We start from the raw sequence: 72,089 nt of genomic DNA, 5'->3' as shown, positions 1-72,089 counted from the left end.
CATTTGAAGGCAATAATGTGTATATGAAGGATCTAAGATGTAAAAAGAGTAGTGGAAAAATGTGTATAAATGAGATATATAAACATTAGAAATAATAAGTATTTTTTGCCTTCTTTTTTAAAATGCCCTGACATGACAATATGAAACAAAGAACTTGCAGAATACCAATGAGTTTGTTTTCTTTTGGTCATCTAATCTTAGGCATGCAACCTATCATTAAGAGTATTATTTTTTCAATCATCCTGAGTGAGGTAATCCAGACTCAGAAAGACAAACGTCTTATTTACTCACTTATAATTGGGTATTTGCTGTAAATAAAGGAAAACCATGTTAAAATCCCAGACCTAGAAAGGATAGGAACAAGTTGTGCCTAAGCGGGGCATGGCCACATTTTACTGGGAAGAGGAAATAGAAGAGATGTCATGGGTGGACTGGAAACAGGTAGGGGAAAAAATATGAGGGATCATGTTGTTGGGAATATAGGCAGAGTGCTGAAAGAAACAACTGGAAGAGGGGCATTCCATGGTCAGGTAGAACCCTGGTGCAAGGCAAACCCACAGGAATCTATCTACAAGGATGACCCTTACAAAGACTACTACCCAAGAAGATAAACAGGCCATCTCCTGTAACCAGGCAAGACTTCCAATGGAGCGAGTGGGACACCAACTCAGCTTCATAACGTTTAATCTATATATTTTTCCTGGCTATGGGATATGCTGGGGTAAGGGTAGCACATAGATTTTGGAGTAGCCAAATAATGACTGGCCCAGCCTGAGACCCATACCATGAGAGTGAGACTACCTCTGATACTAACTGGAGCATCAGGATCCAAAGACCTAGGATAAAATCTAACACTACTGGAGAAAAAGAAAGTCAGGATGATGATACCTAATGAGATTCTGCTATATTTATAGATGAGTGCCTAGTTCAGTTGTCATCAGAGACTTCAGATGCAGTGATCCACAGCCAAACATTAGACCATGCTCAGCGAATCCTGCTGAAGAAAGGGAAAAAAGGATTGTGGGAGCCAGTGGAGAAAAATACATCACAAGAAAACCCATAGAATCAACAAACCTGGGCTCATAAGAAGTCACAGAGTCTGAACCTCCAACAAGGAAGACTGCCTGGGACTGACATAGTCCCTCTACATTTTTGTGACAGTTGTGTAGCTTGCCCCTTTTATGAGGGACTCCTAATATTAGGAGCACAGGCTGATTCTAAGCCTATGGTTGGCTTTTGGGATCCTATTCCTCACACTGGATTGCCTTGACCAGTCTTAATGCAAAGGATGTTCTTAGCCTTATTGCAACTTGATATGCCATGTTTTGTTTATATCCATGGGAAGTCTACCTTTTCTGAACACAAACAGAGGAGAAATAGGTTGGGAGGTGGCAAGCATAGGAAGGTGGAAGGAGTGGGAAGAGAAGGAGGAGGAAAAAATGCAGTTGGGATGTAATATAAATAAACAAAAAAGAGTTGATTTTCCCCCAATGATACTACCTTGTAGGAAATCAAATTTCCATCCTCAAGTAAAAGACAATTTGAGGTAGCTTCTGGGTTACCCATGGGAGTGCGCACTTCTCCATTCAGCTCTTGGTCCCCGTCTGATGCAGACCCACGTTGATTTAGAAGACCTTGTTTTCACGGCATCCTCTGTCTCTTTTGACTTCTACACTTTTACTGACTGCTTCTTCTTCCAAAGGGTTTCCTGGTTGCTGAAGAGAGCGATTGGTGGAAACACGGTTTAGGGCTGAGCGTTCTAAGGTCTCTTGCACACTGCACAGTGTCCGGATGTGGGTCTCTACATTTGTCCCCACATGCTGTGGGTGGAAGCTTTTCTAATGACGACTGGGGAAGGCCCTGGCCAGAGTTCAGTTGTTTCTGTTGTCTCTGATGTTTTTTAACGATGGCAATGTATTCAACCCTTAAGCTGTATTTTAACTTGTCGGTAACTGTGAAGTGACTCATGCTCCTTTCCAAGTCAAACTGCACATTTTTCATATATTAATGCTCCATTTGTCCAGTATCACAATTTTCATTCCTGCCAAACAAATTGTCCCAATCATTCTAATTCAGCCTGACTAAATTTCTCAGGCCAGCATTATAAGGCAAGCAGATTCGCTACTAGAATATAATATATAGAAGACCTCTAGACAAATTGCCTATGGAATTATCGTCCACCATTGCCCCTCATGTACTAGGCCTCCACTATTCCCATTTGTGTGCTCTTCCATGCTTACCAGAAAGGCCCACTTTTGCACTCTAGGGTTGCTCTAGCTGTGACTTCTGTGTTTGCTAGACCTACTGTACCGGAAGGTCTTACAAGCCTATGTTCATGTTTATCATAGCAATGGTCATGATTCTTCTTACCAATTTTCTTCACCACCAAATTTCTCACTTTCACCAATTCTGGGGAAGATGACCTGGAATAAGCAACTTTGGAAGGGAAGGGTTTATTGAGGCTCGGGAAGTCTGTTATGGCAGGCAAAGGTGCAGATGTACTCATGATTTTGGTCTGTTTTGTGGTTAGGTAGCACAGGTGAGAACTGCTGCATGGTTGCTTTTTTCCTCTTTATTCGGTTCTAGACTCCAGCAAACAAAACAGCATTGCCCACACCCAATATGGGTCTTCTTTTTCCAGTCTAACTTCCCTGAAAATGTTCTCATATACAAGAACATTGCTCTCCAGATCATTATAAGTCATAAGTTGCTTATATAGTATTGCAATGCAGAACTATATAAAGGAATAATGTGTCCACTCATTAGAGATGCAGACATCAACAAGATGCAGAGAAAACTATGAGACCTAAGATAATGCCTGTAATTGTGTCATTTTGCTGAGTCCTAACATGCAGCTAGGTTGTAGTTTGCCAAAACCTTATAAAAACAGAATTTCTTTGAGATGAATTTACATCTAGGGTAGCAAAAAAATTTAAGCAATATTTAAATTACAAAATACACATGATTATCTGGGCATTAGTGGCACAAACCTTTAATAACATTACTCAAGAGGCAGAAGCAGGCAGCAGATCTCTCAATTGGAGGGCAGGCTGGTCTAGAGATGGAGTTCCAGGACAGGCAAGGCTACACAGAGAAATACTGTGTAGGCAAGAAAACCAATATGAAACAAACAAAAAAGAAAAAAAGAAAACAATACACATGACTTCAAACAAAATACCAATTTTAAATATTTAGCATTCATTCTCAACTCATAGCGGGTAAACTTCCTCCCTTATTTAATCCCCATAATCAAAAATCAGGTATTTGTCTAATTTGCTCCTAATTAAATATCTGGAATAAATTTGATTTTTTCAATTGTATATACTAATTTAAAAGAAAAACTCATGCCTGAAACCCTTATCTTTAAATTATTGTTTTACTTAAAACATCCTAATGCTGTGCTTTAGTCTTCTTGAATTTCTTTGTCAGAAAAGCTAGTGACAATATTCAAAAGGTTAACATGTAATTTTTCAAAAATAAAAATTACACTATGAAGATATAAACTTTGTATTACAATTCTGTAGAATTTAGATGAAAATTTTGCTAACTACATTTTTTAAATTTTATTTTACATACCAACCACAGTGTACCCTTCTTCTCCTCCTCCCACTCTCCCACATTCCCCCCAGCTGATCCCTTTCCACTCCTCAAAAGGTATAAGGCCTCCTATGGAGAGTGAAGAAAGCCTGGCTCATTCAACTGAGGCAGGACTAAGCCCCTACTTCCAGCATCAAGGCTGAACAAGGCATCCTACCATATGGACTGAGTTCCAAAAGGTAAGCTAATGCAACAGAGTTAGATCTGTTTTTAAAATAAAATAATTAACAATGCATTAAAACTTTCATTTGAACTTTCCAAAGTTACCTCAATTCTCTACTTAACTGATAATGAATCATCAAGGCACAAAAACAAAAAATATGCAGTGTACGTTTGTTGGTATATTTGTTTTACATTTTGCAATAGTCAGCATCTTGTAATTAATTTGCTATGCTAGCAAAATATGACTTTCTGGCTTTAATATGATCACTTATAAACTGCTCAGAAATTCTGTGGCCATCAAATATTTTCTAAAACAGAGTAGTTTTAAAATTTTGAGTGCAAATGGATCAAAACCATACGGCAACACTTTCTTCAAAATGAATGTCATATGGTAAAACCAGAAAAGAGGTAAGTCCTGAGCAAAAACTCCTGTAAATGTAGCCTATTAATTCTTACAGCTGACAGTGCAACAGTGATTATTCTTTTCTTTTCTTTTCTTTTTTCTTTCTGTTTGTGTTGACCATATTTTTTACTAACAGGAAGGACTATTCTCTTCTTCCTAGACTGAAGAGATGTTTGTTGAGAAATGGCAGGGAAACAGACAAGTTTCCAGTATTTCCATTTCATCAGAACCCTTTCTACATTATATGCCTAATAATATAAGTGTTTCCAGTCATTTCCTTCGTCTCCAAAGTGGCCATAATATGAACATGAAAAGAAATATATGATGTGAGTATGATTTGTAGTGAGACAAACATTTAGACCAGGAAGTTCCCTCTATATTATATGGTTCAAGTTGGAAAGAAAGGCTATTATAAATATAATCTTTTCAAAATTTATTCTTTGATAATGGCATACATGTATAAAACAAACATGACTTCATAGAGGAATGTGAATAAAATGAATGGTTGCTGCTAGATGTTTAAAAAACATGAAGAAGTAAAGTTGAGGAGAAAATGTGGTTGCAGATTTCACAATAATAGAGTAAAATCAGAAGCTCATGGAACCCTACAGAACATAGGGAGGAGGATTGCTGAAGGCAGTATGGTTTAAAACACCACAAGAACAGGACCTAGAGAATTACCTGATAGGAATCATATGGTCTCAGAGAGACTGAAGTTGCAATCACAGAGCCTGCATAGGTTGCTGCTAGGTCTTCTGCAGATATGTTGTGGTTCTTTAGGTTTGATTTTTGTTGGGGGGGCACTCCTAACAATGGGATTCGGTGTGTTTCAGACACTTTTGCCTATACTTGCGACCCTTTTTCTTTTACTGGTTTGCCTTGTTCAAAATTCCTATAACAGCATATGCCTACTCTGATGGCATGTTGCTCTATGCCCATGTTTAGTTGCTGACTCTGGGAGGATTCCTCTTTTTTGAAGGAAAAATGAGGAGCAATGGATCAGGTTGGGTCAAGGGTGGACAGGATAGTACAAAAGAAGATAAAAATTTTAAAAGCAAGAAAATGAAGATTCTGTTTAAGGTAAAAATAAGTTTGTAACTGGTCATTTTTACACATAACTCTGAATTCAACTCTTACCAGAAGACTGTTCTTAAAATGTTACATGAAATTCAATAGAACTTACTGAGGCTCACTACACTTCCTTCCTTTTCAACAAACATTGATGCATATCATGCAACACGGAGGTCACCAAAAATATTATTGTTGATTTACCATTTATATTTTCTACTGTCATCATTTTGGGACAATATTTAATTTACAATTTCTATGGGTGTGCCCTAAAGGCATTGCTTTCCTTATCTTAATGTTTTAGTCTTGAAAAACATAACTCAGAAATGAAGGGTCCTGACTTAATAGGACCAATGAAAAAGGAAAACAAAGAAAGGAGAGCCATGAAATGCTGACACTGGTTAAAATTTTTGTGTTGTTTGAACAACCCGTTTAGCCTTTAACTTTTTAATGGAAGATGGCAACTATGACAGTAGTCATCAAGAAAATCATTGTTTTTAAAACAAAATATAACAAGTCTTACGAAATTACTTTTTCAACTTATTTTTATAGAATTTATTGTAGGAGCATCTTATTTACATAATTAGCACCTTTTTGTCTTCTCTCCATATAATGGCAACTGTGATGGCTATTATAATTTGTCTACTTGATGGTATCCATTTGCAAAACTGTGAGGGACATTTTTCTATATAAAATCATTTGAAGTAGGAAGACCCACGTTGAATCCAGTTCTTCAAAGTGGGAATCCAACTTTAATCTGGTCACACTTTTTATTTTAGCCTGTACAGAGGAAACGCAAGAAGGGAACTGACTCTCGGTTTTTCAAGCTTGCTCTCACTAGCAAGTCTGTGCCTCCACTGACATCAGAGCCCAATTCTGCAGGATTCCAATGGATATTGTAGACCAGCTGAGACATTCATCCTTGTGGACTGAACAGCTGCTGATTCTTAGATCTTCTGTTGGTGGACAGCCACTGTTGTCCTGCTGGACCAAAGCCTGTAAGCCATCTTAATGAATCCTTTTTCATTCTATTCATTCATTATATATTGAATCTGTAAATTCTTTCCCTCTCGAGAACCTTGAGTAATACAACAATTAACTAAAAAGAGGTCAGTAATTTGAGAGCAAAGGGGAGAAAGAAAGTATAAGGGAGGGCTTGGAGGGAAGAAAATGATTTGGTTATTTCAAGCAATCAAATAATATCATAAAATGGAACAAATCCCATGAATGGACTCAAGAAGGGAAGCCCTGTGATCATCTTAATAGATGAAAAAGAAAAAAAGTAGAGAAATCCCAGGATCTCCTCATGAGACAAATGGGTAAAAAGTCTAGGAACAGACTTCAGACATCTGAAGTCACTAGAGGCTATGTATGACAAACCTGTATTCCACACTTCCACAAAAATCAAAACATGACAAGGGGCCCAGTTCCTCTACTCTAAGTACACCCTATTCTCTGTATCTTAACTGGAGTAATAAGATATGAGAAGGAAATAGCTTGGACAAGAGTGAAAGAAGAAGACCGGCAGAGTACACTCACTGTAAGTTATGTAATCCCATATATAAGAGACACTACATGTTCCACAAGAAAACTTTCAGATTCGATAGATTCTTTTAACAAAGTGGCAGGATACGAGTGCAGATTTTTTCTGATTGTCTAATGGAATAACTTGCAGTAAAAATTAGGGTCTTAGACTACACCTACAACTCTTTAAAAATGATTCGTAATGATGTTATTTACACTGTAGGAATCTATCTGGTAGTTATTTGCAAGTTGTAAAATAATTAAAATAATTAAAACAGTCATCTCAATATATTGACAATTAAAAGCTAAGAAAACCAAGTATTTGTGGTCTCAGTTTAGAAATTTTCCTAGTGAAAACAACAGTTTTTTATATTTAAGTAGATTGCATTGCCACTGATGACATTATTGAATTTGCTTCAAATTAGCATTGGAAAAAATGTTTCTTCTGCAATTAAAACCCAGTGGAAACTAAACTCATTTAATACTGACAAGTCTTATTATTTGGCTTGTCAGTGAAAGGCCTTGAGGTAACCACCAAACACACTTGTTTATTTTAATTGCTGTTTATCTCAAAGGTTTGGAGAGTGTACAGAAACAAAAGAAAAACAATTAAAACACTGTGGGAACTTCCCAGAGCAAAGCTGATTTTAATGGCCTGCCTCTAAAATCAATCAGCATAAGTCAATAAAAAAATGTGTCTTTGGTTTAATAATCATTTGACAGGAGGGTTTGGATAGTAGTTTTTCTCAAGAATTAACTTAGAAAGGAAAATTAGTTATTATATTATTAGTGAATCACTGTGCCTCTGCAAACATATATATATATATATATATATGTATCCAGTATAAATACATTAAGTACCTGTACCTTACTGTACAAGCTACTTCTTTAAAAATTGTTTATTTGAGGTAACATTTGAGTCAGAAATTTATACAAATTAGGTAAGAAATAATGTTCATATATCTCTATAGTAATTTTTTTGAAAAATCATAATCTGAAAATTAATCCCATAAGTAACAATGTCTCTTAATTCGGACTCCTATGTAATTTGTGTTCATGTGTTGTATTAGACTATCAGAGATATTATCTCTTATTTAATTATTTTGAGAAAAGACAATTATGTATATAATTAATCTATACCTTGTGTCTTCCCCCATCATAAACAACCAGCTTATCATTAATCTCAGAAGTCATAAGGATTGACAAGAAGTTATCTAAAGATTTCAGAATCTGATTATATCATTGTCTCCTAAATATAATTGTATTTCCAAATGAGTTATTTACTTTTAGAGATGTGATTCTGTAGCCATCTTCTCTTTCTTACTAAAGTTAGGACCAGCTAGTGGTCAATAGAACCTGTGGATTCCGTCTGGCTATTGGTTATGTGGTGAATAGGAGCTGGTTGGTGGATAAACTGGAAGATAACAACAAGGTAATGTCAAATGCATTAATTTTGAAGTGAAATTACAGTGTGGCACATAATGGAAGTGAGAAATCACTAAGCTTTACATTTGCATTGCACTCTCTGTGGTTCGCTGTTCATCAGTGTGATTGGATAGCACTTTTCATCAGTCTTGAAATGGAACTGTGTCCTTTAATGAAACAGGAACAATTCTGGGTGTTTAAGCCTCATCTTTGAGCAGACTTAGATCACACCTGTAGCAGAATGATTTGGGAAATAAGAAAACCTTTCTTTACAGCAGAGAAACAACGCTTTACTCCAAGTGCAGTTCACTACTATTGTAAGAATAAGAAAATCTTTCCTTACAGCAGAGTAACAAGGATTTACTCCAAGTGCAGTTCAATACTCTTTGTAAGAATATAACCATCTGGGAGCCTTCATCCAGTGACTGATGGAAGCAGAGGCAAAAACACAGTTAAACACTGAACTGAACCCAAGGAACCCAGTGGCAGAGAGAGAGGAGTGATGAGCAAATTGGCAAAGAATGGGCTGTCAAAACCAGAAGAGACACCTGATCTGAACAGGGGAGAGCTCTTGGACCCCAGACTGACAGCAGGGAGGCTAACATGGGACTGATCTGGACCCCCCCCAAATGTGAGTGTCAGTGAGAAGGCCTGGACAACCTATGGGGCCTTGAACAGTGGATCAGTGTCTATCCCTGGAATACAAACAGTCATTGTGTGCCCATAGCACAAAGAGGGATGCTCTCTCAGCCTGGACTCTTAGGGGAATGCCCGGACCCTACCCGGAGTGAAATGACAGACTCTAGATATCCCCTATGAGGAAGGAATTGGCAATAGGGTGGGAGGCTGGGGGGGGTAAGGGGAGTGTGGGAGGAGTGGAGGGAGAGGGAACTGGGATTGACATGAAAAATAAAAAAATAATAAAAAAATTTAAAAAAACAGAATATGTGACTGTGCCCAAATTTACACTTTATGAAGTAGAAGTGTGGGAACATCCGGACTGAAAGTGTAGAAGAGAATAATGCTGCCAGCTTTAAGTGCAGACTCTGCAATGAATACTAGAAGAAAAATGAGCAAGTTATTTTATTTGTGATCCTGACACAGAGATATATAACTTTTGAGGTGGGCATGATTTTGAATGGTAGTAAAAAATAAATTCCTCAACTTTAAGTTTTTCATATTAAAATATAATTAGACAAAGGTGGTGCAAACAAAAATATTTCCTACAAAATACTGCTTTTAGAGAGTTGTAACTGTTTGTCATAAGTATGTGATTGACTGCATGCATGTATGTATTTGTATGATACTCACACATCTACTACAGAGGGCTGGGCCAAGTATCAGAGACCTAGAACTAGGTTACAAACACTGTGAGACTTCAAGAGGGTGCTGTGAGGCACTCACGTTATTTATTAGAGCATCAAGTGATTTGACAACTCCTGCTGTCCACAAATGTCTAAGAAAATACACAATATAAACTATATAATTTAATAAAATATGGTAGAAGATAACACATAAAATACCGTGAGCAATATCGAGGAGATTGTTAGTTACAATCTCCCAATTAACTCTATCATGTATTATTTTATTACATTTATTAAAGAAGAACTCTGCAAGGGAACTCCTAGAGCTGATAAACACCTTCAGCTAAGTGGCAGGATACAAGGTTAACTCAAAAAATCAGTGGCCCTATTATATACAGATGATGAACAGGCTGAGAAAGAAATCAGAGGTATATCACCCGTTACAATAGTTATAAACAGCATATCAAATATCTGGGGATAATGTTAACCAAGGAAGTGAAAGACCAAGAACATTGAGTCTTTAAAGAAAGAAATCAAAGAGGATACCAGAAAATGGAAAGATCTCCCATGCACTTGGTTTGGTAGGATCAGCATAATAAAAATGGCAATCTTGCCAAAAGCAGTCTATACATTCAATGCATTCCATATCAAAATTCTGGCACAATTCTTCACAGACCTTGAATGAACAAGAATCAACTTTATATGGAAAAACAAAAGGACCAGGATAGCCAAAACAACCCTATACAATAAGGGAACTTCAGGAGGTATCACCATACCTGACTTCAAGCTTTATTATAGAGGTATAGTCCTGAAAACAGCTTGGTATTGGCACAAAAATAGAGAGATAGACCAATGGAACAGAATTGAAAACCCTGATTTTAACCCAAACAGCTATGAACACTTGATATTTGACAAAGAAGCTAAAACTATACAATGGAAAAAAGAAAGCATCTTCAACAAATCATAACTGGGTATTGGCATACAGAAGACTGCAGATATGTCTATTGCCGGAGGTGCGGGAGGAGGGTCGGAGAGAGAACTGGGATTGACATGTGAAACAAGCAATTTAAAATTAAAATTAAAAAAGGAGAATATAGATACCAGATTTAAGGAAATAAAAGCTATTTCCATTGTTCTAATGATCCCATAATTCCATGGTTTTAATGATTTCTAGTATGGGACCCTGGTTCTGGATCACAAAGAAGAGTACTACAAAATTCTAAAATGAGGAGAATAATAGCACATTTAAATCCAAACTGAGAAATAGAACCAGGTAAAGCATTAACTTATAATAATAGCCAAGATTAAAATGAATAATAATAAATTATTATGTGGACTTGTACATGTTTTCTCTGTTACCACTTTCCTAACATTAGACTCTTTAGATTTTGTTTCTGTATGTTTTATTTACATAATTTTGTGTTGTATTTACATAATTGTTATTTGTATTCATAAATATTTTTAATTTATTAATAATATTGTAATTTTTTAATTTTCCCATACCACTTGATATAATTACTTGAATTTTTCCTTAATGACAGAATGAATAAAAAATAAACCCTGCACTTCAGACACAGGTCTGACCTGAAATTCTCCTTTGGTAAAACTAGCTTTCATAGTACTAGAGAGTCCTTCCTATACAAGCTTCCGAGGGAAGGAAGCAACTGAGGGTTCCATCCATTTGTGTTGCCTGCAAATTGCAGCAATAGGAGAAACAAATATACAGAAGAGCACCCCCCCTCATCACTCAAATGTTTTCATCAGAGTTTGAAATTCTGTCATTAAGTCCTTGATTATAAACAAAGAAGACATTATTGAAGTTATGTAAACTGCTGTCTAACATTATGACACACTTCATAAAACTACTCTGTATAAAACTATCATCCTTTTTAAAACTTGATAAGAGAATGTTTTCCACACAGAAATTAAATATTATAGTTTTAAGAAGAGATGAATATACTGTGAATTGTCAACTTTTAGTAACAGTAAATTCTACATGAACACATATTAGGTGTTCTGAAAATCTGACTTGAATATGGGGAAGCATCTCGTGTTTCTTGTTACTAATATTTCTAAATTTGTTTTTATGTATAAGCAATAAGCTTAAACGTTGTGATGCTTCCCAAAGCTTATCTGAAATGCTTTAATGATTGTTGTTTTGCTGCAAAAAGAACAGAAGAATCGAATACAGCAGCTGAGTGCTTGTGGAAACACAGACAGCATCTGATCATCCTGGAGCTTAGGCTTCTGTGGGTTGGAAGCTAGCTACATCCAATTAAAAGCAAACCTTTGAACATAATAAGCTTAGCCTCAGAAGAACAGCATGCCCTACATAGACGTGGCATTAAAAATCCATAGGAAAATATGAAGATTGTGTAACACAAGAAAAGTTTTGTGATGCATAATAATAAACAGTAATTTGACAAATTAAGTGTACTCGAGACATTTATGGATTGCTGTCTTCTGATATACTTTCAAGGTTTTAATGTTTAGAAGTTGTTTAAAACATGGGTCCTTCATAATTCCACACATTGGAGAAACGTGGTCAAAGGCATCAGATCAGGTTTTTATAATACAGTTGAAAATTCCAAACAAATTCACTGCTCTGATGAAAATGAATGAAAAACCTGAAATATGAATGTTCCTTTATCATTCAAAAAATGTGTCAATTTTCTCCATCAGGGTTAAGTTCATTGCTTGATCATCTGTATCATGAAAGGTGGACAGCATTTGGACTGATGTTGCAAATTAGTTCAGTCACTAACCATGTGCAAATTGTCTTCCACTTTAATGTTCTAAAAAGGTTACATGATTCCCTAAATTATCATATAGAATATGCTGGACGTTTTCTATGTAATATATCTAAAAAGACAAAGAACAAAAATATATTATTTTTTCATCTTTCTATTGTTTTATTAAAAGACAATTTTTGACTGAAATATCTTTTAAGCTTAAGCAATTTTCAAATTGAGTAAGGGTAAAAAGCCTCTCCCCAGATACAATAAATATAAATGTTTTCAAGTGTGGTGACACACTGCTGAGTAAGCCTTAAGTGCCGTCCATCATAGAGGGTGAGATGTCTTCTGTCCCAGATAACACCATGAAAACCTTAAGAAAAGCCTAGAAAAATGAGTTAAATTCACCAAAAACTGGCAAACATTACTAACTTTTGCTTCAAATATTGTAAATAAACAGATACAGCTTTCATTGGGCTTCCAAGCAATACACAACAAAGCATTTACCTAGCAACACCATTTGAAGACAACAACGTATTCTCCTTAGGTTTTAGCTCTTGTAATCCACTACAGGGTTCCCAAAACTTATGCACATTGTGCTTTTCATAGCAAATTTTTAATTAAAGATCATAGCTATTTTCTAAATGAATATCCTTTATTGAATCTTTCCAGTTAAAAATGAAATTTAATTTTACATCTATAATTAGAAACAACACACAATAGGACTGTACAAATTTAGGTCAAAATAAAAATATATGTATTTTGTGGCTTCATAAAACATCATTTACTGAATCTTTAAAGAAAGCAGAAGTAACAGCAATATATGTAAAAGTAATGATTTAATGGCTATAAGCAAGACAAAGCAATAGAATTGTGCTTCTTTCCCAGACTGGAGACAATGAAATGCTTAACTAAAGAGTCATGTAGAATAATTTACAATACTGTTATCAATTGTCAATTTTCCACTATCAAAGAAACTGCAGAAATATTTTCCTAAGTGCTAGCTAATTTCACAATAAAATCATCTAAAGTCCATATTTTCACCACTCTGTCTCACTTCTTTGTAATTTTCCTGAAGACAAAATTAAGCTATGTGAATCATAGTATTGAAAATAAGCTTACAAAACATCAGGAATGTAGTCTATCATTTTGTCTATCACTTTGAATATTGTGAAATTATCATTGAATGCCATGTGATACATGGGAAGAAAAAGATAGGAGAAAAAGCTACAAATACCAAAAAAAATATTGAACATGAAAATGTAACTCACATTTGAAAAAGCACATAGTGTCATTCAGTCTGGGTTACCTCACTGATGATGGTTGTTTCTAGTTCAATTTGCCTGAAATCTTCATGTGGTAATCATTTATTATAGCAGAGTAGTACTCCATTACGTAATGTACCACATTTTCTGTATCCATTCTTCATTTGAGGGGAATCTAGGTTGCTTCCAGGTTCTGGCTATTACAAATAATGCTGTTATTAACATAGTGAAATAAATGTCCTTGTTGTGTGGATGCACATCTTTTGGGTATATGCCTAAGAGTGGAACTGCTGGATCTTGAGGTAGACTGCTTCCCCACAAGGATGACCCCAACTGGGAACCTAACATAGTGGAGAGGTTACCTTATAGGCCCTTCTCCGATAATGAGAATGATGGTTAATTTAAATACCATCCTAGAGACTTCATCCAGTATCTGATGGAAACAGAAGCAGAGATCCACAGCTAAGTACTGAGCCAAACTCCAGGAATCCAGCTTCAGAGAGGAAGAAGTGACCAACAAACGGGTCAAGATCATGCTGGCAAAACCTGCACAAACAAATGACCTGAGAATTGGAGAACTCATGGACCCCAGTGTGCTAGCTAGGGAACCAACATAGGACAAAGCCAGGTTCGCCGAATGTGGGTGTCAGCTAGGAGCACTGGACAGCCTGTGGGGCCTCTTGCAGTGAAACCTGGGTGTATCCCTAGTGTAAGAACGGACTACTGGAGCCCATTCCCCATGGAGGGATATTCTCTTAGCCTAGATACATAAGTGAGGGCATGGTCCCTGCTCCAAATTACTTGACAGATTTTGATGATACCTCATGGAAGACCTCACCCTCCCTGGGGAGTGGATGGGGAATGGGATGGCAGGGGATGGGGGGACGAATGGGAGGATGGGAAGGAGAGGAAACTGGAATTGATATGTAAAATAAGATCGTTTCTAATTTAAATAAAATTTATCCCTACTTTTCCATTCAATAACCAAATATGGAGATGTTCCATACTTCTATTGTCTAAACATTTTAGTGGATGTCACAATCATTACTATCCTAAGTAGAATTCATGTGTCCTGCAAAACAAATTCTACTGGTTTTAGAAGAGGAAGTTCAAAGCAGAGCATGTTTTGAAGTTTGATTTAATAATTGGAGTTTGAAGAAAAAATTTATGTATTTATGTCCTTCTAAGACACTAGCAATGACTTCAAAATGTGCAAATGAATGAAGCTATTGTTCTCCATAATGCTTAGCTTGTAGAAGACAAAATATTTAACTAGACAGAGGAGATGAAAAATCAACTCAGTCCCAGTAGACACATCTACAAAACATGTTGGGCCAGGCAACATAGCACAAGAAGGGTCTGAAAAGTTTGTAAGTGTAAGAGCATTAGGGAGTTTGTTCTGAGAGGTGTCTCCTGGTAAATGTCTCACTACCCTAAGTGGCCGGCAAGAGTTATACAAGGATGTTACAAAGAAGCATGCTAACATAGATGGTGTAAAGTACATGTGGCCTCATGTCTACACATTCTACACATAAAACTACAACTAAGGAAAGCAGAACTCAGGAAAAGTGGTCTTCCTCAGGGAAGAGATATTTCCAATGGCAAAAGGCCAGTGCTACAAGTGTACACACAAGGAGTGTTATGTGGACTGAACAGGTTATAATTGGGAATATGCACATATATGCATATAAATCCATGCATTCATACATTCATACATGCCGTAGCCATTAGGGAAAGAGGAGGCTGAGAATCTGAATTGAAGTGGAGAGAGCTATGGGAATATATGTAGGAAACAAGGGAAGGGAGTATGGGTGTTATTAAATGTTAATCTTCAAAAGCAAAATAACCAGCTATCCAATAGTATAGTATTGATTAAATCCTTTCATGAAGAAAATGAAGACTCTAATACATGTGACTGAATGAGCACAAAATAGTTTAATTCTCTCTCACCTAAAATCCATATTATAAATCAGGAAATGGTTTACATCAAACTGAACCTTCAGTCCCAGTTCTGAGATTTGGGCCCAAGACTCACACTTAGGATACATGAATGTCCTCCTGCCTCTTTCTTTATTCTACCTCAGAAATATAAACGAGTTACTAGTGATCATTAGAAATGTGCGATCAAGTTTTTCTCGTCTCCTGTAGTTCTGTAGCAACAATCTTATTTTGGTTTAGTTTCCTGTTGCAGGTGCGATTCTTTCCCAGTGTCTATAAAGGCAGTAGCTGAGTTGCTGAATGTTCTTCCAACTTTCTTATTCTTCCTCTCCATCCTCATACTGGAACATAATATCTCTAGCCTCTATGAAAAGATATGATTCCTAAAAGTCTCTGTATGGTCTGTTTCTTAGAAAAAATTCAGATATTTAAGCTAACATGAATGAAAACTCAGCTTATAGTTGGAATGTATGAGAAATAATATTTAAGAATGCACGTGGAATGAGTATGTTTTACAAGATGGCAGAGAAAACAATGCTGCTTTTTCCATGTATATGTAATGAGTCAGGGAAAAACAGAAAGATGTCAATTCAACGCCAGCTTCATGAAATTTCAGAAATGGGCTTGTAGACATGCAATACTATGCCAAATGCCTGTTCTTAATTAGCTTGAGCCAATGAGTTCTGTTCAAACAATTTCCAGTAGCTTACTAAAATGGCTTTGTGGTCACTGGTCTGTCCTAATAAAGACCTCTCCACTGACTCAGTGTCTGATGTGCCCACAGACTATTAATAAATATGCAATATGTCTTAGATATGTCAAGCATCCTTGTACAATGTAACTAATTACCAGTAATTAAAATTCTTCAGGACATTCTAAATGTTATTTGTGCGTTTGCCTTCAGTTCTTTATTATATCCTTTGTTGTAACTGTTCAAACTTTGTATATTTTAGTTAAGTATCAGGAGAATTAAAGAGACAAGCTAAACGTTTCTATTGACTTTCTTTTCTTCTCTCTTTCACCCAACTGTCTTTCTTTCTGTTTGTCTGTCTGACTCTCTGTGTCTCCACCGGTATGGTATCTTCTCTCTCTCTCTCTCTCTCTCTCTCTCTCTCTCTCTCTCTCTCTCTCTCTCTCTCTCTCTCTCTCTCTCTCTCTGTCTCTCTCTCTCTCTCTGTCTCTCTCTATCTCTTTTTTTCTCTATCTCAAGCTCTCTTCCTCTCTTCTCTCCTCTCTCTTCCACATAAATATACACAATAAAAGTAGATTTCAAAATGATTTATATTTTTTCTGTACTAAAAACCATTTAAAACATTGACATTTATGTATGCTGATTGGCAGCCAATCTTAAGGGACTTTCTTCTACAAGTTTAAATTTTTCAACATTCTTAACACTGTTCTATCAGCACTCTGTTGTGAAAAGCAATGACCTACTCATTAATTTTCAGTTATTGTCATGTATTCTATAAAAACAGAGTGGGAGAGTATTGTACAGCATAACATAAATTAAACAAATACAAGTATCATCTCTTAATACTCATTATGTACAAACTGTCTTATCACTCAAATATACTTCGTATATACTTCCAATTAACTGTCAATCATAATTTTCTTTATTAACAGAATTGGTATACTCAGTTCATTATTTTGAAAACTGAAAGTAACCAAGTTAGATTAAGTAGTACTTAAGTGCTTACTTTGGCTCTGGTTTTAAATAATCATAGTTCCTGGATAGGCTGATATTTCATCCACCCATATAAGCTGCCATGACATTTGTTTTCTTTACATAGACATGCTTGAGACAGGCATTTCATGCCTACACAGGGAATCACAGCAAACTTATTTTTCAGGGACCAGCACTTAAGGACATTAAATTAAAAATTTGTGTTTGTTGCATTTTCAAGTAGAGTACTACAGGGGAAATCTCTTTCTTCTGGGTTGTTCAGGATGGAGGAATTCAGTAACTGGAGAAAGTAGGTATTCATCCTGGGGAAACTGCTAAAGGCCTGCAGTACCCATCCCTTCCGTAAAATGCTACTTGTTGAAGTCAACAAAGTGGAATTATACATACTCTCTTGGAACTTTTGCACAAACCTTTTTGACCTTACACGTAAGGTGGTATCTAGTTAGCAAGGAGGAGTAAATAGTCCACAGGTGTACAACAACAGCAGTATTAAGGAGCTATCTGTTTCTTGTTCCATAGTCTTGTAACAGTTAAAAGCAGAGTACTGAAGTAAGTTTTCCTTTCAAGGAAGAATATCAGCATAATAAAATGAGATTTATTTATGGCAGAGACACTGTCTCCAGTTGTATCCAAAGCAGTTTTTTTTTATTGGCAGTACTTCTAGTGACTTATTCCCTTGGCATCTTCTCTAAACACACACTTTCAAGATCACTACCTAACAAAGAGTCTGAGATGGTACTAATAGTCTTGGCTAGCAGTGACATCATTAAATACCTATTGGTGAGGACAGATAGTATGACCAGAATATCACATCAAAGTTACATGTTCAGACTGTCAGGTAAATCAGATAAGAACAATGGAACCATCTGGGACATCTCATCCTAAACACCCCTCTAAATATTACAGAAGTTTCAGTATGTGCCAAGAATTTTCCAGATATTTTTGGTAAGTGACTAAAGAATCTCTTTAAGCCTTTCTTAAGATAAATAGGCATGAAATGATAATGGGAAAAAGAATAAATGTTCCAGTTAAGAAGTTCAGATGAGTGTTTCAGAACATACAGACATCTTCACTTTGCCCAGAGTTGGGCATAGTCAACTTTACAAGAGCAATTTCTGTAGATTGTGAAGATTAAAATGGTTGTGGTTAACGCAAATACTTGAGAATCTTATAAAAATGAGATAAGTCCACATTAATCTTAAGGGAATCTGCAGATAGATATGATAGCCTCAAAGGCAGTGACATAGAGTGTAAAGTCATTGTGTTTATTGTGTGGTAAAAAAGAAAAGGGAAAGGAGAAAATAATTGAAATAATGTCAACATGGATCATGCTTATGGCACTATTAGTCACTTATAGTGAGCAGAATGCCACTGGTGAATTGCCAAACTCCAAGTTATTATCATAGTATTTCCTTATAATTCAATATTTGGCACAGATTTTTCCAGTCAATATCAGTTAAATACGTTGAACATAAACTTGAAAGAAAAATGTCTTTTTAACGTGGTTTAGGGATGGGGACAGTGTCTGGCAAAGGGACTTGAAGTTCAAACCCTTCATAAAAGGCTTTCTATTTAAACAGGAGACCAATGCCACTTTGTCAGGCAAACAACAGAGAAGGTTTTGTGTCAAGCAATATAAGCATAACGCTGGCAGATGTCATGACTTTCAGCAGCTTAAAGTGTTCTTCCTGAATAAAGCATTCCTCAATAAGCGCACACTGAGGACTCTGGATGTCAAACGAAGAGATGGTTGGATGATTAGGATGCCATTTAAAGCAAGACAGATGACTCTCATTCTCATTCACTGTGAGCATCCCTTTTCCCTTTGTTTCATTACACTATCTCTCCAATTTTCACAAATGAAACAACAAAACTTTGATTGTATGTATCAAAGACCTCAACATAAATCCAGCCACACTGAACCTCTTAGAAGAGAAAGTGCGTGGTACCCTTGAACAAATTGGTACAGGAAACAGCTTCCTGAACATAACACCAGTAGCACAGACAGTGAGATCAACAATCAATAAATGGGACCTCCTGAAACTGAGAAGCTTCTGTAAGGCAAAGGACACAGTCAGCAGGACAAAAAGGCAGCCCACAGAATGGGAAAAAATATTAACTAACCCTACATCTGACAGACAGTTGATCTCCAAGATTTACAAAGAACTCAAGAAGCAAGTCTCCAAAACACCAAAGGGTCCAATTAAAAAGTGGGCTGCATAACTAAGTAGAGAATTTTCAATAGAGGGATCTAAAATGGATGAGAGGCACTTGAGAAAGTGCTCAACATCCTTAGCCATCCGGGAAATGCAAATCAAAACAACTCTGAGATACCATCTTCACTCCTGTCAGAATGGCTAAAATCAAAAACACCAACGACAATTATGCTGGAGAGGATATATTGTATGCACTGCTTTTAATCATGTCTATATAGGGAAACACTGTTAAGAAATTGTTAAAAAAATATATCCAGTAATTTAAGTATAATCAAATATTATTGTTAAGTTTTACAAAGCCAAAATCATTGTACTCATTAAAAAGGTGTACAATCCTTTGAAACAAAAAGTTCCTAAAATGAGATGTTATTGTTTTTCTATGCAAGATGCTGAAATATAAAATAAAAATGCAGTGGCTTACACTGCTGCATAATGTTTGCATGTCTTGGAAATAAACATTTATTTTTTCTGCATGTGTGAGGCAAAGCATTTAGTTTGGACGTATATATTATAATAACTTCAATATTTTTATTTATTACTGAATATGCTATTTCTACATAAAATAATTTTAAATCAATTATTGTTTTTTAAATCCATATTCTCATAAAATAAATAACATGGGATGCAGACATTTCCCCATTTCTGGAAATCAAATCTAATACCCAATGATGACTTCAATCTATTTTACCTATTAGGTTAAATGAAATGAAACTAGTTCCTGAGAACTGGCATATATATGCATATATATGTGCATGTATATATATATATATGTATGTATGTATATTATATACGCATCATTACATATACATATGTATATAAGTATATCATATGCAAACAAAGCTAGTTCTTAAGAATTCTAAGTAGACTGATGGAAGCAGAAGCAGAAGCAGAAGCAGAAGCAGATACCTACAGCTAAACACTGAACTGAACTCCTGGAACCCAGTGACAGAGATGGAGGAGTAATGAGCAATGGGGTCAAGACCATGGTGGTGAATCCACAAAGACAGCTGACCATACAAGGGGGAGATCTTGAACCCCAGACTGGTGGCTGAGAGGCCAGCAGGGGACTGATCCAGACTCCCTGAATGTAGTGTGAGTGAGGAGGACTCAGCAGTCTGTGGGGCCTTGGGTAGTAGATCAGTGTTTACCATGGCCTACAAATGAACTTCGGGATCCCATTCCACATGGAGGGATGCTCTCTCAGCCTGGACACATGGTGAAGGGCCTAGGTCCTGCCCTGGATGAATGACAGACTCTGGAGATCCCACCATGGAGGGCATTACCCTCCCTAGGGAAGGGTGTGGGATTTGGGTGGGGCATCGGGTGGGCTCATGTAGGGATAAGGGAGGAGGGGTGGGAAAGGGAGCTGGGATTGACATGTGAAGCAAGCATGTTTGTAATTTAAATAAAAACATATATAAAAAAGAATTCTAGTAAACTTAACCTAAATTGTCACAAACTGAAAATTTACATAAATGCTTTTGATGGAAATAACCTGAATTTCAAAAAGAGTTCTTCTGCTTGACCTGATGAATCAATGAAGTTGATCACTATCAAGGTCATAGCTTACCTAAGTCTCATGAATATTAACCCTCATGAATGGTCTTCTGTTGGCTGTGATACCATCCCTTTAACAGTAAGTCATACCTAGCCAGAAAAAAAAAACATGTTTTGTTTATCCTCAAATAATTACTACGTCTCCATAGGTACAGTTTATTTACTTAAATGTGCTACAATGGGAAAATGACATTTCCTATCATACAATCCCTCGATAACCCCACCCTTCTTAAATAAATAGACATAAACAGTTTATGAACAATTTTTAAAAGATAGCAAGAAAAACAAAATAATTTTGAGAATTTAGGGACTGTTGTAGAATGAAGATGGAGTAAATATATAAACAAAAATTTAAAATCTATAAAGAATGTATGAATAATTCAAAGAGTCCAAATGAACTCTAACAACTGAAATGCAGTTTTAGTGAGATTAAAAGCTTATTAAATTTGAATAATTGAAAGGTGTGTTACATTGCAATAAAAATGACAAAAATGAAGATGAACATATGTAAGGGTAAGGTATGACATGTTCTTTCTATAGTAGCCCTTTGAGTGTAGCTTTCTGGACACTCACTCAGTTGATGACAGTAGGTACACACAGTAAGCAATTTAATGCAAGCTCCAGCCTCTAACAGGTTTCCTATCTACATACATACTTACTTACGTAGAAACCAAAAAAGGACATTTCAGTTTTAAATCATAATAGCAAATATAATCATGAATATAGGAAATAAGTTTAATTACTGAAATGGAAAGTACACTCTTCGAAGATAAACTAGATTACAAAATGCACTAGAACTTCTAATAAGAAAATATAAATAGTAAATAAGAGAAATGAGACAGAAAATAAAACAGATTTCATGAAGTTATCATAGGAAGACAGCATAACCTTGTCTGTTGCACATGGGGGCTCATTCTTGGGAATGGATAATAACTAGAAATACCCAAAAGACATTTCATTATAATATGATGACATAGCTGTTTCAAAGAAGAGAAAGTTAATTTTCAAAACATTGTAATGCAAATGAAATGCCTTAAGAATTCCCAATTGCACACCACATTGTATGCGATGACTTGGAAACATCTTAACATTTCTGAGTGAAATAAATTATTTGCCATTGTGACTCTTTGAAAAAGAAAAAGGGGACAATTAATCAATGAAGGAAAATGGATATATTTCCTAGTCCTATTACTTCAAAAGATGCCACCATAAAAAGTAGAAAAGTAACATATATAAAAGGAATTTTGTGACTATTAGAATAAAATCTGGGAAGTTTAAAATAAAGTTTTACAGTGGAATTTTATACAAAATATCTCATAAAGAGCATTTAAATGAAAAGGTGCTAATATGATGAAGAGAGAAATATATCATACAGGAAAAAGAAAACAATAGCAAAAATGGCAACAGTAGAAGTAGAATACAGAGATTTCAGAATAAAGTATCAAGAGATGTATTTTGTCACCCAGAAACTCATGTTAAGAATACAAAAATGGATTGTCAGCTCTAGTATGATACTTAATATCTCAGTCAAAGAGCACAGTTTGCCAAGATTTATAATTTGGTGGTTAATACTAGCATTCCTTACTCTTCTTAAAGTAATAATGACAATGATTTTTGAAAAGCCACTTCAGTTTGCCATTTATTTCTCTTCACAAAATGTTGTCTTTTAGAAGCAAAAATGAAATAATATAATATGATGAAATTCAGGGTTATTAACCTTAAATCAAGCATTATATAAGAGTGATGGAGAGGAGGCTGGGAGTACAGGGAGAGAGGAGGCTGGGAGTACAGGGAAGTAGCTGTCCCTCTGGCATCATCAGGTAAACAGGCCGGCTTCCCGGCCTGTGTTCCAGAGCCTGCAGATCGCCTGGGAACTGCACAGAGCTCCCAATCCCGGCGGGAACCAAGCACCCCAGACTCCAGATCTTCTCTCCCACCAACGAGACCAGGAAACGAGGCTGGGAATACAGGGAAGCAGCTGTTCCTGCAGCAGCATCAGGTAAACAGGCCGGCCTCCCGGCCTGTGTTCCAGAGCCTGCAGATCACCTGGGAACTGCACAGAGCTCCCAATCCCGGCGGGAGCATCAGGGAAACAGGCCAGCTTCCGGGCCTGTGTTCCAGAGCCTGCAGATCGCCTGGGAACTGCACAGAGCTCCCAATCCCGGCGGGAGCCAAGCACCCCAGACTCCAGATCTTCTCTCCCACCAAAGAGACCAGGAAACTACAGGAGCCAGGGAGACCAGGGGAGTAGCTGTTCCAGATCAGGTACAACAGGACCCAGCATAGGGTCCAGGGGACCAGGTAGGAGGATAAGCACCCCAGATTCCTGTTCTTCTTCTCCACCCACGGACCAGCATTTGGACAAGGTATAGAAGAACCACCAGATTACTGGACTTACTAGCACCCACCAAAAGGGAACTCTGGTCCCCAGACCAGGAAGGGGCTCTTTCTGCACCCACTAGGAGAAGAGATGGGAAAGAGACAATACAAAAACACAGTCAGCAACAGAAAAACAAATATGACACCGCCAGATTCTAGAGACTCCACACCAGCAAGACCCCAATATTCTAACGTGAAGGAAGCAGAAGAGAACGACCTTAAAAGCACTTTCATGAAAATGATAGAGGCCCTAAAAGAGGATATTGGAAAATCTCTCAAAGAAATGGAAGAAAAAACAAACCAAAAAATGCAAGAAATGGAAGAAAAAACAAACCAAAAAAGGCACGAAATGGAAGAAAAAACAAACCAAAAAAGGCACGAAATGGAAGAAGAAATGAAGCAAAAAATGCAAGAAATGGAAGAAAAAGCAAAGCAAAAAATGCAAGAATTAGAAGAAGAAACATACCAAAAAAGGCAGGAAATGGAAGAAGAAACAAAGCACAAAATGCAAGAAATGGTAGAAAAAACAAAGCAAAAAATGAAAAAAATGGAGGAAGAAACAAACCAAAAAAGGCAGGAAATGGAAGAAGAAACAAAGCACAAAATCCAAGAAATGGAACAAAAAGCAAACCAAAAAATGCAAGAAATGGAAGAAAGAACAAACCAAAAAATTCATAAAAGGCAACAAACGGACGAACAGATAAACAGAAAATTGCAAGAAGCAATGCAAACGCTGCAAGGGTTGAAAACTGAAATAGAGACACTAAAAAAACACAATCTGAAGAAAGGCAGAAAATAGAAAAGCTGGACAAACAGTCAGGCACTACCAATACAAGCATTACCAACAGAATAGAAGAGATGGAAGAGAGAATCTCAAGTGTTGAAGATACATTAGGAGAAATGGATTTATCAACCAAAGAAAACATTAAATCCAACAAATCCTTAACACAAAACATCCAGGAATTATGGGACACCATGAAAAGACCAAACCTAAGAATAATAGGTATAGAAGAAGGAGAAGAAATCCACCTCAAAGGGGCAGAAGGCATATTCAACAAAATCATAGAAGAAAACTTTCCCAACCTTAAGAAAGACATGCCAATGAAGGTACAAGAAGCCTACAGAACACCAAATAGAGTGGACCACAAAAAAAAATCCCCTCGCCACATAATAATCAAGACCCCAAACATACAGAATAAAGGAAGAATATTAAGAGCAGCTAAGGAAAAAGGTCAAGTAACATATAAAGGCAGACCTATCAGAATTACACCTGGTTTCTCCATGGAAACTCTGAAAGCCAGAAGGTCCTGGATAGATATTCTACCTACACTAAGAGACCATGGATGCCAGCCCAGACTACTATACCCGGCAAAGCTCTCAATCACTATAGACGGAGAAACAAGATATTCCATGACAAAACTAGATTCAACCAATATGTGTCCACTAACCCAGCCCTACAGAAAATTTTGGAAGGAAAACTGCAACCCAAGGAAGCTAACTACAACCAGAAAAACATAAGCATTAGAGAATCCCTCTCTACCAACAGCCAAAAGAACAAAGGGGTGAAATTCCACCCATAATTCCACCAACAACAACCATCGCAAATCGAAGAAGGATGAACAATCAATGGTCATTAATATCCTTCAATATTAATGGCCTTAACTCACCCATAAAAAGACACAGACTAGCAGAATGGATTCGAAGACAGAACCCTTCCTTCTGCTGCATACAAGAAACACACCTCACCCTCAAAGACAGACATTACTTGAGAGTTAAAGGTTGGGAAAAAATTTTTCAATCAAATGGACCCAAGAAACAAGCAGGGGTAGCAATCCTAATATCTAACAAACTAGACTTTAAAATAAAATCAATCAAAAGAGACGAAGGAGGTCATTACATACTCATCACAGGTGAAACCCACCAAGATGAAGTGTCTATCCTGAACATCTATGCCCCCAATACAAAGGCATCCACATTCGTTAAAGAAACATTATTAGAACTTAAATCTCATCTAAAGCCCCACACAGTTATAGTGGGAGATTTCAACACATCACTCTCACCACTATACAAGAATACCAGACAGAAACTCAACAAAGAAGCAAAGGGTCTAATAGAAGTAATGACCCAACTTGGATTAACAGATATCTATAGAACATTTCATCCACATAAAAAAGAATATACATTCTTCTCAACACCACATGGAACCTTCTCAAAAATCGACCACATACTTGGCAACATATCAAACCTCAGCAGCTACAAAAACATTGGAATAACTCCATGCATCTTATCAGACCACCATGCCTTAAAATAAGAATTCAACAACAACACAAATTGCAGAAAACCTACAAACTCATGAAAATTGAATAATGCTCAACTGCAACATCCCTGGGTCAAAGAGGAAATAAAAAAAAGAAATTAAAGACTTCCTCGAATTTAATGAGAATGAAGACACATCATACCCAAACCTATGGGACACTTTTAAAGCAGTGCTACGGGGGGAAGTTCATAGTACTAAGTGCTCACATGAAGAAACAGGAAAACAGTTATACCAGAGAATTAACATCACAGCTAAAAGCTCTAGAACACAAAGAAGCAAACTCCCCCAGGAGGAGTAGACGCCAGGAAATAATCAAATTGAGGGCTGAAATCAACAAAGTAGAAACTAGGAAAACAATACAAAGAATCAATGCAACGAAGACTTGGTTCTTTGAGAAAATCAACAAGATAGACAAACCTTTGTCCAAACTTACCAAACAGCAGAGAGTGAACACGCAAATTAACAAAATCAGAAATGAAAAGGGGGACATAACAACAGACTCTGAAGAAATCCAGAGAATCATTAGGTCATACTTTGAAAACCTGTACTCCACAAAATTCGAAAATTTAAAGGAAATGGATGACTTCCTGGACAGCTATCATTTGCCAAAACTAAATCAAGAACAGATAAGCAATTTAAATAGACCTATAACCCCTATGGAAATAGAAGCTGTCATCAAAAGTCTCCCAACCAAAAAAAGTCCAGGTCCAGATGGCCTTAGTGCAGAATTCTACCAGAAATTCAAAGAACAGGTTATACCAATTCTTCTCAAAGTGTTCCACACAATAGAAGCAGAAGGGTCTTTGCCAAACTCTTTCTATGAGGCTTCAATAACCTTGATCCCCAAGCCACACAAAGATACAACCAAGAAAGAGAACTTCAGACCAATATCCCTCATGAACATTGATGCAAAAATACTCAATAAAATACTGGCAAGTCAGATCCAAGAACACATCAAAACAATCATTCACCATGATCAAGTAGGTTTCATCCCAGGGATGCAGGGATGGTTTAACATACGAAAATCCATCAATGTAATCCACCATATAAACAAGCTGAAAAACAAAAATCACATGATCATCTCACTAGATGCTGAAAAAGCCTTTGACAAAATCCAACACCCCTTCATGATAAAGGTCTTGGAGAGATCTGGGATAACAGGGACATACTTAAACATAACAAAAGCCATATACAGTAAACCAACAGCCAACATCAAACTAAATGGACAGAAACTCAACGCAATTCCTCTAAAATCAGGAACAAAACAAGGCTGTCCACTCTCTCCATACCTTTTCAACATGGTAATTGAAGTTCTAGCTATTGCCATACGACAACAAAGTGGGATCAAGGGGATACAAATTGGGAAGGAAGAAGTCAAACTTTCACTGTTTGCAGACGATATGATAGTTTACATCAATGACCCAAAGAACTCTACCAGGGAACTCTTACAGCTGATTAACACCTTCAGCAAAGTGGCAGGTTACAAGATCAACTCAAGAAAGTCAGTAGCCCTACTATATACAGATGATAAAAGTGCTGAAAGAGAAATCAGAGAAACATCACCCTTTACAATTGCCACAAACAACATAAAATACCTTGGGGTAACGCTAACCAAACAAGTGAAAGACCTATATCGTAAGAACTTTGAATCTTTAAAGAAAGAAATTAAAGAAGCCCTCAGAAAATGGAAAGATCTCCCATGCTCTTGGATAGGTAGGATCAATGTAGGAAAAATGGCTATCCTGCCAAAAGCAATCTACAGATTCAATGCTATCCCCATTAAAATCCCAGCACAAATCTTCACAGACCTTGAAAGAACAATAATCAATTTTATATGGAAAAACAAAAGACCCAGGATAGCCAAAACAACCCTGTTCAACAAGGCAACGTCCGGAGGCATCACTATCCCTGACCTCAAGCTCTATTATAGAGCTATAGTCCTGAAAACAGCTTGGTATTGGCACAAAAATAGACAGGCAGACCAATGGAATCGAATTGAAAATCCGGGTATTAACCCACACACGTACGAACATCTGATCTTTGACAAAGAAGCTAAAAATATACAATGGAATAAAGAAAGCATCTTCAACAAATGGTGCTGGCATAATTGGAGACTGGCATGTAGAAGAATGCGGATCGATCCATATTTATCGCCATGCACAAAACTTAAGTCCAAATGGATCAAAGACCTCAACATAAATCCAGCCACACTGAACCTCTTAGAAGAGAAAGTGGGTGGTACCCTTGAACGAATTGGTACAGGAGACAGCTTCCTGAACATAACACCAGTAGCACAGACAGTGAGATCAACAATTAATAAATGGGACCTACTGAAACTGAGAAGCTTCTGTAAGGCAAAGGACACAGTCAGCAAGACAAAAAGGCAGCCCACAGAATGGGAAAAAATATTCACTAATCCCACATCTGACAGAGGGTTGATCTCCAAAATTTACAAAGAACTCAAGAAGCAAGTCTCCAAAACAGCAAAGGACCCAATTAAGAAGTGGGCTGCAGAATTAAATAGAGAGTTTTCAATAGAGGAGTCTAAAATGGCTGAGAGGCACTTGAGAAAGTGCTCAACATCCTTAGCCATCCGGGAAATGCAAATCAAAGCAACTCTGAGATACCATCTCACTCCTGTCAGAATGGCTAAAATCAAAAACACCAATGACAATTTATGCTGGAGAGGATGTGGTGAGAGGGGGACACTCCTCCCTTACTGGTGGGAGTGCCAACTGGTTCAGCCACTTTGGAAAGCAGTATGGAGATTCCTCAGAAAAATGGGAATAAACCTACCACAAGACCCAGCAACTCCACTCTTAGGCATATATCCAAAAGATGCCCATTCATATAACAAAGATGTCTGTTCCACTATGTTCATAGCAGCTTTATTTGTAATAGCCAGAACTTGGAAGCAACCTAGATGTCCCTCACCCGAAGAGTGGATAGAGAAAATGTTGTACATCTACACAATGGAGTACTATTCAGCAGAAAAAAATAATGGAATCATGAGATTCGCAGGCAAATGGATGACACTAGAAGAAACCATCCTGAGTGAGGTAACCCAGTCACAAAAAGAGAAACATGGCATGTACTCTCTCATATATGGATTTTAGACATAGATCTGGGGAGTGCCAGCCTACAATCCTATGGCCAGAGAGTCTGGGAAACAGAAACTTCATTTAGTGGCTGGTTAAGTACTGAGCTGAGCTGAACTCAAGAAAGCCAGTATCAGAGAGGGAGGACTGATGATCAAAGGGATTAAGACTGGGCTGGTTTAACCCCCAGAAACAGCTGACCAGACAAAGGTTAACTCTTGAATCCCAGGCATCAGCCTGAATCCAGCATTGGACTGATCAAAACCCCCTGAATCTGGGTGTCAGTGAGGAGGCCTAGGTAATCTATTGAGCCTTGGACAGCAGATCAGTACCCATCCCAAGTATACACACGGACTCTGGACTCCCATAGAACAATGTGAGGTGCACTCTCACCCTGAACTCTTGGGGAAGGGTCTAGGCCCTGCCCTATATGAAATGACAGACTATGGACACCCCCATGGAGGGCCTCACCCTCCCTGGGGGAATGAGGGGATAACGGGGGGGGGGGAATGGGAGGAGGGCACGGGAGGAGGGGAGGGAAAGGGAGAGGGACCTCGAACTGACTTGTGAAGCAACCTTGTTTCTTATCTAAATTTAAAATGGAAAATAAAAAATAATAATAATAATAATAAAAAAGAGTGATGATGTAAAGGGAAAGATGAAATATATTCATATCTATCTATTTATCCTTCTAGATGGAAAGATAGAAGTAGACAGACCATACATGTACTTACATGCTCACACACACACATGTATGTGTGCGTGTACGTGTGTTCGTGTGTGTGTGTGTGTGTGTGTGTGTGTGTGTGTGATACAGACATACACACATATACAGACAGGTAGGGAGGTAGATCATTTTACTTACTATTTGGTGTTCCCAGTGGATTATGTCCAACCTCCCAGCATTATATACATGGACATGACATTTGCAAGACTACAATTATAAAATATAGTAATGTGTCTAAATTAAGCTGGATATGTATAACACTGTGAACTTCCCATTAATATATGAGCATTTGAAGAACACAGATGAAACTTAGGTTACAGGGTGGTTTAGTCTACTTTACATAGAAATAATCATAATGGCTATTAAAAGTGAAAACAGACTTAATTGTCTCTGCTTAGAAATGGCCACGGCTAGACAATACAAAATTTCTCATTAAAACATAAAACAGATCAAATCAGTTTTCTACTGCTGGGAAGATAAATCTAAGATGTATGTGAATTGAGTTGTCTCTGCACTGACCATCCTGAAGCTGCTTCTAAATCATCATTTAGAGACTTAGTATCAATTATGAAATGTCAGGTTCAATAAATCAGGCTTGTTATTGACTCTTACATTTAAATTAACTCATTCCTATTAATCTATGTTTTGTCACATGTCTCAAGTCTTGGTGCCTTATTTTCTAAATGTTTTGCATGTTCAGCAAATAACTGGCATCTCTCTCAACTGCACCCCCACTCATCTGAATTCTGGGAAGGAGAAACACAGAGAGTCGAGATGTAACGCCATGGGGTAGGAAGCCCGGAACTATTCTCCGGTAAGAGAAATACTTAGATTACCAATTATGGGGTAATTAAGTCAGAGCTAGCCAGTAAGAAACAAGCAAGGGCAACAGCTTCATAATTAATATAGCCTCCTGTGTGTTTATTTGGGACTAATACGGCTCTAGAACCAGGCTGGCTGGAAGGCTTCTCTCAAGGAAAAAGCTTCTCTTTACACTTTCCCTTATTGGTTGAAGAATAAAATTCTGATTGGCCAGTAACCACGAAGGACGTATAGGCCAGCCTATGAGAAGAAGAGAATTAAGATGTGGAGAGAAGCCACCGTGAGAGAGATACCTTATAACCACTGAAGGAGTAACATGCTGGAGCATTCTCTGGTAAGATAAGGCCATGTAGAATTACATAGATTAATAGTTATGGGTTAATAACTAAGAGAGAGAGAGCTAGCCGGTAAGAAGTCTGAGCCACTGGCCAAATAATTTACTAATAATATGTCTTTGTGAGTTTATTTGGGGCAAAGTGGCTGTGAGTTCACGCGAGACAGAAACTCCATCTAAAAATGACATACTAAATAAAATGAATAATGCATTTTCAGAGTCAAGAAAGCTATTATCTAAAAATGAAAATCAGTGACCCAACTATTATTGTCAAATTGCTGTAATTTTTTTTACTCTACTTTTGGTGTTTCATATGAATGAGATGAGAGTGGTGGATGCAAGCAAATGTAGAAAGGCATACTTAAAGACTCGTTTTTTCCCTAAGGTCTAGTAAACTGATTGTAAAGGAAGTCAATAAATATAACAACTGGGGATGAAAATGAGTACATCATCTATCTTATAAGAGATAACTACACTTGATGAAGAATTGAGTCGGGTTTTAGAAAGAGTTATACTTGTAATTTCTATCTTAATAAGATTCAAATAATTCTAACTGAGAAATTAGAAAATTGGAGGTAAAAACATGAATTAATCACTTTCAGATGAAAATCTCCGTGATGCAAATACATATATATTTCAAAAGGGTGATATGTTCAAATTCTTTAAAGTCAATAATAACTATTTCAAAAGGATCAAGTAGGAAGCGGCATGAGGAAATAGAGAGATGCATCTGAAGTTAAAAGTGCTGGCTGCTGTTTTGTAAGTTGCTTGCTCAATTCTCAGCAAACACTAGAGAGCTTTCAATTGTAGGTAACTCTAGTTGGAACAAATCTGATGCCCTCGTCTTGCCTTGGAAGCATACATGTGATTGTAATGATGGCATACATTCTGATAAAACACCGATATTTTTGATGAAATAAAAAAAAGACAAATTGATGTGACAAAGCTGCTGGATTTCTGACTGTACAAGCAGTAACAATAAAGACTATTGTTCAAATACCCAGAAATCATGTAAATACTACACGGGTGTGGCAGCCCATCTGTAATTACAATACTCAGAATGGGGATATGTGACATCAGAGGATCCCTGAACACTCTAATTGACTACACTTCTAGTTTCAGTGAAACACTATTTTTCTATGAATGAGTTGGGCGCAATATAAAAACTTTGTAACATGAACCTTTGACTCTTACATACATGTGAACACACATATGTACATGGATGCACAGACATATGCAGAAAATCAATATTTTATTATTTTCACAAATCAGTTATACCTCCCCAAAAAGAAGCCCATTTACCATTTTAAGTTGTATAACTCTCTTTTATTTAATTACTTTAAAGTAATACATAATATGAGAGATGTAACAACTCCACTTAAAAGTAAAATTAGTGTACATATTTTAAAAATCATCCCACAAAAGTAGAACACAGCCATTTTATTTTAAAATAATTTTAGTATAAGTTTGAAACATTAATTTTGTATTCATAACTTCTTCTGAGGAAATCCAGATGATAATTCTTAAAACCCACTAGTGGATGGATGTTTTACTGACAAGAATATGAGCTCATTTAAGGGACTCATGTACTACCGGCCCGAGTGAAGTTTGATGAGTACATTCTCCATCCCACGATTCCACAAAGCCACATATTATGGAAATAGCATTCATCTTTTCCAGAACTTATTACAGTATTGATATCTCTATCAAATCCCACTTCTCTGATTTCCTTTTCCTGAAGAAACACCAACTTATTTTTGGCAAGCGGCAGATGAAACACCATAACTCTATTAGTGCAATGTTATCTCGGTCATCAGGAAGATAAAATCCTTTCACTATTGCCTCATATTTCCTGCCCAGCTGCATTTTTGAGAAAATTGTTCCCACTGAATGTTTATAGTGTAGAGTCACAGGATGTAAAGATTTTCACACTCAAGTTTATCTTTGAAGTACCTTCTGTTTCTAGCCTCTATGGAGATATAAACATTTCGTGTATGTTTGTTGTAAATTGAATGTTTTAAAACTCACTGATATGCATTCCCAATTAATACAATTTTATAGTATGTGTATATGTGTCAATACACATGCATACACAGATACTTCAACTGATGTTACCTCCAGCCAACTATTTTGCAGCTTGCATGATAACAATGCCCTAAAATGACTTGGTTACAGATAGAGGTAGAATTCCACAATCTAATATAAGTGGTGTTATATTTTTATACCAACAGCTGTCATTATACATATGTAACACATTACTGTGAGGTTAAAACACAGTGAAAGAAACGGTGCCTACTTTTCCAGTGCAGTTGCCTTCATAAAATTTTAAATTTGTCATAGTAGGCAACAGCTACATTTGAGACTTGAAAACTTCTTCTGTAAAGTAGAAGCTAGAATCATAAACAAAGTCATTGATTTACTACTATCTTTAAAAACAGAGAGTGTCTCTTTAAGGAATTTAAATTGAGCACGGAATGTTGAGAGATGTTTGTCACAGCATAACCCTTAATAAGATTGTAATTTAAGTAATTATTTTCTGCCACCCATATTTATGAAAGATTAAAGAAGAAAAGTGGAGGTTTAACATCTGAGCAAGTATGACTCATTATCTGTCTCGAGATGTCATAATGTACATGTTGATTTGCTTTAAATACTGAATTTTGTATGTAATATTATTGTAATTTGTTCATAAAATAAATATGTGAACATTAATTAAATAACAAAGTATTTGATTAATATGTTATTACAGAACTATGCATGTATTTCTTATTTCTTTTGTTTTTAGTTTTTGTGAACCAGTTAAAATCATTACATAATTGTGTTCAAACACAACCAACAATTCAAACTTTTTTCTTCCCTCATGGAACAAACATTCAAACACTTTTTATAGTTCGTGGCATTATTGTCATTTGCCATCTACACTATTCAATAGCATACCTCAAAGTGATGTCCACGTATGTTATTTAGGCTAGATAGATCCTTGCATAGGTCAACCAATACCACACTTCTTGTTGTGATAAACCCATCTTGCTTACGTGCCAAAGGAAAAACCTTGGTTAGATTTTGTTTTATTTCTATGGTAAATAGCTTCAGAAGCAATTATAATTTGCAAACACACATTGATACCATTTGGTGTATGAAATGGCTGATCATCATTGCAAAGTACAATTAGAGACCCCTATTGCATTTACCATAATGCGAGAGCATACATCAGCAAATGTGATGTCATCTCCAACACAAAATTATAACCCTAAATTACACACTATCTGAGTCGGATTTTCTTATGACAATACTATACTAAGCTCCAATACATAAAACTCAAGTGTGGTGAATAGAAATCTTGGACTGGAGGGATGGCTTCATTGTTCAGAGCACAGATGGCTCTTCCAGAAGACCTGGGTTCAATTACCAGTAGTGACATGGCAGCTCAAAACTGTCTGTAACTCCACTTCCAGGGAATCTTACACCATCCTATAGACATACCTGCAGCAAAAATGATAATGCACATAATAATCATATTTTATTTAAAATCAATATTAATACTTTTAAAATAAGATGGATGTCATACTATCAATAAATCAACTTAATTAAACTAAATACAGTTTCATATACTTAAAAGTTAATTACTATTTTCACTGAACTGCCCTTGAAAAAAGTGTAATAACATGTTTCATATTTGTATTTGTGTGGTCATGCACAGGTTATGGTAGAAGTGCTAGGATACCTTCATTTGATTTGGAAAATGAAATTACAAATATTGTTTTTTCTTATAGTGATTACCTTCAAACATTAATTTTAGGTGCATTTTATGGTTCATATATTCCTTTTCCTCAATGTGTCCACATACTTATTTCCTAGGCTCCAGCTCCATGGAGAGATAATGAAAGCTTTTTAATAAGAGTTGACTATCACGATTGCAGTTGCCAGTTGCAGGAGGGCTGGGATAACGGATCCAGGTTCTTCCCTGTCTGTCCGTTTAGTTTACAAGTTTCCACATGATAAAAATAATTCCTACAGTGTCCACTGCACTTATAGATAACAGCATATTCTACAAACACAAAACAATTTGATAATGATCTGAAATCTTGAGTAAAAATGATGTTTACTTCTTTTGTAAGCTGATTAACTCAATGAAATTTTGTAAATATTGATCTGTTTCATATAAAAAACTAGGTTTCATTTCAGAAAAATACAGTAATTGTTATTTTTCTAATGGCAAAGTTTGCTGCTCAACAAAGGATTTTATATTTGTATAATAATCAAATGAAGGTATGATGATGAAGTGAATTCTACCATTTACACTTCCTCTTTATAAAATTGCTATGTATGCATGTCTATCACTACTTTGTTTTGAAACCTTTATAATTATTATTTTGTATTTAAAGAGCTCACTTTTTAAAAACACAATCACATGTTTAAAACTCTTGTCATGCTCTTGGTTACCAATAAATCTACACTCTGAGACCATAGTGCTGAAAGAATGATACATTCTTGGTATATGAAACAGGGAAATCTAGAGGAAATAAAGAACGGACCTTGCTGTTGGTAAACATTCTTAACATGTAAAGGTGCAGTGTGGGCTCTTGTTCAGAGGTTATTATCATTAAAACTAACAATATAACTTGTATTATATATACAACAACTGAACTTCCTAGCAAATTATGACGACTAATACATATCTGCATGAGTGTTCTGGAGGCAATGAAATATACCCTGATTGTATTTGAAGCACACTCCTCAGGAAGGATACATGCCTGGCATTGAAATGGCGTTCAAACACCTAAGTAAGACGTTGGAAGCCAAAGGATCTATAGTAAAATCTTTTCCTGACATTTTGCCAAATTATCCTGTAGTTAAATTCATTTGTAAAAATTAATGCTTATAGATGGAGACAAGATCCTCTGAATGGATGGGGAACACGGCGAGGGGTGCGGGGGAGTGGGACCTGGGAAGAATAGAGGGGGTAAAGAGGAAGGGAGTTGGTCATGGGGGAACAGGAAGTTGAGGGGGTGGGGGTAGAATAGGGGGAAGAGGGAATCATAGGATCGAAGACAGATCAGGCACCAGAGTGACCTCGAGTGATCTAAAGGTATAACATCAATTGGCAAGCTAAGCAATAGTGGAGAGACCATCTCGAATGCCCATTCCTGATAATGAACTTGATGTCTATAACCATCCGGGAGCCTTCATCCTCTGACTGATGGAAGCAGAGGCAAACACACAACTAATCACTGAACTGAACCCAAGGAACCCAGTGACAGAGAGGAGTGATGAGCAAATTTGCAAAGAATGGGCTGGCAAAACCAGCAGAGACAGCTGATCTGAACAGGGGAGTGCTCTTGGACCCCAGAACGACAGTGGGGAGGCCAGCATGGGACTGATCTGGACCCCACAAATGTGAGTGTCAGTGAGAAGGCCTGGGCAACCTATGGGGCCCTGAGCTGTGGATCAGTGTCTATCCCTGGTATACAAACAGTCTTCGGGATGCTCTCTCAGCCTGGACTCTTAGGGGAGTGCCTTGACCCTACCAAGAGTAAAATGACAGACTCTAAATATCCCCTATGTGGAAGGATTTGGCAATAGGATGGGAGGGAGGGGGGGGAAGGGGAGTGCGGGAAGAGGGGAGGGAAAGGGAACTGGGATTGACATGTAAAACAAGCTATTTAAAATTAAAATAAAAAATGATAAAAAATTAATGCTTATAATCATAGAACAAGCAGGTGTCCCCTTTGTTCAGAGAAATCTTTTTTTTTTAGCATTACGCGATGTCCAAAATAGACATGCATAACAGGTGAAACTCCTAAGAGAAATTGACTGCTGAGAGCTTTAATCTAAGCAGGAAATACAAGTCACTTTTTCTGATGCCCAAAGACGAATGTGAAAGAGAGAGTAGAAAGACTGTCCCAACCAAGCACAGGGAAGGGATGCAGTGATCACTGTTCCTTGGATGCATATGGTTATGATAATCTGAACGCATGTCAATCCATATTCAGTTTTACTTGTATTCATTAGTGACACCGATGAGTTACAATACTATAACTTGGATAATCAGTTTTAAAAGTCAGTACCATTTTTTCTTGACAATTTTATATTTAATCACACTCTAGAATTGTTAAGGAAACCATATTAAATCTCTAAAATTTGTTATTAATTTTACAAAATCAAGGTTCATAATTCAAATAATATAGTTTTTATAATACTATTACATAATCATATATAATTTATATAGTATATAGTTATAATATTATAAATGATTATCTTTTGATTCTGATCACTTGTTTGTTTGAAAAATATCACATATAAAGACATTTGATAATAGATTTTAAATGTGAGAAAATTCTTCAAAATGAATTTTCTGTCACAAAGTACATTTATTTTCATTGTCTACTCTGAATAAAGTCCACAATATTCACATTATACTTAACAATATAGCAAACATATAGAAGATTGCCTAACTATTTGTAATGGATTTACACATGTAAATTACCATCATCAACAGTACTTATAACTTGTATGCATTTATACTGAAGACTGATATACAAAGCCAAATATGGTAGTTCTGTAGTGTTATTTCATCATCTTGCTTCAAAATTTGATTTTATGGGTTCATTTACTGAAGGCAATTCCATGCAAATCTATATTCAAGAATTCTTTTCAAGGAGGTCCAAGATATTACTGTGCTAAAATTAGAGAAATTGCATATTACATCAGTCTTGAAATTGCAGTGCATATCAATTGAGATCATATAATTCTTTGGAGATAACTGAATTTCCTCTAAAACACTTCCTCATAAAGTTCACATCAGTTCAGAGTCAATTATCCATATTTTCCCATGGGAAAAACGCATATTTGAATAATAAATAGATCATTGTTAATTGTGAGAGATTGCCTTTCCAGTTTCATAGAAGTCATTTCCTTAATATGAAGTAATTCTAAATGTAGGATTTACATCATAGATAAATTTGTCATTTGAACATAATGTGTTCTACATTATATCAAATATGGAAAGATTAAAGATTTTTTTCTAAAAGAAATACAAGTAACAGTAAGAGATATAAGTAGAATGTATTTCTAGGTATATAATTTACAATTACAATACAAGAATAAGAAGATATGTATTTGAGATGTGGGAAGACCTTGAGAGAGGAGACAGAGAGGACAGAAATGTTAAAGCAATACTTATATATGAAATTCTCAAGAAAAATAACAAATTAAATGCACAAAACTTAAGTCCAAATGGATCAAAGACCAAAACATAAACCTAGCCACACTGAAACTCTTAGAAGAGATAGTGGGAAGTACCCTTGAATGAACTGGTACAGGAGATGCTTCATGAACATAACACCAACAGCACAGACACTGAGGTTGACAATTAATTAATGGGACCCCCTGAAACTGAGAAGCTTCTGTAAGGAAGAGGACACCGTCAACAAGACAAAGAGGCAGCCCAGAGAATAGGAAAAAATATTCACTAGCTCCACATCTGACAGCGGACTGATCTGCAAAATTTACGAAGAACTCAAGAAATAAGTCTCCAAAACACCAAAGGATCCAACTAAAAAGTGGGCTACAGAACTAAATAGAGAATTCTCAACAGAGGAGTCTAAAATGGCTGAGAGAAACTTAAGAAAGTGTTCAACATCCCTAGTCATCTAGGAAATGAAAATCAAAACACATCTGAGATACCATTTTACTCCTGTCAGAATTGCTAAAATCATATACAACAATGACAGTTTATGCTGGAGAGGATGTGGAAACAGGGGAACACTCCTCCACTACTTGTGGGAGTGCAGACTCACAGAGCCACTTTGGAAATCCCTCAGAAAAGTCACTTTGGAAATCCCTCAGAAAATTGGGAATCAGTTTACCACAAGAAACAGCAATTCCAGTCTTCGGCATGTACCCAAAAGATGCACATTCATACACAAAAACTTCTGCTCCACTATGTTCATAGCAGCATTATTGTAATAGCCACAACATGGAAGCAGGCTAGGTGCCCCTCAACTGAAGTGTGGATAGAGAAAATGTGGTACATTTACACAATGGAGTACTATTCGGCAGGAAAAAAAACAATGGAATCTTGAAATTTGCAGAAAAATGGATGGCACTAGAAGAGACCATCCTGAGTGAGGTAACCCAGTCACAAAAAGAAAAAAATGTTATGTACTCACTCATATATGGGTTTTAGACATGGATCAGGGGAGTGCCAGCCTACAATCGCATGGCCAGAGAGTTTTCGAAACAGGTAAGACCCTAAGAGAGATATGCATGGTATTCCAGAGAATGGGAATGAGACAAGCTCTCCTTAGAAAAATGGGAGAATGGGGGAGATGGAGCTGGGAATAAGAGAGGGGGAGAAGAGGAGGGGAGAGGAGGACATAGGGCAAAAGGAAGGTTGAAACAGGGGAAGGATAGAGGAGAGCAGGATGAGAACTATCATAATTGAGGGAGTCTTTATAGGTTTGAGGAGAGATCTGTCCCTAGTGAGATATACAACGATCAATAAGGATGACACCACCTGGCAAAGTAAGCAATAGTGGAGAGACTAATTTAAGTGTCCTTCCATGACACTGAGTTTGATGACTACCTTATATGCCATCCTAGAAACTTCAGCCAGAGACTTATGGAAGCAGAGGCAGACACCCACAGCTAAACAAGAACTGAACTCTTGGAACACAGTGACAGGGAAGGAGAACTGTTGAGCGAAGGGGTCAATACTGGGCTGGTTTAACCCTCAGAAATAGCTGACCTGATCAAGGGGGAGTCCTTGGACCTCAGGCTGATACCTGGGAGGTCAGCATGGAACTGATCCAACCCCCTGAATGTTTGATCAGTTAGGAGGCCTAGGACATCTATGGGGCCTTGGGTTGTAGATCAGTATTTATCCCTGGCATACAAATGGACTTTGGGTGCCCATCACACAATGAGGGATGCTCTCTCAGACTGGACTTTTGGGGGCGGGCCTAGTCCCTGCCTTGAACGAAATGACAGACTCTGGAGATCCCACATGAAGGGCCTCACCCTCCCTGGGAAACTGAGTGGTGATTGATTGGGGGACTGGTGGAGGGGTGCGGGAGGAGAGGAGGAAGAGGGAGCTGGACTTGACATGTGAAGCAATCTTGTTTCTAATTTAAATTTAAAAAGAGTTTTTTAAAGACACCAGAAAAAAAGAAAAAGTAAAAGTAAAAGAAAACAAACTATTTTTAAAATAATTCCTTCAAAGCATTTGGAGAAAAAATATATCACTTAATGTATTCTAAGAACTCAACTCAGTAGTTTACATACATTCATGACTTCATTCATTTAAATGCTTAATTGTTTGACAAATGATAACTATTTTCATTCTCTATTTCTTTCTATCCTCCCCACTCTTTCCTGTAATTCTTGTCAGAACTACTTCCATGTGTTCAGCTTGCATGTGACTCACTGTTTAATTCATTTTTAAAGTCAGTATATTCTGGAAGTAGTAAATATACAATGTCAACTTGATGAATAAAACACAACATGAAAACATGTTTGATTAGATTTATCAATGCGTAATAAGTCTCTTTCTTGAAAAGCAAGAGGACCCAAGTTGACACCCTCTTATTGGTTCCTAAAACTCAAGATTTCAAAGCAGGGACAGGAATCTCCCAAGATATCCATGTCCTGGGTATTTTCAGATTTAGTTCAGCCATGGACCAGGCATTATGGCATTGGCCCAGTATTCAAAAGTTAAATTCATGCCAGGACCCAAAGAGAGACTTGGGTTGTCATTGGAGCTCATTTTCTGTACATCTGATATGGACCAAGTAAATAAATTTTTCTGCTTGCTGATATGAACAAAGAAACAAATAATTAAGACTGAGAGTAATAAAGAAGCCAATGTCCTACCCTGAACTGCCTGTATGTACTAATGAATGTAAGTAGCTGTATACTCACACGCATACAACATTCACACCATATAAAATACACATAAAGAATAAACAAAAATTCTTTGAAACAATTTAAGACACATTCTATATAATATCTGTTATTTCATGAGTAAACATTAAATTCCTTTTATACTACTTCCCGATTGTTTCCATGGCAATTTTTCTTCTCAGAATCTATCTGACTAGAAGAAAATAACAAAGATGACAAAAGTCAAAAGCCAAGTGCTGAAACAACAATTACAAGAAAATTACTCTGAAGGTCCTTCTAACTTCATTATAAAACTCAGTTTTGCATTTTGTTTAGAGTCTCAACATGTCTGCTACCACAAGTTCTAAATTAAGTTTGTTCACGTATTTGGGGGAATGTGAGAAAAAATTCTTCCTTAAATACTATTTTTTATATAACAGCTGTTGTAGAAAAGTGCATATTTGTTTAATTGAAGAAAAATATATGAATGGATTACTAATTTGAATTCAAAAGAGGAAACTTTACTCATGGTAGATTCATTGAATATTTGTAAAATTATACTTTACTGTCATATACCTATTTTAGGGAGAAGTTCTGGTTATTTTAGCTTCTAAATGACCAATGCTTGTATAAAGAATTTTGACTGACAAAAATTTGAATGCACTTATGTGGATCATGTACTGAAATACATGAGCCTTATGGAATAGGTAAAGACTCCATATGATATACATCATTTCACAAACATTTTATGATAGAATATTTCAAATGCATTGTTAGTTTTCAGAAGCATATAGTTTTAATTAATTATATTCAGCATGTAAAATAAATTCAGTAATTGAACCAAATAAGTAGCTGAATATGTATGTACTTTAAGAAGATATTTCCATTCCCCACACCATACCTGATAAGCATCAATCCACTCTCTATTTCTGAGAATTAACTGCTGTAGACTCAACACATATTGGGTCCTAAGTTGTTTATTATCTTTGCTTTCCTGTTTCATTAAATGTTATATTCTCCAGGCACACACGTATTTTCATAAATGATACAAGTTTTGTAAGGTTGAATAATATAGAGTATTAGGCAGACATACACACACATATAATACATATATGAATATGTAAATGAACACTCGGGCCTATCATATACTGCTTATTGGAATAGTTCAGCGAACACTGTAATCCAGGTATGCCTTTGTCTTCATGATTTAGTTTTACTTGGCCATACATTCAGTAGTAGCATTACTGTACCTGTATAATTTTCTTTTAATCTTTGGAGAAGCATAAATGATTTCGTTGGTTTTTATTTTTGAGGGAAGACGTCTTGTTTCCCACATTCTTGCTAATACTTGAAATCATTTGTCAATGTGGTAATGGTTTTATTTTCTTATCTCATATTTTTGCATATTTCCCTAAATGACGTATAAGTGATGTATGGATTTAATCTTCTTGGGAGACTCATAACAGCGGGAGCAGGGCTGTCAATGACTCCTTTGTCTGCTTTTAAGACCCCCTTCCTCGTAAGAGATTGCCTCATTCATACATAATAAAAGAGAAGGTGCCTAGCCTCACTGCAAATTGATATTTCATGGCTTGATTATAGTCATGGGAGACTACAATTTTCTGAAGAGGAACAGAGGAGAGATGGATGGGGATATTGGCAAGGAGGAACTTGGAGGAGAGAGAAAATGGGAATTATTGGTTAGATTGCAAAAAAAGAGTTAAAAACATGATACTTTGACAATGTTCAGGCCCCCTAAATATGGGTGTCAATTAGGAGTACTAGGATGCCTATGGGGCCTCTGGTAGTGGAACCAGGATGTATCCCTAGTGTAAGAACTGAATTCAGGAGCCCATTTCTCATGAAGTGATACTCTTCAGCCTAGAGAAAAAGGGGAGGGCCTAGACCCTGCCCCAAATGATTTGACTGATTTTAATGATCCCTCATGGAAGGCCTCCCCCTCCCTGGGGAGTGGATGAGGAATGGAATGGGGTGTCTTTGTGGGTATAGAAAATGGGAGGGAATTGGGACTGTTCAACAAACTGAGTTATTTATTACAAAATACAGTGATAAATATTAGATACCTTTAAGAAATTGTTGGCTTGCATTACTTTTTAAGGACAATGTTGAATGTCTACTATATTTTACACTGCTACTAATGTTCAAGTGTATCACAATGATAATGAATATACATTAACATATTATATACTGTTGCATCTTTGGCTTGAGACAATTTCAAATAATTTCAGTAGTGTGAAATTAACTCTAAATACTGACAAGCACTTTAAATCTGTGCATGGCGGGTGATGGAAGCCTTGTGTGACTTGACTACAGAGTTGATGATGGAAACATTAAAATGAAGCTTCATAAGTGTTAACTTTCCTTTGACATTGGTTGCATCTTAGAGATTGTATTGAAAGCTATTTAATGCATAGTGTTTTTTGTTCATTCCATATTTATGTAGACACATCCTTATCTTTATGTATTTCTTGGCACTTTTAGCTCAAACTCACAACAGGATAATGTATGTAGTCATGGAAGAATTGTTGCTAAATAAATTTCAATCTTCTTGTGACTTCTATTTGGTACTTTATGTAGAGGTGTGCTTTAGAGACTTGCAACCTAATAAATTTAATGGGATTTTTCTGACTTAATAATATTTCCTCCTCTTTTCATTCTGGAAATTTTTTTTAGTGCATGAAAAGTTGAATGGCCTCAAACTTCCTTTACTATGAATAGAATTTAAGTTCACAGAATCCCAAATTTGAGTTAAGTTGGGTAACTCATAGTCCATTCTCACAGGTATCTCACAAGCTATTGTATTCACTGTGACAGGCTGGAGAAGTAAAGAGACTAAACAAATATATTGGAGTATTGATGCATAGAGCAAGGCACAATCATGTTTCAAGCATGAACCTGTACATGTCCTCTCACTACAGGATATCTTCAAGCTTATCTAGAAAAGCCGTTCCCACTAAGCCAAGAATTTCTATTCATCTAGCTGATGCTTGGTAATATCCTGTTACAGTGCATAAAAATGGAAACTCCAAAAGCTATTGCAACTCAGACTTGTCTGTGTGTGTGTGAAGAGGTAGAAGGTAAGTGCAGAGACTAAGGGTGGGTGGTCTATGCAGGTACCCTTACTGACAAACGTGTGTGGAGATGAGAAATGTGCAGAATGGGATATTGTCCCAGAGTGGCACTCTACCTTATATGTAGGGGCAGGGTCTTTTGTGGATCCAAATTCTATGTGATTCAGTTAAACTGTGTGGCAAGTGTGGTCATGTGGTTAGGGACCTTTTAATTTTCAATGTTGGGTACACACAGCTTTTACATGAGTGCCAGAGCTTCTGAACTCGGGCCCTCCTGCTTATAGAGCAGCCACAGTATACGCTGAGCCACCTGTCTAACCCAGCCTCTCTTTTTATTGATGAACAACTGCAAGGATTGAGAGTCCACTGTAGTCTTCAGTGCTTCTGGAGGTCAGTGGTATCATAAGACCCCAACTATCACCATGATAAAAAATTAGAATGCAGCAATAACGATGCAAGAAGTATCCAAGCTACACCTTGGAGGGTATTCTAAGGAAATACACTACATGTGCTCTGAGGTTACTTCACCATATCTAAAGGAAAAGCCAAGTCTTATTTTGACAAGATTAATTTTACTCTGAGTACCTGAAAGTTTAATGAGCTGTATATATGTGTAGCTTGCAAATAAAGATAGCTATTACACATGCTTATTAACCAAAACACTCTTATTTTTCTGTAAGACTGCAAAACAAATTTAAATGAAAAGCTATTTCACTATTACATTTAAGATTACTTCTCTATTGTTAGCTTAAAAATAAAGAGATGAACATACCAAATAGTCTTGCAACAATACACATCAACTTCAATGTTCTTTCCCTCAACACTTTACTGTAATCTCTTAATGTAGACAAAATGGCATGAAGCAGTCTAAATAAGAAATTACACTCTTAATTTTAAAACTGCAGCAATAATTAAGAGACTGGGAGGCTTATCTTGGCTTTGTGACTAATTTGATATATGATTTGGGCAAATAGCTTAACCTTTCTAGAACTCAATTTGGCTATCTGTAATTAGTGCATAGATTAAACTAGATTGATTTAAAATCCCTTCAACCAACACCTTCAAAATTCAGAATAATTACACTTCTCAAAAGAGAATAACATGGAGCTTATGTAAGAGTTACTCTAACAGAGCACAAAGCCAGCTACCAAATATTAAAGTGAAGATGAGAATTGTAAAGAAACTAAGTAACTGGGAGATACTGCAACAGCATTCATCTGATTTTATTAAAAATAATTCCCTCCTCCTGCATAAATTAAAATGCACATGTTGAGGACAAGTTCTGATTAACTTAATATCCATAAGTGATAAATATTCTTTGGCTTAAGGCAACAATCTGCCACTTTTTATTCGACTTGCCTGTTGATTGTTAAATTTTGGTAAGTTTTAGGTTTTAAGGTCAGTTTTCAATGTTCATTTATTCCAAATGTGGACATAAATGAGTTAAATCATATAAAACAATATTTAGAGTTAAAAATTTTAATGAAAATTTAAGAAATTAAACTATAACATCAATGTCAACCCTGTGAAGATCCATATCAAAAGTTATAGATATGTATATTGTAAAATAGAATTCCATTTGTTAATATTTATGAGTCTATTAGCATCTTCTTATATTTTAATTTTCAAATGGCATATTTATTCCATGAAGAATTCATCAAGTAAAATATTTATTTTTGAGACAAAAAATGTTTAATTCGAGTATTTCCTTATTCCAAATGTTTGTTTCCGTAGCAAACATTTGCTCTTTCAACACTACTCATGAACTAGACTATTACTTTCAAGGATTTTTGGCAAATGTATAGTTTCAGCAGAAGGCTTGGCCAACTGTCTTCCGTCTGTTACTCCAGCTCCTTTTCAATTCTATTTTCCCGATTAGCCAGAACCACTTAAGGCATTCCAGTGGCTCCCATGGAAAAAAAGGTTTAAACATTTGCTCCATAAGTGGAAATAGTCAGCAACAATCCTAAACTTAGTAAAATCTTAGAGAGGAATTTATTACACATATTCATGAACATTTTTTAAGTTGATCAGCTTTGCACAATATTTCTTTTTAAAATAATGCTAATCTTTCTGGTTTTTCTAATAATCAAAGAAAAATCCTTAATTTTTTATATACATTGCATTAGAAAAACTCATGTCAATTATGGAAATTTTCTGATTATATTTCCTAGAAAAATATGACATTTTGTATTTTAATGGCTACATGAGTTTGCATACTAAACAAAATTATTACATTTTCAAAAGTATATATAAAATTAAGAAGCAGAAATGTCAAAATTTAGACTTGTTTTTCATAATGTCAATAGTAATTAATGAAATTGCAAATTATTTGTTATTGAAAATTACATCATTGTATGTGCTTCATTTAGATGTTTATTAATGTATCCTGACATGTCAAGGTTACGTAAGACAATTTGATGCTAATGATTATATGAAAAAATATAGAGATTTAGAATACATAATCATGCTCATTGAAGGAAGAGGGTAACAGAGTTGACTAGCCAAGGATAACATAAGCTCATTTTTCTTGTTTTAAAACACACAACAAAATCTTCATCTGGGTGTTGGTGGCTCATGCCTTTAATCCCAGAACTCGTGAGGCAGAGGCAAGCAGATCTGTGTGAATTCAAGTCCAGCCTGGTCTACAGAACGAGTTCCAGGACAGCCTCCAAAACAATACAGAGAAACCCTATCTCGGAAAAAAATCTTTGAACAGATTTGGCAGCCAACTCATCTCTAGCATGTAGACAGGACATTTGAAATACTACTTCCTACTTAGTACCTATGATTCTTTCCATATGTTGGCTTCCTATTTTGTCACAATGAATTTGCTTTGACTCCTTCCTTATTCATGTTTCTGCTCTGACAGAATTCACATTCCACTGTCCAAACTCTAAACCACAGTCTCATCTACTAGTCATTTTTATTTAATTTTTAAAATTGGATAGGTTGTAATACATTTATGTGCTGGATTATTGATACGTTGCAGTCACACATTAATTATTTTCTTAACAAAAGATTATGTATTGATATGCGTCACAACATGCCTATTTCAATATTAAGGGATAAATACCTTTGGTATCTTAGTTTGGGCCTTTATTGCTTTGAAGAGACACCATGACCATAACAATTCTTATTAAAAAAAAAAACTAAATGACAGTCTTGGCAAAAGCAATCGATACATTCAATGCAAGCCCCATCAAAATACCAACACAATTCTTCACAGACCATGAAAGAACAATACTCAATTCATATGAAAAAACAAAAACAACCCTGTACAATAAAGGAACTTTTGGAGGCATCACCATCCCTGACTTCAAGCACTATTATACTGCCATAGTACTGAAAACAGTTTGGTATTGGCAAAAAAGTAGACAGGTAGACCAATGAAATCAAATTGAACACCCTGATATTAACCCACACATGTATGAATGCCTGATTTTTGACAAAAACTAAAGTTATATAATGGGAAAAGAACGAATCTTCAACAAATATTCCTGGCATAACTGCATGGAGACATGTAGAAGATTGTAGATACATCCATATCTATTGCATGAACAAAAGAATATAAAATGGCTGATAAACACTTACAAAAGTGCTCAACATCCTTATTCATCAGGTGAATGTAATTCAAAACAACTCTGAGATACCATCTTACACCGGCCAGAATGGCTAAAATCAAAACAACGATGACCGTCTCTTATCAAGAGGATGTGAAGAAAGAGGATCACTCCTCCATTGCTGTTGGGAATGCAAACTTGTACATTCATACAACAAGGACATATGTTCAACTATGCTCATAGCAGCATTGTTTGTAATAGCCAGAACCTGGAAGCAAACTAGATATCCTTCAAATGAAGACTGGCTAAAGAAAATGTGGTACATTTACACAATGGAGTACTTCTCAGAGTAAAAAACATTGGAATCTTGAAATTCACAGGGAAATGGATGGAACCAGAAGAAACCATCCTGAGTCAGGTAACCCAATCACAGAAAGACAAGCAGGGTATGTACTTACTTATATATGGATATTAGACATAGAGCAAAGCACTATCAGGTTACATTCCACACCACCAGAGAAACTCAGAAAGAAGGAGTACCCCAAAAGAAGAATGCATAGTCCCATAAAGAAGTGTAGGGGGACTAGAACCCCTGAGCAAATTGGGAACACTGGGGTAGAGAGGAAGAAAAGATGAAGGAGAGAGGGGAAGAAGGGGAGTTGGGGTAGAGAACAGGAGGACTGAGACAAGGGAGGAATAGAGGAGGACAAGACAGGAGATGCCTTGATATAGGAAGCCAGTGTAGGTTTGGAGAGAGGTCTGCCACAGCAGAAATGTTAAGGGATCCGCAGTGATGATTCCAACTAAGAATCTAGGCAACAGTAGAGAGGCTGCCTTTGATGCTCTATCTCTATAATGAGATTAATGACTACCTTTGTTTCCGTTCCTAGAACCTTCATCCAGTAGCTGATTGAAGCAGAAACAGACACCCACAGCTGAACACTGAACCATACTCTTGGAATCCAGTTGAAGAGAGGGAGGAGGGACAAGCAAAGGAGCCAAGATGGTGCTTGAGATACCTGCAGAAACAGTTGACCTGACCTAGTGAGAGCAAGGAGACCCTAGTTGTGAAGCAGGCCTACCAGCTTTGGACCGATCCAAGCCCTCTGAATGAGGGTGCCAGCTAAGAGGCCAGGGGCAATATACCTAGAGCACAAATGAAATTTGGGAGCCCATTCATTATGGAGGGATACTATTGTAGCCCAGATAAGGGAAGGAGGGCCTGAGCCCTCCCCCAAATGACTTGATGGAGTTTGATGGTCCCCAGTGCAGGACTTCAATCTTCCTGGAGAGTGAGTAGGGTATGGATTGTGGGATAGGTAGGGAGCATGGGACGATGTGATGGCAAGGCAATGAGGGGATTAATGGGCAAATAAGAGTACTTCTGAAATTAAAAAAGATGAATGAAGTTCAAAAAGATAATAAAATAAACATGTAATTGAGGTGGCTTGTTTACAGTTTCAAAAATTCAGACATTTATCATCATAGCCAGGAGCATGGTGCCGTGCTGGCAGAGGTGGTGTTGGAACTGAACCTGCTATATCCTGAAGGCAACAGGAAATCAACTGACTGTCCCACTGAGTGTAGCTTGAGACCATGACTTCAAAACTCATGCCCACAGAGGCATACTTCCTCCAACAAGGACTTACCTCCTAATTGCTCCACTCCCTATGGCATTATGGGGTTATAGGAGTCAATTTCAAACAAACTGCAACGGGAGAGCAATGGTACATATCTTCATCATTTTATGGACTGCTCTGCTTCTCAATGCCTCAGTAGATAGAGACTAATTCAAAGGCTGTTGATTGTTTTGTTTGTTTGGTTTTTGCTGTTTGTGTGAGGTGTCTTAATATGAAATTAGGCAAATTTCAGATTTATAAGTATTCAATCTGTGTCCTAAGCACTAGTTTTTTTATGACAATTTCCTCTGAACTAAAACATTCTATTGTAAAGGGAGACACTTCTACTTAGAAAATAAGTAAAAATGACATGGATTGAGAAGTGAACAACTCACAATTCTCAGGAAGTTCCTGAAATTTACTGGAGTAACAAGAATTCTCCCAAGGTTGTGTGAGTAATAAATGACTGCTGATAAGGATATTGACTGCCCTAATGAAGAACCTGAAAGTTTGGCATCAAGTTTTATATATGCAACTTCCTTGAGTAGTGGGTCTTACTAGTGAGAATCTGCCTAGTAATCATCAATGTCCCTGTAAGAAACTTATTGCCCATGATATGGAAAGTAATTCAGTAAACTCATTTGTCTGCAGACTCAGAGTTTGATAGAAATGATCCTTTGTCTATGGTAAATTCTCAATCTGGGATTAATTGACACTTCTTTTTCTATCCTCAGAAAATGCAAACACTAAAATTATATGCAGGCACCACTATGCCTGAATTCACATTCATATATTTTTAGAATGGATGCATTTGCGTCCAACTCATAAACAAAAGAAACATATCTAATGAGAATGTTCTCAATATAGCGAAAAGGTAAAGAAAAAAGAGCAAACAACGCATTCCAACTCATTAAGAAGAGAAAGTAGTGAAAGCAAGAAAGACATTTCAAGGGAACTTATCTTTGCTTTTTTGTTATATATTTGCTTTATTGGGCATTGCTTTTCCTGTTTGTTCATTTTGTTTCAGTGAATCAGCTCAAAAAATCCAGATTTCCTTCTTTTTTTTTGATTATTTCTTTTTTTATTGTTTTAATTTTAAATAGCTTGTCAGATTTCCTTCTTTTATATTCCTGTTTAGACCTTTATAGATAATCCTGAATGCAGCTCTCCTCTACAAGGTAGAACGCCAGTACTCCTTGACCTATATCAAGATGTATATTGAGTTCTTGCTACTGATGGCTATTAAATTAATGATACTAGAATTTCCTTTAAAAATTATGAAATGGGCTAAATAATTCTTCAATTGGTAACAAAGAAAACCATAAAAAACTGATTTAATTTTTGTATTGTATCATCATTGCCTCATATGTGAATGAAAGATTGAAATTTTCCAACTCAACACCATTGTCAGTACTTTTGATTACAGATAAGATAAAAAATCCATATTCATTTCCTCCTAGCCTCTTGTGTCTGAGGTCTTGGAACTCATCTTTTACATGATCAAAAGTTACATTTCCTCTGTTTTCATTATAAACTTGCTAGAAGAACTTTCATAGAAGAACTTAAAATATGAAGCAAGTTGAATACTACAGAATGTTGATGATGACTTTTTATAATTGTGTCTGAGAAGAAATGGTAAATCAATATTAAAGCAGTAAAGTAACCACCATGCATAAACTTTGTTTCTGATTTAAATTATTTAGTTGATCACTTTCACAAACACACTGAGCAACATTAACTTTTTTCTAGTATTATGTAATTTTTGCTAAAAAAATTGCACTTAAGTAAATCCACACTAGATGCCCTAGATTAGATCGCCACTAAATCTTTCTGAAGATATCAGATTCATCTTTATCATAACCTTCACATTGTTATCATTTTTAAAATATCTGATTCCTAATTACACTATGAAAACAATACAATTAGAGTAAGAAATTGAATGGCAAACTTAATTACTTGTAAACTTAATGAGTCATATATTCTTTTCATAAGTATTGGTCTCATGAAGAAATACGGTTTAGATAATTACTTTTCTTGTTACCAAGTGGAAGTACCTGAAAAAGGCAATGTAAGAGGGCAGGATTCTTTTATCCTGAGAAGGTACAGTAGTCTACCCATGGTAAAGTCATGAAGAGGGTAGGCTGCTGCTCAAATTTTATCTGCACTTGAAAGTATAGAAAGGGTAAATCTGGTGCTCAGGTCCATTTTTCGTCTATTCTGCAAAGTCAGTATATAGAATGGAGTTACATCCACTTAAGATGATAGTTCTCGCTTCAGTTATTCCAATTAAGAAACTTCCACACAGGGAATTGTCTGGTAGATAATTCAAGATTCTGTGAATTTGACAAGAAATATTTATTATTACAGGAATTAACTTCCTGGAGCATCTAAAAATTTCATTGACTCATTTTGCTTTTGAATATACTTGAGATTCTTCTTCATATTTTTATTATCACACTATAATCAATTTTTCATAATTTGGAGATACTTTATCTTTTATGTTTTGTTTGTACACAGACATACTTCACAAAGCTCCAAAAACTCAAATGACAGAGTAAATAAAACTGCTTAAGGTCTGGGACATTCAGAAGTAGGTGGTGCTTAGAAATATCTCTTTGTCTATTTATCCCAAACAGAAGGCTTTGTCCTGTATTTTTTGCACATTACAGAAAAAAGTGACATAGGAATGAAGGAAACCATTTTACTGGATATAACTGAACCCAAGCAACCAGAAAGGCAAAAAGAACACAAATATACATTATTGTTTCTAACTTTTTTATGAGGTTATATTTCAAGTTTGCTGTTGCCTATGGTAACAGTAGAAGGCAACTTAAGTCAAGGCAACAGTATCAATATACAGTTTTTCTTTTTTTTAATTCAGGTTAGAAACAATCTTGTTTCACATGTCAAACCCAGCTCCCTCTCCCTTCCCTCCTACACCGCCCTCCCCACCAGGTCCCCCAGTCCCCTACCCAATCTCCACACCGATCACCAAGGAGGTGAGACCCTTCATGGTGGATTTTCAGTAACTGTCATTTCATCCAGGGCAGGGCCAAGGCCCTGGGTCAGTCCTATGCTTTTCACACAGTCATCAATCTGGAGTTCAAGAGCTCCCCCTTGTTCAGGTCAACTGTTAATGTGGGTTAAACTAGCCCACTCTTAACTCCTTTGCGATAAGTTCTCTCCTTCTGACACTAGATTCTATTTCAGTTAAGTGTTTGTCTGTGGGTATATGCCTCTGCTTTTATCAGTCGCTGGATGAAGGTTCTGTTTCCTAGACTCTCTGGCAGTGGGGTTGTATGCTGGCAATCCCCTGATTCATGTCTGTTTCTAACATTTATGGTAGATTCCAATATTATGCTTCATAAGCTTTCTACCACCTAGTTGGCTACTATCAGCAAATACTAGTATATCATAGATTTATGTACATTATGCTACCCAGGTCTGGGACATGGAGGAGTCCCCATCTTAAGATCAGAGTTATAAATCAAATTAGGCTGTAAACACTCTTTGCATGGCAAATCCAAGGCACAGTAAGACTGACTCTTACACTATTAGCTTAGTGTCATGTTTCTGTTACCTGAGTGTCACAACCCACTTAGGCATTGAATAACAATTGCATAGGTCTTGCTTTAAACCACCAAAACACATTTATGTTTGCTTTATGATCCATAACAGTATCAAAATTACAGTTACAAAATAGCAATGAAAATTATTTTATGGTTGGGATTATTGCAACATAAAGAACTGTATTAAACTATGGCATAATTAGGAAGGTTGAGAACCACTCCCTTAAGGTAAGATTAAAATTAAATAGGCTAAGAACATAGCAGCAAAGCAGACTAATGGTATTCTTAACTAATGCCTAGATGTATTACTGACTTTGTTGTGGGTCTGTCAAAATTCTCTTTCTTTCATTGTAAGAGTCATTATTATAAAATGTATTGTAACATTGTGTCTCCATTCTTATAATGGCATGAGAAAATTTAAAATTGTAAATGCCTAACCTTATATTAGTCACTTGAATTGACAGGTATAAAGTAAGCTTATTTTTACTAGACAATACACATTTATGACAACTGTGAACAAGAGATGTGAAACATTTAGAATAATTTAGTTAAATCCTCCTGTAAATTCATAATTGCTAAATATTATTTACATATCTCCACTTTATTTCTGAATTTCTGTACTATTTTCATATAACCTCTGTGTAGAGGTAGCCCTGTTGTTTTGGACAGCTAGCACAGTGACTCTTACTGTGAAATCCATCTGAAGTTTAAAATAAATCTCAATGATTTCCCTATATAAAGCTTCCTTAGAGAATATTGTTGAGCTATCCCCAGATTAACCACATTTTTAATAATTGAATTTGTACTGGGTACTGATATATCCTCTATTATCATTAAAATTTAAATATTGGTCTTAGCTCCATCTACTTTGTACATGTCCTCCCTTGCTTACACTCCTCTCTCCTCTCTGCAAACACCCTCTCTCCTTCGAGCTGACTTCATCTTTCTCCTTTAACCTCTCCATTTCTTCCTCTCCATTTCTGTCTGTTTTTTACCTCAATTTCTACCTCTCATGTTGATTTACCTTTGTCTCATCTTGAAAGTGAGAGATGCATAAAAAGATGCTATGCACAATTCTAGGTTTGATGGTGTTTGTTTGCAGAGGTTTTGGGAATGTAGAACATTAACCTGAATGAGAAGGATATGCTTTGAGTGTGAAGTAACTCATTGGCTGGGATGTGGATGGCACAAATAGCAGAAAGCAGTATCTTCAGACTTACTTGCAAAGAGATAAACCACACTGACTCCTGTGACACCTGTTGTGCCCTGCTCTTGTCCTGTTTGAATTGGATGTTAGGTCAAAATATTTTCTAATCAATTTGAGACTGTACTGAAGAACAGTGCAATCTAGGGACATTAGTATACACAGCAAATCCTGATTAGGTATATCTAGGAGCTATTTTGAAAGAAACTGTAACAGACCAAAAAAAAAAAAACACACACATCCTTAAAGCCAATAATATTATGCCTCTGGGTTCACAAAAATCTCATCCATATGCTTTTCTTGCTGCATGGACCAGATAGGGTACAGTTAAATAGCTGATTAAAAGAACTAGTCTCCTTTGCCTTGGTCTTTGAACAAACGAAAAACAAAGCAGTTGAATCAGATTTACATTCATAACCCTCCGGTGGAAAGCATGCATTTCATATTTGCCAGGAAGTCTAATAACTGCTTCTACATAAAATCCTAATCCAGGATGTCAGAGAAAAAAACTGCAGTTGCAGAGCAGAGACCCTTGGGTACCTTGGTCATGTACTGAAAATGGAGATGAGCACCACATCTCCATTATCCAAAACTTTAGTACAATTAGCTCTGTTCTACAAAACATCAGGAAAGAGCACTTGTTTCAGGTTTAAAGAGTCAAGGTGACACACAGGGTAAATATTCAGAAGAAACAGACTCCTATGAAAACTGTGACTCATGTCTGTTCTTGATCATTCTTTTCCCCAAGTCTTGCCTGTACCCCATAAAAAGAATAATAAACATCATTGCTACTATGTGGCCTTTTCTCTTAGTGAGTAAAAAAGCAGAATCTCCATTATTTCTCGGTAGCTATTATACATGTTTAAACTGTAGGCTAGTGATACATATGTGTAAATTGCCAGAGTCACAAGTAGCTAATTAAGAATGAATTTCAAATTTAGGTCAGAACTTAGATCAATTAAGTGTGTTTTTTCATTTACTGTGGATATATGAGACACATTTTTTTCAAAGTTGAGGGTGCCAGTTGCAGATTTTACCTTTTATCCAGGAAATTCCTCATGAAATTTTATTCCCATTATTTATAAAATACCAGTCCCATAAACTGACAAACCTAAAGAGTCAACTCAGCTGATTTGTTAAGTGTTAGAGATGTTTTAGATAATGTTATGACTGGCATAGTCAATAATCATTAATGCCAACAATGTTAGTGATTTGTGGTATGTTTTAATTCATAAAGTTGATACACTCCAATCAGTGAACAGAGTTTATGACTGAAAGTAGAAACATATGTATTTAGAATTACAAATATAAAGTCTATGTAACTTCACACACACGCATAGAATCTTCCTGTATTTACAGAACATATATTAATCATGAATTATGCAGAACATATTTCATTAATTTTTTATTATTTTAATTTTAAAAAGCTTGTTTTACATGTCAATCCCAGTTCCCTCTCCCTCCCTTCCTCCACACCCCCCCAACATCCCCCCGAGCCTGCCACCCTATTGCCATTTCCTTCCACATAGGGGATATCTAGAGTCTAGAGCTCTCCCCTGTTCAGATGAACTCTCTGCTGGTTTTGCCAGCCCATTCTTTGCCAATTTGCTTACCACACCTCTCTCTCTGTCACTGAGTTCCTTGGGTTCAGTTCAATGTTTAACTGTGGGTGTTTGCCTCTGCTTCCATCAGTACACTTCCCATTTTCGGATGTCAGCTTTAGGGTGGATCCTAAGTTGATTGTGTGAACAATAGAAGCCTCAACAATTCTATTCCTTGCTAACTGAACTCGAGTGTAATATTGTTTTATCTCTTGATTAATGTTCTGTCAAGGTGAATGTCACACTGCTTGTGATTCCTGGGCTTGATAACATGAATCACGTTTGTAACAAACGCAGACTTTGTGAGCAGTATCTATGTCCTCTCCTTTGCTGGGTGTGGGATAGTAGCTCATTCAACTGACAGATAAATCTTCTTTGTGTTTAGTGCAAAACTACCTTGAACTAAACCCCTGATGATAATAATGGGTGATGGAGATATATAGCTATTTCAATTGGCCTGTCTTCTGGTTTAGGTGTCTTTGTTTCAAGATCATTACTTATTTGAAATGCAAACATTATCTAGAAAACTCCCCCTGTACAGTGGCTTGTTTAGTGAGATTTTCCTTCTCATCTAATGTGAAACACTATGCAAAGTTTTATTATAGTATTATATTTCCTTAGAATTTCTTTATATAAAGAAGTAGTCCACAGCTTGAGTAGACTATATTTATTAAAAAACCAAATCAGAAAATTGATGTAATCTTTCCTTTTCTCTTTTCTCCTTCCACTTCATTCTTCTTTCCTTCATTTTTATTTGTCTCATAATATCACTTACCACATTGAAGATTGCAAAATAAAAAAGTTACTCAATTTAGTTATGTTTGTATTAAGTTGCATTATGGAGAAAGATGTACCACTACTACCTTACCTTGTTACATTGGAAGCAGAAATGTGAATAGCGGATAATTAATATGAGGGAAATCATTGTTCTTTGAAGTTGATAGAAGGAAATTCATATAAACAACCAGGCATACGGGTGCCTACTGATAAGATACAGTGCAATTGAAAATAAACACGGCATCCTATCTCCACAAAGAAGAATTAGATGGCTTCAGTATGGGAAAGATGTGGGAAGTTAATTTTCCCCACAATCTCCAGATAAAAATTGGCCTGATGAGTAGCAGGCTTTCAGACTCACAATAAAATGAAAACCTCAACAATAGTGTGGGAGACTTAGTGAGAAAATCTGAGGTAATAAATTGTTATTGTGATACTCTTTTACATTTCTAAAATCATGATAACTTGTTACACAATATCAAAATCAACACAAATACTTTATAGATGAGAACACATGTAGTGTTTTTTTTTCACCTTTAATTTTGTTTTTATTTGTGAATTATATAAAATATATTTCTTTTAAAATAGCTTGAGGAAAAAAAATGATACAAAACACATAGCAGTGGTTGCTTTTTAAATACACAATGAAATCTTAAAAATGAATACTAAGGAAACAATACAAAAAAAGAAACATGAAGACATCTTTATAAAAGAGATGTGATGGCAAATGGGCATATGACAAGATGCTGAACATCATGTGACAACAGGGATTAAAGCAGCCTTGAGATGTTCCTATGCACATATTGGGTTAGCAGAAGTGTGAAACACAGACCCCATGAAATGTCAGCAAGCACAGAGAACAAGGGGCACTGTGGCAGTTAATCTTGATTTAGAATCAACTTGGTGAGGGTGTTTCCAGAAAACTCCAAACAAGAAGGGAAGAATCACTCTTAGTGAGGGTGGCATTATCCCATGTTTTTATGTTCCCAGACTGAGTAAAAAGGAGACATCTGGGGACTGCAGAGATGACTAATTGGTCCAGAGTACTTGTTGCTCTTTTTTTTTCCAGTTTAAATTTAGATAAGAAACAAGGTTGCTTCACAAGTCAGTTCCAGGTCCCTCTCCCATTCCCTCAAATGCAGTGTTTTGGATAATATTGATACTCCTTCCACAAACCTCAATATTTACAAGAGAACACTACATGTACTAGTGTATAATAAATATTTTGTGAATGAATATTGTTTAAAACATTAAAGATCTCTCAAAATACTAATAACAGTCTGTCTAGAAAGCTCATTCTTCTGATATTGGTTTTTATTTTCCTTATGTAATAATACAGTGATTTTTTTAAATTTAAATTATAGTATTGAATTTTGATGTCCATCCTAGAATAAAGAAGTTGCTGTAATTCACCTGTCTGGCAAAAGATATTTGTCTTAGAGAGTGTCTGTATTTCAACATGAATACTTTCATGAAAAGAAAACTTTGCCACACATGCTATATTAAGTGAATGTGTGTTTGAAGTATTTCTTCTTTCTTTCTTCCCTTATTCCTTCCTTTCTGTCAGTCTTTTTATGTAAGTTGCAGTCTGATTTTTATTTAAGGCATTAGTGGACTGAAATAATGGTGTAATGAACCTGGGACAATGAAGAGATTCCTACTTCCTAGTATCTGCCTTATTCACCCCTCCCTGGTAATGGTGGGAATCCAAAATCATTGCAGGAAAGAATATAATGTAGTTGCAAATGGGGGATTTGCCCCACACCAGGAATAAAAACAATTAGGATGCAACATTGTCAAGAATGAATGTGCTCACAACTTACTTGAAATTATAAATATCTCAGTATGCAGAGTAAAATAAAATTTTCATATTTTTGTCTGTAAATTCAGTACATACCCCATACAAACACATACGCACACAGACACACACACAGACACACAGACACACACACACACACATATATATATATATGTGTGTTTGAATTGAAGGATATAATATTAGAAAGAAAAGGTATCATACTGAAAAATTAATGTGGAACTTGTATAATTACTTAAGTGTATTTTTTACTTAATATCTGTCCATCATGTCTGCTTTCCTCCCTTTCTGTTTTTACTACTATGTGGCAGTCAAGTGCTTACTAAGTTGTGAAAGGAACAGTAGCTGATATAAAATGTTATGTCGGATCAATGGGATGAAATATTTTATAATTTCATATAGACTATAATAAATGTCTAAGGCATCCTTAATTTTCTCCTTTCCATTTGTATTGCAGAGGCTGTAAGAAGAAAGATAAAATGGGAGGGTTGAAATGTCTGTGTTCCTATATTTCTTAATTTATAATTAAAAGCTAAAACACTCTCATAAAAATTCAGTTTATGTAAGAGGAAATTAGTTATATAGACTTGAAATCTACCTTGTCGGAGAGACTTCATCTGCAGAATAGCAATGCATTATAATCTATTGTGTAGATATACCACTTTTCCTTATCTACTCACCAGCTCATGGGAATAAAGTGTGTTTTCAGTTTCTAACTAATATGAATAAAGCAATGATGATCATGGATGAGCAATTATCTCTATAGTAAAATGTTTAGGTTGGTATATCTGGCTTTTAAGTGACAGTTTCATAACTAAACACCATATGCTTCAAGTAAAACAAGCAGTGCTAGGAATGGATTATATATTACGAAGTCATCGGTCAAGGGGTCCAATAGACTCACTCCAAATCTCATATGATATCTGCAAGTCTGTGGAACAATTAAGATGGTGCCCAATTAGAAGCCTCTCAGTTACTGACAAGGATTCCTATCACTGCAAAATACAATTCATACTACCACAAGACAAAACTGATCACCAGTCTCCATGGTCTCTGAAACTAGTGCTCTTATACAATAACTTACCTCCAAAATTTACTGGAGTGCCAAAGTGCAACAAACACTGCTTTCATTAGCTTTCAGGTCTACTTCATGGTCTGGAGCCCACCTACTGCTATTATTGTGTTAAATAAACATAGCCAAAAAAGTACATAAATAAATAAACAGGTCCTTATTACATGTTACTACACCCATAGATTGCTGCATTTTTAAGGACCCGTCAAACGGGCTTCTTCCTGCAGTTGATAGTAACTATCACTGAGATCCATCAATAGACAATGTGTAAATATTGAAAGACCTTAGGGCAATAGCTTTTTAACTGGGAGGTCCTTTGAAACTCCTCCTCCCCTCAAGACTATGTTGAAGAGGAGGAACAAACAGTCAGGGCTGTAAAGGACTTCATATAACAGGATCTTTCAGACACAGAAGGGCTGGTAACACACAGTCTGTGAGATGTCCAATCTGTAAAAACTCAAGAAATACAAAATCCCAACAAGGAGAAGACAAAGAGGCAAAAAGTCCCACTCTTGCCAAGGAGCTATTGGGAACTGACACCTGCTGGGAGAGGGACTATCATTTTTCTCTAACAGTGTGACACTGGTTCTATCAACCACACTCCAGAGCTGAAGTCATACTCAAGAGTATTTGACAAACACTAAGTGGATTCCATTGCTTTTATTGTCATGGTTTGGTGTATTTTGGCTTTTGTTTGTTTTTGAGACAAAAAGACCATGAAGATAGGTTGCTGAGGATCTGGAAGGAGTTGGGAGAACAAAAAAAAATGGATCAAAATATTAGGCAAGAAAAAGTAACAAAATGAATGCAAACTAAAAGTATTTAGACAAATTAGTTATATGAGATAATTTTAGTTTCTACTTTTAAAGTAGAGGATTTGAATTGAAGAAAAATATTTCCTCTGAAACTACTAAGCATGCAACAGCAAATGGTGTACATCACGTTGGAAACTGCCATTGAATGAAAAATGGAGTAAATTAACATCATCTAAATTAGTTTAGTTGTATAAACCAACATGATAAGCCAATTTTATGTCATTGAAAGGGAAAAGTGTGACACTTATAACTTATTTTGTAACATCCTTATTTCCTTGATAATTCATACAATTATTAAAATTACAAGAAAAATGTTACATGCTATGTTACTGGAGAATATATTATCCTGATTAAAACTCTTAACCCAAAATTTGAAATCAGTTTAGTCTGGTCTGTTATCAATTTTCATGGAGTCAATCTATCACATAATAATATTTTTGAAAAAATAAGTAATTTATCATATAATAATGATTTATGAGTACTGAAAGGAAGTCTGGATGTTTCAGATAAAATAGAAATACAGTCTCCCTACTTTCATATTCATTTTCCATGTAATATATTTGGATTTATTTTATTAGAAGTTTGTTCATGATATTGAGCACAGGACACTAATTTGGGAATCGGAAAGAGCAGCAATGACATATTCATATTTTGAATGTATCATTATTCATTGTAAACATTTACTTGTTTTTAATGCATGAAATTGAAATATTAAATAAAAGTATTAAAACGAAAGATCAAGGGTATCAGATAAGAATATACAATGCTTCACTAGACACAAGCATTGACATTCATTGTCATAAGTATATTTGCCTTGTCATATCATGGTTATGTCTGCAAATATTTGAGAAACAATAAATATTTGTGAATTTCCAAGCGGATTTGTGGGGTTAACACAATGACAGTGTTCTAGGGGGGGTCTTTGAGTATATGGCTTAATGAAGATTGTGCAATTTTTAGATCAGTGGACTTGAGAAACAGATGAAATTGAGGTGCATTCTTCATTGAAATTTGGAGAGAGAATAGACAAATACAGAAAATCACATCATTCCAAGCCCTGCGTTTCAGTGTGTTTTTTCTTTTCTTTTTTAATTTAGAAACCATCATTTTATGTATCAATCCCCCATTGCCTTTACTTCCCATCCTCCCATGACCCTACAAATGCCCTCAACCCACCCCCATCCACTCCTCAAGGACTGTGAGGGCTTCCATGAGGAATCATCAAAGTCTATTATACCATTTGGGGGAGTACCATAGGCCCTTATCCATGTATCTGGGGTGAAATAGTATCCCTCCATGTGGAATGGGCTCCCAAATTCGTGCACAAGGGATTAATAAAGGTTCCAATGCTAGGGGTCACATAGACTACCAAGTTCTCCTAACTGGCTCCCACACACAGAGGGTTTGGTCCAGTCCAATGCTGGTTTCCCAGTTATACTACTGGGGTCCCTGTGCTGTCACTGGTTAAGGTCAGCTGGTTCTGTAGTTTCTCCAGCATGGATTTGACTCCTTTGCTGCTCCCGCCTCCCTGTCTACAACTGGATTCCAGGAGTATGGCTCAGTGCTTAAGTGTGAGTACCCGCCCCTGCTTCTGTCAGCTCCTGGATGAAGGCTCTAGCATGGCAATTAAGGAAGTCATCAATATTATTACAGCAAAAGGGCATCAAAGTGGCCTCTCCACTATTGTCCAGTTTTATACAGCTCGTATTTCTAAATTCTCTTCATATTATATCAGTATAGCAATCCCTAGCATATAAGAACCAAAGGTTCTTTTTTAAATGTTATAGTTTACTTAATATGCATATGTATGTTTTATGTGTATGTGTAGGTATTATATGTATATATATATGTATATAGATCTATTATCTAGGAACACAAAGATAGGCATTTAACATGAACCTATCAATATAATTATGAGAGTGAACATCTACACAACATAGATTTTTTTTTTCTGTTCCATTTTGTACCACCATCTCTTTCTCAAATTCCAAACCAAGCTTAGGGAAAACTGCATCATTATCTGTAACATCAGATTAATATCTGTTTCAATGACTATAATCGTCTCTCTATACTGAATATTTATCCACCTTTGCACATCATATTTAGAGATACAGCTGCCATTCAACCACTAGTATCAATGGTACATATAACTATTTAGATAGCTACCAATCCATTATATGTATAAGATCCAACATACTTCCTTTTATCTTTCAGTGGGTATGTGGTTCCCACACACCGTTCTTTAACAACAAAGATTTTATATTGCAATAGTTTTAATGGTTACATTGTCATGTATCATTGTGTGTTTATTTGGAATTTTTCAATTGTTGATGATCAACTGAACACCTTTAGTGCATTTCTTTAAAATCTTCATGTTTCCTTGAAGAACTTCTTCCTTAACTATCTTGTGAGTTGGCCAGAGTATCTTGAACATAGGGAGATTTTAATTAGGTAAATATATCTATATTTTAAGTTTCTTTCCTCTTTCTAAACATAAATAGTTTAGTCTGAATACTTCTACATTAAAAAAGAAAAATTGAGAAAATCCACATAGCTATAGTCAAGTAAATGTTTACTGTTTTCTTTTACCATTTTGCATTGTTATGCTGTAATCACAAGGATAAGACTATTTTCCTCTTAAATCCATATTTTATTTGGCTTAGCATTTGATCTAATATAATTTTTATCTTCCTAATCACGCCATGATTGAACTTTTATTCAATTTTCAATTTTTCAGGAATTGCACTTAAACCTCATCTTGAATTTTGAGAAGTCCTTGCCTATTTCTTATAAGGCATTTCAACTAACTTTAATCATTCTCTTGAAGCTACTAGGATTCTGAGTTTTTGAGAGGAAGGACAAAAGGATGATGCATCTGATTCCTCACATTATGTTATATTTAAACACTATCACTATTTACTTCTACAGCAATTAAAGTTTATAGTGTAACATGAAAAATATTCTGATATAAATATTTTATATTTTAAAGTCCTCATTTTCTCAAACTGTGCATTTTAACATAAAACATCACTAAATTATAAAGTTTTAAACCTGAAAATCTATAGTTTTCTCCCAACAGAAAAAAGTTGGTACAGTTATGGGCTATCTCTAATAAGCAATTTTAATATATGTCACCATATTTTGTTATTCCTTTAATATTCTAAATGTACTTTTATAACTAATATCAATTCACAGATTACAAATTCTTTCATATTAAAAGAAGTCCTATATCAGTCTTTCATGTGAAAAAAAATGCTAAATATACGAACTCAGTGTTATTTTGAAACCATCTTTTTTGTATTTTTGTATTTTAATTTTAATTAGCTTGTTTTACATGTCAATCCCTGTTCCCTCTCCCTTCTCTCCTCCCGCACCCCCTACCATCCCCCCATCCTCCCACCCTATTGCCAATTCCTTCCACATAGGGGATATCTAGAGTCTATCATTTCATTCAGGGTAAGGGCCAGGCACTTCCCTAAGAGTCCTCTTAAGTGTCCTTTTATGAAAAAAAGTTTCATAGATAATATGTGAGACAAGATATGGAAAAATCTGTATTAAATAAAGGGGAAATACACTAGAATGGACTTACTTTGTATGCTGTGAAATTACCAGAAAGTCATCCAAATCCTATGAATTGTCTTTTGTTTAACAAATAAAATGACAAGATGATTCATAAAGTTTTATTTCTAAATTCCCTGTGTCAATCCTATCATGTTGTATTATTAAAATCCATGTAGCAATAGTCATTGTAATTACAAAGTATCTACTCTCCTTTATTTGATCTTAGCTTAGGTGTGATTTCAAAATACTCAATTCATTTGCATATCACCAAATAGTGTTGCATGGATGATGTCAACTACAAATTCAACAACTGCCTAATTATGTGACATTATGATTTTTAATGAAAATATCAAATTCACTCTAGGTAATGGATACTTAATATGCATTCTTTCATGATACTTAATATTCATTCTTTCATAACATGACATGACTGCTCAAAATTTGAACATGAAATCATACAGCAGCCTCACATCAAAAATAAATGCACATGACTTGGGGTGTCATTTTGTTTGCTGTGAATATGTGTTGCTTTTATTGTTTGATGAATAAAGCTGTTTTGGCCTATGGCTGGAGAGAATTTAACTGAGCAGGAAATCCAAGCATAAATATAGTCAGAAAGAAGGAAAGGTCAGGGAGATGCCATTCAACAGCCCAAGTAACAAGATGACAGAGTGCTACCAGTAAGCCACAGGTCATGAGTCAATACATGGGCTGATTTAAGTTTTAAGAGTTAACTAATATGAAGCCTGAGCAATTGGCCAAACATTTTAACTAATATTAAATCCCAATGATTATTTTATAAGTGGTTGTTTTACTGGTGTGTGGAACAAAAAGTTTCCATTTACATGCACATGCCAATTTATTGTTTATTATAATTATTTTTTACTAACTCCTGGGTTTCAATTTTATCAGTTACTCATACTGACTCAACTTTCAAACATATCTCACCAATTCAATATCCCATAATCTTAAAAGCATCATCATGTTGTGCTGTCTGCCTTCTTTTGCTTTATTCATTTCAAATGTACTTTACAGATAAAATAGAATATATATGTTAATAACTTTGAAAAAGTAACTGGTATGCTCAGAACTACATCATTTCCTCTTTCCCTCAAGACAAAATGAAATGATATTTAGCCAATAAGTTAATGCCATATGTTGCCCTCATCATCTTTTTCTGTCCTCATCATTTTTTATTTGCAACCATATTCCATTACTTCAATGATGGAACATTCTTACTGCCCTTAAAATAATGAGACAAACTGGAACTGGAGTTTGCATTGTGCCCATTGATACAATTTTACATTTTAAATCATTCATCATCATGGATGAAGAAGCCACCACTTTCTACCTATAATGAATCCTAAAAACTTTCTTTCACACTCTCAACATCTTTCAGGGGTTATTAAAAATTCTCCAGGAAGTATAAGTTGAAACAGCAAAACAGTAGAATAATAGCAATATCCATAACTAAAAGGTTTGTAGGAACATGAAATTAATAGCAGTAATAACAGCATTTTCCCAGGAATCATTTTCTCAAGAATTGTCAATTTTGTTTTTATTAAAACTTGTTTATAACAACACTTCAACAAAGCTCATGTACACTCTATTTTAAATCAGAAACATATGGCCTTATTTATAATTTTTTAATCCCCCTCTTCAAATTGTTTGGAAAAATCTCAAAAATTTGATTGCTTTTAATCAAGAAGATGAAGCAACATTTGTTCAATCTTTTGGCTAATGAGACTTTTACAAGTGTCCATGAATAATTAAGAGTCCCAATGCTCAATCCTTGGACTATTGATATTAGTATGATCAAGATATTTCTGTAACTGTCTATTTTATAGAATGAAATAAATGTTTTCTGAATGAAGTCACTAAAGACAGAAAAAACTTTCAGTAAGAAATAAGATAATAATCATCAAATATTGTCTAAATTATTTTAGTAAAAAACAATACTCTTAAAATTCAATGATATTTAAACACATATTAATATAATTCACTTTTATAGAAAAAATGTTTGATGAATGCATATTATTTAAAAACGTATAAATTGTCTTTGAAAAGGAAGCATAATCTAAAATATTTCAAATATAAATAATTATCATTCACAGAAATGTTAAAATGACACACCTTACTACAGAAGGGTTAAAAGTTTAATGAATGCTTGACAATATATTCATTAGCATGAATTTCATAATACATATATTATGGAAGATCTGACTCATAACTATATTATATTTACCATAATGTATGTGTTATAGTCATTCATACCCACAGTCATATTCATAAACATATATACACATATGTGTATATATATACATACATGATGGTGTAGCTGATGGAAGTAAAAGCAGAGACCCACAGCTAAGCACTGGAATCCAGTTGTAGAAATGGAGATTAGGTAAGAGCAAGACCAGGCTTGAGAAGCCCACAGAAACAGCTGATGTGAACAAGGGGGAGCTCATGAACTCCAGAATGAAGGTTTAGAAACTGGCATAGGACAGAACCAGTTCCCCCGAATGAGGGTGTCAGTTAGGAGGCCTGGACAGTCTATAGGGTCTCTGGTAGTGGAACAGTATTTATCCCTAGTGTAAGAATGGATATTGGGAGCCCATTCCCATTAGAGGGATACTCTCTTAGCCTAGATACAATGGAGAGGACATAGGCCCTTCCCCAAATGATGTGACAGACTTTGAGGATCCCCCATGAAACGCCTCACCCTTTCTGTGGAGCAGAAGAGGGATGGGGTGGGAGTCAGTGGGGGGCATGTGTGGATGGGAGGGAGAGGGAACTGTGATTGATATATAAAATGAGATTGTTTCTAATTCAAAGAAAAAAGAAAAGAGAAAGAGTGAATTGTTTTCTAAGGACTGTGCCCAGCTTTGGAAGCAGCCTAGGTTTTCTCTACTAAACAGTTTTTCCCTCCTGCTGTGTTGACCACTTGTCCAATTAGAAATTTGTTAATAACTCTAAAAACTAGAATGCTACTTACTCCATATTTATTCATATCTTGCCATGTTGTTAATATTATATTCAGGTGCATTCCTGTTATCCCTGATCTCTCTAGGACCTTTATCATGAAGGGGTGCTGGATTTTGTCAAAAGCTTTTTCAGTATCTAGTGAGATGATCATGTGATTTTTCTTTTAAAGATTGTTAATATGGTGGATTACATTGATAGATTTTCTAATGTTGAACCATCCCTGCATTCCTGGGATGAAGCCTACTTGATCATGGTGGATGATTTTTCTGATGTGTTCTTGAATCAGGTTTGCGAGTATTTTATTGAGTATTTTTGCATCAATGTTCATGAGGGAAATTGGTCTATAGTTCTCTTTCTTAGTTGTGTCTTTGTGTGGTTTGGGTATCAAGGTAATTGTAGCCTCGTAGAAAGAGTTTGGCAGTGAGCCTCCTGCTTCTATTGTGTGGAATACTTTGAGGAGTATTGGAATTAGCTCTTCTTTTAATTTCTGGTAGAATTTTGCACTGAAGCCATCTGGGCCTGGGCTTTTTTTTATTTGGGAGACTTTTGATGACTGCTTCTATTTCATTAGGGGTTACTAACTGAACAAAAATCATGTGGAGTCAAAGAGAATGAAGAAGCAAGCACCAGGTCTTCTGCATACATATTTTGCCTTTCTGTTATAGGTGGGACTTCTGAGTGTGTGACTGAGTGACTCTGTTTCTTGTACCTTCTTCTGGGCTCCTTTGCTTCCTTTGGTTTGCTTTGTCCAACTTTAAGGTAATGCTTCTTTTTTATTTTATTATTGTTTATTTTGTCATGTTTTATTTTTATCTTTTAGATTAGTGGTGGGTGTAGGGAGGAACTGTGAGAAGTAGAGAGATTCCACAGTTTAATGAAATTGTAATGTATGAAAAAAGAATCTATTTTCAGTAAAAGGTGGAAAATTACATGAAAGAGCATATTAGTCAGAATTTCAAGCTGCACTAGGCTGTCAGAGGATCTCAGTAATCATGCCATTTAGTATCTGTTTATGCCTTTGTAATTGTTTTCAAGACAAATATTCTATAATAATCATTGTGAAGCTTTAGGAGTTATTTTGAGGACATGTATTTGTTTAGTTTTCTCTTCTCAATAGCACTCACATTTTTTAAAATTCTTAGTAAGTACACAAGTTTTTTTTGTCACAAACTGGTCAAATGCCAACTCTACATACTAATTATAAAGTGAGTTTAATTATTCAAACATGAAGTTTTCATTTAGGGTAAAAATATTTGGTCATGAAATAAATTATAAGTAAGTGTTTGGTTATTTGTATGCAAGAAATGCCATGTAATTATCTCACTTTATTGCACAATTTAATCCTAGTCAGTAATTGAGCCAAGTTCCTGTAGAATTATGCTAAACTAGTCTTACATATTTATAATATACAGTGAAATACCACATAACCACTTACTATTAAAGTTTATCCCATCTTTCTTACTTTGATTATAGGTAAAACATGAGCTACATTTCCTTTTATCTATTGAACTGGTATTTCTCATGTAAGATATAACATGATGAGAACTATATTCACAATAGTGGGTTATTTTAATGCCATAAATATAGCAATGAAAATTTAAATACCTCATGATAAATTTAATACACAAGAATTTACCAAACAAACCCATTTTAAAAGGCATGAAGTGGTGACACCAAGAAGCTTTAATTTTTAGTTCTAGAAAGACTAATGCAGATCATCTTTTCAGGTGGTTATTAATCTATAGTAAATATTATACTGTTGGTAGCAATTTTTTCTCTGGTGATCACAACTGCTCATCATTGTTTAAAGGAAAATAATTTAGTGAGTTTCTTTTTCAGTACATTTGAAATAATATCTACTTTGAGATTGCACACATGGGCATTACTTCATGAGAGGAATATAAAAAAATAAATATTTTGATGTGTCTTAGTTCCCATGAAATCTAATATAGCAAGATTGTTGTGATAGCAATGTATGCTATTCTGTTCGAACCAAACCAAGATATAATATGTTCTTGCTCATCCATGTTTTCTGCTTTTATTTGTTATTAATAAAAATGTTCTTAACTCTGTTCTTAGCAGTGTTTAAGCATGTGGTTTTCATTACACTGAATATACAAAATATTTCTGTAGACACTGGTACTGACAATCACTTGAAGTAATAAATATGAAATAGCAAAATATGACCTGAAACCTTTACTTCAGGACTAATGGCTAGAGAAAAACTTTAAATTTATTGTGATCTTCTAAATAAGGAGTAAGGCTCTTATACAAATTTATCCTTAGGTCCATGTTTGTATCGTTAAAGAGTAATATTCTTACTTATGAACACACTGGATGATTTTTATGAAAGAATGCAGGAAATAGTCAAATGATTCATAGTTTCTCATTACAACAGAAACATAACATACTTAAATGAGACTTAACAATGCATCTTAGGATGTCTCAGTGGAAAAATATATTTATGAGACATAAATATTTCCATAATGATCAATTAACAAATGCTTAATAGGAAAAGTGCCCCAGAGGAAAGAATAGCTTAAAAGCCCATCCAATCATTTGAATAAATGAAGCGGAATTATATAAACTCATGGAAAGAAATTTAGAATGATCAGCAATGTGTTTAAAAATCTTGTCCCAGATAAATGTTTTATATTTGATGGAAAGTTAGTGAATGAAAAATAGACTGCTGCTGGTGACTGACTAGATTACAAATTGCATTATTATTGTTCAATACCACTTCAAATTGATTAAGACAGAAAAGAACAGTTTATGATTCCTGAAAATATTATAAACCAAGGTTCACAAAATGACCAAGTACCAATTTTAATTTAGGTGCACACATCTCATAAACATGTTCTTCTTTCTAGGGGAGAAAACATATGTCAATGCACTAATGATAACAATACTCATAAAATTTAACATCTGGAAAAAAGAAAATGTCTCCTAGCATAATATATGCATATAAGAGACTTACAACCACTAAAGAAATAAATATATAATGAATAAATAAATGAAAGTGATGTTCCTGCAGATATCAACATATGTTATTCCTGAATTGTAAACATCAGTTAGAAAAGCACTACACCTTATGGTTGTTCAAGACAGGATATACTTATATAGTAGTCATATTACAAAAATAATTGTCAAAGAAAATAATGGTTTAATAGTAGATTTTCCAACAGAAGACTTCATGGCCAGTGAAAATGTTTGGTGCATTTGTCTTTACATCCTAAACTAGCTTTTATTGGAATGGTTATTTCTTCACTTCATTTAATAAAAATATTTTGTGCATGTATGTAAAACATCTCAGATATTCCATTGACCTAAATGATACATTTTTATAAATGATGTTTTATGCTAAATATATACTACAAAAATGATTATCTGGCATCATTAATATGAAAGAAATATAAACATATGTTCAATCTAGTCTCCCTAATTTTCAAATAATTATCATTAAATGAAGCCAGATCAACACCAGGATAAATAATTAATCTAGAAGCTGGTTTTTACATTGAATTTCATTAGTTTCTTTAATGCTCATTTTGGTGGATGTAAATCTTATATTGTTTTGACAAATTGCCCCTTGAAAATGATTTGATTGCATTTATTATCAATAATGTTTGTATTATTTTATACTTTGCATAATTGAAGTTTATGCTAGATATTTTAGCAACCATTATGTATACAGATAAACTCTAAAAATTATAGCTTTGAAAATATGTGCTAATTCAATAATCCTAAGCATTATGATCCATCTATCCAAATTTATGTTCAACAACATGCATTACTTGAATTCATTAAGTAATGCCAATGAAATTAATATTTCAATGACACTGTTTATGCCTCATGAATTTCTTCTCAAATTACTCGCATGTTTACTTATTATTCTGACAATTTATACCATGTGGTTAAGATGGGACTGGAACGAAGAATTAGATGAGAAAGTGGGTGTCAAGAAAGCAATCATAATGATATGATCTAATGTTGTTAAATTTAATAAAACTACAGTTATTACTCCCTGATTCTATAAGGAAAAAATAAAGATATTCACTCTCAAAATTATGTTTGAAAATAAAACAATATGTCATTCAATAATGAACTGGAATTTATACCTACATAAATATTCATAGTTCTACATTAGTTGTGGAAACACAAGGATGTATTGTATTCATTCACATACTTAATATAGAAACAATTCTTTCAACTTTACCTCTTTCGATATTTTGTATTTTAATGCAGGTAAAGTAGATAATAAGTCATTAACATAATAAAATCAGAGAAAAAAATCCATGTGTGGGCTCTGCTCATACCCAACTCCTGCCATCTCCTCCTTGGATCATCCTGGGCCTACTCCTCTCATAGTGTATACCGGCCACAGCACAAAGGACAACCTTGAATCTGGCCATGCCTCACTCTAGGCTCCCCTCTTGCCCCTCTTTCTGGTTGAGGTGAGTGTGGGCTCTGCTCGGGCCCAACTCCTGCCATATGCCCACCTTGGATCTTCCTGGGCCTGCTCCTCTAGAAGAGTGGACCTGTCCCAGAGTAAAGGACAAGCCTGAATCTGGCTACAACTCAAACTTGTTCCCCCATCCATACTCTGCCCTCTGCCCTCTGCACTCTGCCCTCTGCACTTTAGTTTGATCATGGCTCCCCTATGCCCTCTGCTTGACTGAGGAGAATACCAGGAGAGACCTGACCATCCAGAAGTGCAGACACTGAAGTGTTGGCCCACATATGCCACCAGGAGACTAAAGGAAACTAGAGACGCCACCTACACCCACTCAAGAAGGGATGGGAAGACAACAGTATAAGAGCACACTCAAAAACAGAAAAACCAAAATGACACCACCAGAATCTGTGGACACCACACCAGAAAGATCTGAAAAAGCCCAACACAGATAAAGCAGAAGACAGCTTCTGCTTCCTACAGCTGATAACCACCTTCAGCAAAGTGTCAGGATACAAGATTAACTAAAAAAAATCAGTAGCCCTGTTGGCTTTAAGGACGCTGTAACGATACGCGACACACAATTACGGAAAGTGAAGCTAAGTATTTTATGTAGAAAATTACTCACAAGATACCAAACCCCGAGAAGCCCAGCAGATCTCCGCTAGCGACTGGACCGGAAGCCGAACTCCAGGAAAAGAGAGCGAGACTTCCTGTGCGCTGTCTTTTATGCCTTCCCCCGTAACGCCCCTAGCCATGCCCAAAAGTGGGCTTGGCTAGTGACGTAGTTCCGCCTACGTACGTATACGTCTTTACGTCCAGCCGTATACGTCTTTAGTCCTGCCTAAAGTGGGTGTGGTTAGCGGTGTGGTAAACCGCCCTTTTATTACCTCATCTGTATGCGCCTCTAGGAAGTCACATGTTTAATGGCGGCATAGACTTAGTAAGTCACATGTTTAATGGCGGCATCAGACTTCCTCCTACAATTCCCCTTTTAGTCTAAAAAAGGACAACTAACTTGTGTCCATGAACAAGATGTATCAAACTTCTATCTAAACCTAAACTTATCTGAAAGAAACACCCAAATATGAGCACCTCCTTCCAATCCCAACTCTAAAATAATTGAAAACTAACACTAACAGGTGTAATCTTATAATATCAATAGTAGGGAGAGGGGGCGTGGAATTCTCAAAACTACTTCCTGCTGAGATGGGACGATGATAATCTCATGGGGACCTGTGAAAAGAAAATGTTAGTATAACAAAATCTGAGTAGATCAGACAGTCTCAGTATGGCAGGAGATGCTTTATTGAAGTTCCTGACTGGGGTTCTAGTGTTGATTGAAGCTCTTATCTTGAAGCTCTGGTCAGATTGTAGAAGATGTGCTATTTCCGTTCCTTGGTCTGGAGTTGTGTCGAGTGATGTAGTTTCAAGCCAGTTTCAGGATAGTGCTTGTCAGGTGGAGTCAATGATGTGGGGCAGTTCAGATGCCTCCAGTCGAATCAGGTGAAGTCAAGGAAGTGGA

The sequence above is a fragment of the Mesocricetus auratus genome, unplaced genomic scaffold (assembly GCF_017639785.1).
Source record: "Mesocricetus auratus isolate SY011 unplaced genomic scaffold, BCM_Maur_2.0 Super-Scaffold_2245, whole genome shotgun sequence".
In the NCBI taxonomy this organism is placed as follows: Eukaryota; Metazoa; Chordata; class Mammalia; order Rodentia; family Cricetidae; genus Mesocricetus; species Mesocricetus auratus.
Note: the sequence above shows the minus strand (reverse complement) of the source record.